We start from the raw sequence: 71501 nt of genomic DNA, 5'->3' as shown, positions 1-71501 counted from the left end.
AGTGAGGCCGAAGGGCTGCGAGAGAACCCTGGCTGGGTGAGGGTCCAGGGCTGGGGGCTGAGATTCCACCCTCTCCTGGTTTTCCAACTCTCAGGGGCTCATTGAAGAGCATCAACCTCATGAGGATTACAGGAGGGAATGCCTGAGAGTCTGGTGCCTGGGGGCCTGCGTGTTCCCCTCTGCTGCTGGGGTGGGGTCCAGGGTACTCCTCCTCTCTCCTCACACCCTCTCTGCAGCAGCCAGCCTCCTCTGTCTGCCTGCGAGCCCTAGTCTGCCTCTGCTCCCCTCGCAGGCCTCGCCCAGGGGACCCCGTGGGCACACCCGTAGGAGACACACTGGGAGCCTCCCCTCCAGCAGCCCAGGCACAGGGGTCCTGGTCCTCAGGTGGAACTGGACCCAGGGCACACAGAGACCTGCTCGCCTCCCCCAGCCTTTCTCTCAGCCTCACATCCAACAGGCCAGGAAGTCTGCATGGACCAACCCACTGGCCTGCGTGTGTCAGCCTGGACTGGACCATCCGAGCGGCCTCCTCACTGCGTGGCCTGTGGCCTGTTCCCCCTATGCTGACGTCCTTCCCAGTGGCCTGCCCCCACGGGAGTCCAGAGATGGACTCCAGCTCGGCCTGTGCCCGCCCCTCTGCACCTCCGTCTCCAGCAGTGTCAAGCTGCTTGAGGTTCTTCCACGAATATACAGAACACAGTGGGGAGGATATTACTTCCCTGAGCTTGTACGCCGTTGTTCCATTTTCTTTTTTCTTTTTTTTTCCCTTGTTCCATTTTCTTGAATGGCTTTATGCCCCACCTGGCAAACTCCTATTCATCCCCTAAAACCCTGCCAACACGTCCACCTGTTGTGATGCCCACAGACAGGCTTCAGTTCTCACGCCCTGTGCTCAGACGGCTTCATTTTCCCTGTATCCTAATTACTTGTTCACCTGCCTGTCTCCTCCATCAGATCAAGGGTTTCTAGAAGGCAAAGCCACACATGCGTTTCCTTAGCTGAGGTCAGCCTCAGACCCCTGATCTACAGGCATGTCCCTGAGTGGACACGTAGAGGGAGCAGAGGTGCTCGCGGTTCTGTGTGTGACTCGTCCTCGTGACAAGGCTGGAGCGGTCAAGGTCAGGTCTGCGGCTCGTCACACTGACACCATCTCGGGGAAAAGGACAGTGTGTCTCCGGACTCACTGCCAGCTCGGTGACCCGCCAAGTTCAGGCAGGACAGCCGCTCAAACTAGGTCAGAGGCCCGGCCGCCCACCTGGTTGCAAGGAGCATGCTTCATGATTGCAGCAAAGAGTTAAGCTTGCGTGTGATTATTCATCCATTTGGCTAATTAGATTTTAATAGGGCCTGCACACTGCACCCTGCAGCGCTGCAAGACGAATTTAAACGGGCTTTGCCAGGAAGCATGTTGGTGTTGGACACTGACCAGAGGCTGGAGCAGGGTGGGGGACAGGGAGGCGGGGCACAGGCAGCAGGGCCTCTGCCTCTTCCCGTCTCTTCCAGTCTCTTCTGTCACCCCGGGGCCAGCGTTTATTACCTCCCACCCTCCTTCCTGCCTGGGGCGCCCCATGGGCCAGCTCTGAAGACAGTGGTGAGCTGACCTTCCCCTTGAAGGCACATTGTCTGATGATGGAGGAAGACACCAATGACGAGTTGCATTCCACACAGAGGTCCCTTCCCGGGAGTACTGGACTTGTGTGAACTCATTAGATACTTTCCTCATCCCTTCCCGCATCCTACACACCGGGAGATCAGGGCACAGAGAAGCTAAGAGCTTGGCCCAAGGTCGCACAGCGACCAGTGGAAGGAGCCAGGATTCTCGCTCAGGCTGCCCACTGGCGGGGCTGTGTGCTTACCTGCCTGTCTTACTGCTTCTCCGTCTCTGCCAAATGCATAGGGCACGGTGGTGCTAGGGTTCAGAGACAAGTTAGCAGGTGTCCAGATTTAGACTTCGGGCGAGTCAGGGGAGGCTTGGACCAAGATTCAAATCTACAGGAAGAGTGTGCAGTCGAGGGGAAAGGAGGTGCAAAGGGCCTGAGGTGGGCAGCCCCTTGGTGAGTGGGAGGGTGGGAGAAAGTGAGTAAAAGTCTGCCTGCACTGGGACGGGGGTGGGATCAGACCAGAGCAGGAGGCCTGGGATGTGGGCTGCAGGGGCCTGCAAGCAGGGGGCACAGTCCTTAGAAGGGCAGGACTAGGGTCCTGCTCAGCTCTCTTCCTCTGGGAAGCCCCCTAGGTCTCACTTTCCAGAAGGAGGGGGACTGAGCTGGCCTTTGGCAGCCTCTGTCTCTGCATTCCTGTCCCCGAGTCTCGGGCTGACTCCAGGCGTTGGTGCTTCAGCTTCCTGTGCTTGTGCCAGGGTGGTGTGGGTACCACTTCTGGCTGGGCCCAGCCACCCGCGTGACTTGGTGGGCCCGCCTCTCCCCGCTGTGCCTCATCGCAAACTCCACACTGTCGCCTCCCAGTACACAGTACACGTGCTGCTCCCGCGTCGGGCCACCAGCACCGCAGCCTGGACCCGCCAAGAGTCCCTTCCTGCTCTGTGCCCCCCAAAGCCTGGAGTCCGAATCAGGGCCTTCCCCTGGGTCTTACCACAGACTCTTGGCTCTGCAGTGTGGACCTGTTGTTTTGGATTTCTAGTTTCATTCCATGAAGATCTGAGGACCAGTCCTGTATGATTTCTCTTCTTTTAAACGTGTCAAGGTTGGTTTTATGGCCCACGACGAGGCCAGTCTTGGTGAGTGTTCCATGGGCGCTGGAGAGGAATATGTGCTCTGAGGTTGCTGATAGAGAGTTCAATCAGTGTCAGCTAGACCTGGTTGTGGACAGTGCTGTCTGATCTCACACATCCCTACTGATTTTCTGTCTGCTTGTTCTATCAATTACGCAGAGAGGAGGGTTGACGTCTGGACTTGAATTGTGGATTTCTCCTTTCAGTCCCATTAGTCCTGCCTCCGAAATTGTGAAGTTCTGTCATTAGGCACGTCTGCCTTTGAACGGGGCCCTTTATTGTTATGTAACGTCCCTCTTTATCTCTGATTATCGTCCTTGTTCTGAATCTGCCTGTGCGACACTCATTTACCTGCTTCAGCCCCCTTTGTTTAGTGATTGCTGCTACCTGTCACCGTCCTTCTTCTTAAAAGTATCCACGTCTTTATATTGAAACCTGGTCAGAATAGAGTTGGGTTTTGCTTTTTTTACGATCGACTCTGACAATCTCTGTCTTTTAACTGCTGTGTTTAGACTATTCACGTTTAAAGTGATTACTAAGATGGATTAAAATCTGTCACTTTGACAGCTGTTTTCTATTTGCTCCCCTTCTACTTCGTTTCTCTTTCCCTCTCTTTCTGCTTTTCTGCATTTAATTGGACACATTTTATGATTCCATTTTATCCTCTCTGTTGTCTTACTATTTACCTCTCTTTAAAAAAGTACCAATGCTTTCCCTAGGGTTTACAACGTATGTTTTTAAGGGAATTGAGTCAAATACTGTTATTCAATTTCATGTGTACTGTAAAGATCTGATAACAGTAGTCCCAATCCCCTCTCACTTTTTTTCTGTTCTGTTTTTCTTTTGCAGATTCTATATGCACACAATACCTTGTTATTTTTTTTTTTCTTAGGCAGTTATCTTTCAGAACTGGGGTCAGTAAGCCATGACCAGTGGCTTGATTTATAAACAAGGGTTTCTTGGCACACAACCTATTTATTTACATTTGGGGCTGCTTTCATGCTTATTTACATATTTACATATTTACAAGGGCAGAGTTGAGTGCAGTCAGGTAGTTGAACAAAGAGCATCTGGCTCACAATACCTAAAACATTTACTATCTTTCTCTCTAAGAAAACATTTGCTGACTCCTAGTTTAGATCAGGGCTTCTGTGCTGGTTCAGGTGGTAAAGAATCTGCCTGCAATGCAGGAGACTTGGGTTCAATCCCTGGGTTGGGAAGACCCCCTGGAGAAGGGAATGGCACCCACTCCAGTGTTCTTGGCTGGAAAATCCCACGGACAGAGGAGCCTGTAGTCTGGTGGGCTACAGTCCTCGGGGTTGCAGAGTCGGATACAAATGAGCAACTAACACACACGCTGTTTAGATCAATTAAAACTAAAGAAAAAGTAAATTTTATTTTATCTCATTCATTTCATTTCTAACAAGCCTGTAAATACATTTTCTGACTGATCCATTCCTTCCATGAAGAATCTCCTTGATCACTTCTTAGAGACTCTATGGGCAGTAAATTCCCTCAGGTTTCATTTGTCTGAGAAAAATCTGTACTTCTCCTTCATTTATTCATGAACTCTTTTTTTTAATTGTAAAAATTTAAAACCTGTTTAAAATTGGAGGGGTGTTGTATAATGAAAATGAACCCCAATATAATCATCTCCCATCTTTTACAATATCAATTCTGGGCCCATCTTATGCCCTCTACACCCTGACACTTCCTCCTGAAAATCACACACATGATATCTTCCATAAAATATTAGCATGTGTGTGTAAAAGATAGTGACCATAAACCACCGAAGGTAAGGATTTAAAAATCCTAAAAAATGAGCAGAGTTGCCCATGAAAAATTAGCAATATTTTCTTAATATCATAAAATATTCAGACAGGTTTCAATTTCCCTAAATATTTCATGACAGTTTACTCCAGTTTTGAAGGACTTTTTGAAGAATATGGGGTTGACAAGCTTTGTCCTTCATCATTTTAAAGATTTCCCCCATTGTCTTTTTGTATTCATTACTTCTGAAGAGAAGTTGACTGTAATTCTTACCTCAGCGCCTCCATAGGTAATGCATTTTCTCCACTTCTTCAGTTCAGTTCAGTTGCTCAAGTCGTATCTGACTCTTTGCAACCCCATGGACTGCAGCACGTCAGGCTTCCCTGTCCATCACCAACTCCCAGAGCTTACTCAAACTCAAGTTCATTGCCTCAGTGATGCCATTCAACCATCTTATCCTCTGCCGTCCCCTTCTCCTGATGCCTTCAATCTTTCTCAGCATCAGGGTCTTTTCCAGTGTGTCACTTCTTCACATCAGGTGGCCAAAGTACTGGAGTTTCAGCTTCAGCATCAGTCCTTCCAATGAATATGCAGGACTGATATCCTTTAGGATGGACTGGTTGGACCTCCTTGCAGTCCAAGGGACTCTCAAGAGTCTTCTCCAACACCACAGTTTAAAAGCATCAATTCTTCAGCACTCAGCTTTCTTTATAGTCCAACTTTCACATCCATACATGACTACTGGAAAAACCATAGCTTTGACTAGATGGGCCTTTGTTGCTAAAGTAATGTCTCTGCTTTTTAATATGCTGTCTAGGTTGGTTATAACTTTTCTTCCAAGGAGCAAGTGTCTTTTAATTTCATGGCTGCAGTCACCATCTGCAGTGATTTTGGAGCCAAAAAAAATAAAGTCTTTCACAGTTTCCATTGTTTCCCCATCTATTTGCCATGAAGTGATGGGAATGGATGCCATGATCTTAGTTTTTCTGAATGTTGAATTTTAAGCCAACTTTTTCACGCTCCTTTTTCACTTTCATCAAGAGGCTCTTTAGTTCTTCTTCACTTTCTGCCATAAGGGTCATGTCATCTGCATATCTGAAATTATTGATATTTCTCCTGGTAATCTTGATTCCAGCCTGTGCTTCATCCAGCCCAGCGTTTTGCATGACATACTCTGCATCTAAGTTAAACAAGCAGGGTGACAATATACAGCCTTGACGTATTCCTTTCCCAATTTGGACCAGCCTGATGTTCCATGCCCAGTTCTAACTGTTGCTTCCTGACCTGCATACAGGTGTCTCAGGAGGCAGGTCAGGTGGTCTGGTATTCCCATCTCTTTAAGAATTTTCCACGGTTTGTTGTGATCCACACAAAGGCTTTGGCATAGTCAATAAAGCAGAAGTAGATGTTTTTCTGGAACTCTCTTGCTTTTTCAATCATCCAGGAGATGTTGGCAATTTGGTCTGTGGTTCCTCTGCCTTTTCTAAATCCAGCTTGAACATCTGGAAATTCACCTTTCACGAAGCCTGGCTTGGAGAATTTTGAGCAATACTTTGCTAGTGTGTGAGATGAGTGCAATTGTGTGGTAGTTTGAATACTCTTTGGCATTGCCTTTTTCTGGGATTGGAATGAAAACTGACCTTTTCCAGTCCTGTGGCCACTGCTGAATTTTTCAGATTTGCTGGCATATTGAGTGCAGCACTTCACAGCATCATCTTTTAGGATTTAAAATAGGTCAACTGGAATTCCATCACCTCCACTAGCTTTGTTTGTAGTGATGCTTCCTAAGGCCCACTTGACTTTGCATTCCAGGATATCTGGCTCTAGGTGAGTGATCACACCATCATGGTTATCTGGGTCATGAAGATCTTTTTTGCATAGTTCTTCCGTGTATTCTTGCCACTTCTTCTTAATATTTTCTGCTTCTGTTAGAAGAATGACAGCGAATGATCTCTGTTGGTTTCCAAGGCAAACCATTCAGTATCATAGTAATATAAGTCTATGCCTTGACCAGTAATGCTGAAGAAGCTGAAGTTTAATGGTTCTATGAAGACCTATAAGACTTTCTAGAACTAATACCCAAAAAGATGTCCTTTTCATTATAGGGGACTGGAATGCAAAAGTAGGAAGTCAAGAGATATCTGGAGTAACAGGCAAATTTGGCCTTGGAGTACAAAATGAAGCAGGTCAAAGGCTAACAGAATTTTACCAAGAGAATGTACTGGTCATAGCAAACACCCTGTTCCAACAACACAAGAGAAGACTCTACACATGGACATCACCAGATGGTGAAATCAGATTGATTTATTCTTTGCAGCCAAAGATGGAGAAGCTCTATACAGTCAGCAAAAACAAGACTGGGAGCTGACTGTGGCTCAAGCAGGGAAAACCACTAGACCATTCAGGTATGACCTAAATCAAATCCCTTACGATTATACAGTGGAAGTGACAAATAGATTCAAGGGATTAGATCTGATAGACAAGAGTGCCTGATTAACTGTGGACAGAGGTTCATGACATTGTATAGGAGGCAGTGATCAAGACCATCCCCAAGAAAAAGAAATGCAAAAAGAGTCCTTACCAATAGCTAAGAAAAGAAACTTAGCAAAAAGCTGCCTTTTTACTAAATGCAAAGGAGACAAGGATAGATATATCCATTTGAATGCAGAGTTCTCCCCTTCTGGCTGCTGTCAATATTTTCTTAGTTTTAGTATTCTGAAGTTTGAATGTTTTGGGAGAGGAGAAGAGTAGTGTATCCTGCTTACTGTTCTCTGAGTTTCTTGAATCTGTGTTTTGATGTCTTTCATTAATTAAAAAAAAATGACCATTAATGCCTTACATGTTTCTTCTGAGCAGACTCTCTTCCCCTTTCAAGATTCCAATTGTGTGTATATTAAAATATTTGATGCTGTTCCCATGGTTCTTGGGTGCTCTGTTCTGTCTTTCCCCTCCTGTGTCCCTATTTTTCTCTTTGTGCTTCTGATTAGGTAACTTCCAGGAATATATTTTCTGGTTCACTGATTCTTTTCTCAGGTTCGGTTCTACTGATGACACCATCAAAGGTGTTCTTCATCACTGCCACAGTGCTTTCTATTTCTAGCATTTCGATTAGAATTTCCTCTGTCTGCTGTGATTATCTGTCTGATCTTGCATGTTATATACTTTTTCCATTACAGCCTTTAGCACATGAATGATAGTTACTTCAGTTCCCCTGATGGATAGTTAGAACCTCTGTGTCCTTCCCGAGTTTGGTTCTGACAATTGCTCTGTCTCTTGGGAATGTGTTTTGTCTTGCTTTCTGCATACCTTCAAATTTTGGTTGGAAGCTGGACATATTGTTTAAAACAGAAGATACAGAGGTAAATATTTTTTATACTTAGAGATGCTTATGCTTTAGCTTCTGCTGCGCCTTTAGTGTGCAGGTCTGTGTCAATCTAGGCAGGAAGTGGGCTGGTATGGAGGTTTACTATTGCTGTGATTGCTCTTGGTACATTATGGGATGCAAATTCTGGGGGTGTGGTCTTCACGGGGTTCTTGCTCATCCTGCAGCTATAGCTCTGGTCATAGCGCGTGTTCCTACAACACCCCCAGGGCTGGAGATTTTATTTTAATTTTTTCTCTTTTCTTCTCTTAGCTTCCATGGGTTTTCATCAGTGCCCTTGATGACAATTTGTTTTTGTTCTCCCTCCCACAGATTTTGTACTTTTTCCTGTAGGGGAGGTAGCTGGATGGGTCCAAGCAGATTTTCAGCAGCGGCTGACATCTTTCTCCACCCAGACTGCAGAGGAAGCTTTTCCAAGATCCCAGATCTTCCCTGTAAGCACTGGATGGAATTTGTGGAAGAAAATTCTGCAAGAAGATATAACCCTCCATACCTCTGCAGCCCCTGGGTGTTCACACTCTCATGGTAGCCCACACTTGATCTCCATCAATTTATTACAGATTTTAGCCAAATCTTTTCACTAGCATATATAGTGTCTGTCTCAGGTCGGAAAGATCTTGGGTCCTGTTTCTCCCTGCAGACGCCTTTCTATTTCAGATTTCAAGTTACTTGGTTGTCTTATGATATCCGTTCTCTGGTGGGCTCAACAAAAGTCACTGATCTGCAGTTTTCTAGTTTTTCTTTTTTGTAAGAGTGGGAGTGATGCACTTGCCTGCTCTCTACATCACTAACCTGAAACCAGCAGTCCTGCAGTGTCAATAAATGATGAAACAATCTAGAAAAATGAAGAAACCAAAGTTTATAGTTTGGAGTTATGGTGATACCCACTAGGAGCGTTAAATCCTGAAATGGTTGGAAATGACTGTCTCAGGAGACGAACGCGGGGGGATCTGAATGGGAAGGGTGTCCGTCTGCATCTTGTGTTCCTCTATGCTCTTTTTTTTTTTAATTAGAAGTAAGTCACAAACTTGTGTTGGTTTGCCAGGAACTGGTTTTACAAACACCACAGAAGTCTAAGGAAATAGCCAGATGAGTAGCAGGTAGATCAGGGTGGTCCATGTAGAGGTCATTAAAGAAAGATGGACTTTCATGAAGGAATATTCTTGACTACAGAATGTCTCAGAGCCTTGAATCGGCCCCATGCAGTGACTCCTGAAGAGTCAATAAGTATGCTTGGTTTACCAGAACTGTTTAGTCTGGAATTCCTTTTCCTTTGGGATGTCTCCCGGAATTACTGATCAAAGACTCACTTTGAGAATGCCAATGAAAAAACTGTGTGCACGCATACTGTTTCTCCTGATTCAATCACTCTGAGCCTCAGTCTTGTCATCTGTTAAGTGGGTTTTAAATGCCTTTGGTGATTGTTGTAGGAAATAGGGAAGTAAAAAATGGGGAAGCTGATGGGTGAAGCCATGCCTGCACATCCCAAGCTTCCGCCTTGATCAGCAAGGATGTGAGATGGCAGCCCCACCTCCCTGCTTGTAGGAGGTCCTTGGAGAAAACCCGTGGAGGCCAGTTCTTGCTGATAGATCTGGACACGGAGGTCTCTCCTGCATGTTAGTGGGGATATGCTGTGTGTGTGCTCAGTTGCTCAGTTGTGTCTGACTCTGTGACCTCAGGGACTATAGCCCACCAGGCTCCTCTGTCCATAGGATTCTCCAGGTGAAAATACTGGAATGGGTTGCCATTTCCTTCTCCAGGGGATCTTCCTGGCTTAGGGATCGAACCTGCATTTCCTACATTGGCACTGGGCTACCTGCAAGCAAATCACTGTCGTGGGTACAGGGTCTGTGCAAACCATCGATTTTCTGGTTCATGCCCATTCTCCTGAGCTCACATCTGGAGGTAGGGGGCAGAACTCAAAGCTGAGGCAATGGGCTCTGGGAACTGGATGCTCAGCTGAGAGCCTTCATGGCTGGCTTCTGACTCTGCCTCTGCTCTTAGGAGGAGGCTGCCCCATCCCTTATCATCCCAGTGCAGCTGGGTTACCAGCCATATTTAATGGGCAGTGGGTCCAGGGTACTACGTCTGCTGGTCGCGTTTGCCGAGTACCCCTGGCACCTGCAGCTCAAGTACCATCTGCTCTGGAGCCTGGGCCTCGGCAGCCAAGGATGCATGATGGCAAGAGGGATGCAGATGGCGCTAGGAAGGCTCTCGGGATTCAGAGGCCAGAGGCCTGCAGCTGCTGTGCCAGCTGCCCTGGGGAGAGTCATCCTTCCACAGCGAGGAAGGAGAGGCTGGGGCAGCTGAGAGTGAAGCTGTGCGGTGCACTTGAGCATTCTCTGGCTCATTGACTCCCTTGGAGCCTGCATCACTGCCTTCTGGTAGACAGTGGGCTTCCGGAAGGCCTAGCTGCTCAGAACAGCAAGAGTGAGAATCACTCCAGATCCCAGGCTGCCCCCAGCCCATGTTGGCATCCTGCTGCCCCTCCTGTCTTTGTGGAAGGAGGGGCACGAGGCGGGCAGAGGGGCCTCAGGAGTGGTGCTACGTCTACGTGATACAGACTCCATTTCAACAGCTTTCTCTCCAAGTGCCCTTTTCCATTTTCGGGGTGCAGTCCAAGGTCCACCGTACTCAGCTGCCAGCTTTCCAAGCCGCTCCCATCCCATGGTTTCTCAGCCGCTCCATGTTTGCAGCTCTGACACCTTTGAAGTACAGCCCCCTCTCTGGGGAGCCGAATTAAGCGCACCTCCTGGAGGGAGCTGCATCAAAGCGCTTGTGGACATATGTTAGAATAACACAGTAATTAATAAATACTCTGGAAGACATGCTTTGAGGCTTTGCAAATATCCCACTTCTTAACGCTACCTTCTAATTTTAGCATTCATCACTGGTTATCTCCTAAAGCAATTGTCACCGTGGAGTTTTGGTGGAGGTTCTTTTTTATTCTTTCGTTTCCTCTGTATTTATTATCTGGACTTTGTTTTCTTATAGTTGAGGCTTGCCTGCTGCTGGCTGGGACAGTTGCATATCTGGGCTCTATGTGAATGCAGGACCACCTTTTCCTAGGATCCTGTCTGGTGGGTCTTTGACCTCAGCTAGTTTCTTTACACGTGTTCTTGGTTACACATGCCCGGGAGGCCTATGGAGACCCCCAGAGTGCTCTCTGGGCAGCCCTTCCCCGCTCCACATACCACTGTGGCCGCCACAGGCCCACAGCGCTGTCTGCTCATCTCAGGGGTTCAGGGTTCAGCCTGGGTCTCCCTCCCATGACTGCCTGGGTGCTCGGCCACAAAAGCAGACATTTGTCTCACTTGCCTCCCATCCCAGGGACCACAGGCCTCATTCTCTGGTCTCCAGTGTTTTGAAAACCTCGTGTTTTGCCTTTTTCTGTATTGCTTTGGACAGGAGGGTAGATCTGGTCCCCCTGCTCCATCCCAGCATGTCTTGAGTGCAGATGTACATAGAGTTTCCCGGTCCAGAGTGCCTCCATACGCACCATCCCCACTAAGCCTCACAGCACCCCAACCAACGCACCCCAACGTGGGCAGCACCGTTTCCCCCAATTGACTGCGGCAAACATTTCAGTGCCCAGGATGAAGGTGACTTAGAGCTCAGAGTTCATACATCAGAGCTGGGGGACTTCCCCGGCGGTCTAGTGGCTAAGACTTTGCACTCCCAGGGGAGCTCAGCGGCCCTGGGTTCAATCCCTGGTCAGGGAACTGGATTCCACGTGCCACAGCTAAGACTTTCCATGCTGCAACTAAAGACCCTGCATTCTGAAACTAAGACCTGGCACAGCCAAATAAATAAATATTTTTTGGTAAAGGATATATATATATATATATATACACACACATACATACATATATGTAAGCCAGAGCAACTGACCTTGGGGATGAAGAAAGAACAGGGACTCATCCTTGGAGGGCAAGTCAGACAGTCAGGACGGAGAGAGGAATACCGCAGGAATTCATCGCCGGGTGACACACATCTTCTCTGCTTTTCACATGCCTTCTACTCGACAGGTGTGGGGGTTGGGTCTATATCTCTCAGAATCTCAGACCAATGTCCCTAAGGTGTCAGAACTGGAAAGAACCATAGTTCTGTGCTCTCTCCCATGTTGGAACGGGGAGACCGGGTCAGAGCATGCGGGGCCCCGAGCCCAGTGGGGCCAGGGCACAGCTCTGCTCCAGGTCTCACTCCATCCTCACACCATAGCTGGTTTGCATTCTTTTCCTGTGCACTCGTGTACTTTTCCTTTATTTTTTGCCCCCAGCATTTGCTTTTTGTGCTATTAATGTACAATTAGACTCAGCTTCAGAGTTCTTCTTTTATCTGCAGGGCATATGTTTATTTTAGATCCCAAAGTGGCAAACAGAGAGAATATGTTTGAACTGTAGAAACACTCTTAAGATTTTAGCCACAGGGCGGAGGAATCCATTAGGTATAAAACACAGCAATGTTAAATAAATCATATGAGTTGCTGCCACTTGTTGGCGGCCTCATCTCGGCAACTTAGGCTCAGAGCTGCTGCAGACCTTTGGTTCTTCAGGGTCTACAGTCCCTGAAGGGGACCCGGGCTCTCTCTGTGACTGGGCTGTGTCATTTATCTTCATATCCAGAACCTAATTCAGCGGAAGCAGTCCCCTGCTTCATGCCTGGTCCCCTCTTCCCAATTCCCCATCTCAGAATGTTCAGTTGGTGTTGTTTTGATCTGTAAACTTCTGGAGCCCAGGAGATAGCTCTGGAGGTCCTCGTAGGGTTCACCTTCCAGGGCTGCTCTCTCCTCCAACACCACAACTTTGCTCTTCCTTCAAGAGCTGAGCCGAGGCCTTGCCTCTGCCCGCTGCCTGCGGCTGTGACGTTGTGTGACGCACGCCCACGGCTCCGCGGCTTCTAGCACCAGGCACCGGTTTCTGGCTCACAGGCCTGTGGGTGTCTGTGCTCTGGAGGGTTTGTTGTGGATCATGCGGGCTTGGTTCCAGGTTTGGCCCACAGGTCCCACGTTCTAGAGCAGCTGCCGGGGCATATTCTCCTGCAGCCCAGGAAACAGAGGCACAGGAGGTCAAACCAAACGATGCAAACGCTTCCAAGACCTCCCTGGTACTGGACACCACAAACCCACGTGGCAGAGGGCGGGAGTGGACATGGGGGGCAGAGTCCAGTATCCAGGCTCCCTGGCGCCTCTCTGAACCTGTACCCGCCTGACCTGGACCACGGCCTTGATTTCGAGAGTTCAGTCTCTTCCTGGGGAAGCAGGACCTGCTTCCTGGATCCCTGGGTGGGGGTGGGGGCGGGGCTACGTCCCAGCTTCTTTTTCTTTTTCTTTTGCTAATAATTCTCCCCTCTGTGTCACAGTATAACTCTGGGTGACTCTCTCTGGAGATACAGCCTGAGGTAGGATTGCCGTGTGAGGGAGAGGACAGACATCCTCAGATTCATTAAATATCACCAAATGGCTCTCACGGGGGCCGCACTGAATCACCCCCCCCCCATTGGCTACATGTACCTCTGTTTTCTTCCCTAACTGTTGACATCATCAGCTTTACAGATTTTGCTCAATTCGTGGGTGTAAAAGGGTGAGATACTCTTGTTTTAATTGCACTTCCCTGATGAATAGTGAGGTTGAATGTTTAAAAATACATTTATTGGCTGTTCGCATTCCCTCTTTTGTGACTTGTCCCCCTCTGTCCCCCCTCCGCCCTTGCTTCTAAACTGCTGGCTTTATCTCACTGGTTGGTAGGAGTTCACTCCAGTGTCTCTTTTCTAATCCCTTGTCAGCCACATGCACTGTGCATCTCTTCCCTGTATTTTTCCTTTGTTTATGGAATTTTTGTTGTAGAAGATGTTTTGATTTTAATTGAGTCAAAATGACTCTACACTGAAGGTCACGGGCTTTTTAATCTCTAATTAATCCTTTCCTCAGGTTTATAGAGATGCAATCTAACATTTTCTTTTGAAAGTCATGTTCTTCACATTAGGGATTTACTCCACCTGGGATTTATTTTTGTGTCTGGTAATGAGTGAGGATCTAATTTTATTATATTATGGAGAACAGTTGTTTCCCGGCTATTCAGTGCACAGCTAAGGTGTTCCACACGAAGCCAGCTCCTCCCCTGACATTTCTCAAACCCCCACCTGAAAAGAAACTGGCTTCCGGTCCATTTTCTGTCTCAGGGACACATGGACGCAGGTGCTGTTGCTCTGACTTCTGATGGACACATCGGCTTTTTCCTTATCCATTTCCTGATTGGCCAGGAAGGTCCATGAAATGCCCACTGAAATTTGATTTTAATGGAATGACCTACAAACTACTTTGGGGGAAAGTCCTGTTGCATAGGTCCTGAGTCTTTCTGTCCGGGGACACGGTGTGAGCGGTGGTCACTGGTGCTAGGCACTGGACATCCCTCCTCTCCCTTTCAGAAATGGGCATGTGGCACTTCATGTCCCTCTGGGTGAGGCACCTTGTGGGGAGTGTGTCCCTGCAGGGTTCCCTTCTCCCCTGGCAGGCACCAGGACCGCCAGTACTAGAGGTGAGAGGGCACTGCAGCCCACAGTGGATCGGCAGGGAGGGCGAGCCATGCACGGGTTGTGTACCAGCGTCAGCGCGTACAGTTCAGGGGAGCCGGAGTTGAAGGATGTTGCTGGTTTAATTCATGGTGCTCTCTCAAAGTCCACCATGGTGGGGGATATCCACACCACAGAAATATAAAAATGCAAGAAATCAGCACCTTTTTTTTTTCCCCACCTGAAGAGCAAGGCTCTTTATTTTGCTTAAAAACTTTATTGTGGTTCTGGGATGTGTTAGTCTGTATGTCAGACTCTTTGAGACCCCATGGACTGTAGCCTGCCAGACTCCTCTGTCCGTGGGATTCTCCAGGCAAGAATACTGGAGTGGGTTGCCATTCCCTTCTCCAGGGGACCTTTCCCACCCAGGGATCAAAGCTAGTCTACTTTGCAGGCAGATTCTTTACCATCTGAGCCACTTTCTGGGGAGCCTGTTGCTAAACACGGACCAGCACCGCCTGACCACGCTCTTCCTGGACGAAGCCCCTGAGATGCTGGAGTGGTTTTTACTGCAGTGGGGCTCACCCACCCCCAGAAATGGTGCCTCTCCCTTCCATTCAGGCTTTCGGTGTCTTCTGAAACATTTTATGTATTTAAAGACAGTCTGCCCCTGACTCCAGTGTCCCCACCGTCCCCACTCTCCTCCGTGGACTCATGGTTGAAGCCTCGGGACCTTGTGCAAATGTTAAATTCTCGCGTTTCGTGCCTTAATTTCCTTCCTCCTCCATACAGGCAGCTCATGGATTCCAAAGCTAAGGAAACAGTAGTGTCCTTCTCAAAAGAATCAGCACTGCCACGTGAATACATGGAGTGCTGATCTGAGGACGGGGGGCCAGGACAGACCCCTCAGCTCCCCAAACCCCAGTCCAGGAGCCCTGCCCTTGTCCTGGTGGGAGTTCCCATGGCTCCTTCCATGTCAGCACACCCCTAAAGCCGCTCGGTCGGCCAAGAGGTTTCCAACAGTGAAGTCTGCCCAAGCTTTAGAAGGTTCCGGAACTCTGCCATGGAGGGAGCAGAGTCCTCTAGCCTCGGGCTTCGTGCCCTGCGGGGGCACCTTGGGCAGGAACACTTCTCAGCTCTCAGACTCCGGCACGGGTCCCCCTGGGCCCAGAGCAATTTGTGCAAAGCAAACGTTGAGCCTCCAAGGGACATTTGGAAGAGCCAGACCGCCAGCACCCGTGAGAAGCGAAAAGCCACAGTGGACTAAAAAGGCCACGGCACGGCTCAGGCCTCTTTTGTAGGACAATCATCTCTCTTCCCTCGATGTATAGCGTCTGGACTTGCAGGTCAGTGGTGCTCTGTGCGTGGGGAAAACACAGAGGCGCTCTGCTGTTTCCTCGCAGCTTCTGAGTCTCCGTAAGAAGTGCCAGCAGCTCGTCTAATAAGAAATATAAATGCAAGCAACAAAAGGAACCAGTAAACAACATTCTTGCTCAGTTTTTAGCTTCTCTAAACCTAGGAAGGGCTTCCGCTTTTCCCCCACTCACACACAGGGTAGAGGAGAAAGGATTGAGTGACAAAGTGATGGGAATCAAAGAGCCGCAAAAGAGGCCATGCAACACGTGATGGGAAACGAGCCTGCCACTTCTTTTACAGCCGCAAAAAACTGACTCTTAACACACACAACTTAACATGTCCACAATCAGCGACAGCAAATACTCATTTTTAACTAAATAGCTTCTAACATATTATTACGGCAATTAGCTTGTTTTGGGCCAAATTATATTTGGCCACTTTCTTCTCGACCAAATTGGTTTTGGCCCAATTACATCCTCCTCGTGGTTTCCTGGTCTGTAAAGAAGAGATAATTGGATGTAGCTTCTAAGAATCAGCGAGGGAGATAAAGTCCGCGTGCTACCTCCGGGCCTGGCGCACGGCCCGCGCCCGGCCATGCCACCTCGCTTCACACGGGAAGACGGCTCTGGCCTCGCCTGGGATCCTCAGTCATTACCACGAACAGAGGTCCCCCGGCCCCCCTTCCACGTGGCTCCCAGGGCTGTCTGGGGTCACGCAACCTGGCCATGTCTCAGGCCCCACATTAGGAGGCTGCCCTCCACCCTCTAACCCCAACCACCAATGGCCCGATGACGGAACTCCTCCTGAAAAACCAGGTACTCACTGTGCTCTCCAGAGACAGGGGTGTCAACTCTTCATGAAAAATCTGATCTTTGTGAGCCGGGCACAGGGCGGGGGTGAGAAGGCGGGGTGAGGGGTGCCTGGCAGGGGGCCTGCAGGAGAGGCTCTGGGGGCAGTCCGGCAGAGTGCCCTCGTGGAGGCCTGTGGGCTCGGTGAGGGGTCTGCGGCTGGCCCCCGCCCTGGGCCGGTCATGAGCATCTCCCAGCCCTCACCCCGCTGTGTCCTGGAGGCCGGGGGTCCACGGCATGGGCAGGCTTGTCTCCCCTGTGTCCTCACATGATTGTCCTCTCGTGTCTGTGTCCTGATCTCTTGTAAGGACACCGGTCACATTGGGTTAGGGCCGCCCTCGTGACCTTGTTTTGCCTTAAACACCTCTTCATAGGCCTGTCTCATACAGTCCCATTCTGAGGGGTCAGGGACGCAGCGTGAACCCTCCTGCAGGGTCTGTCTGGTGGGCTTGGGCTGGCGGCTGGTGAGGGGAAGCATGAGTGAATCAGCTGAACTTCAGCTCTGGGGCAAGTCCCAGGGTGACGGGCTGACTGTGTTCTGGGAACCCCAGCTCGGGGCAGAGCTCTCCCGGGCCTGGTCCGCGGGTGCTGGCGGCGACCTCTCGGTCTGCCTTCTCCCGGGCAGCTTGTGGGCAGAGCCCGGCGGGCCGAGACCCGGCCCCTGGAGCAGGTGGCGGCAGGGGTTCCTCTGTATGCTTCCCAGGCCCCTGGATGGCATGTGCTATACACACGCATGTACTTCCCAAGGACGAGCTGGCGCTGAAGGCTCCAGAAGCCAGTGAGAGACTGCAGGGATACTTGCGGGGGCTGCAGCCATGCTCCCTCTCTGCAGACCCAGGGACGACCAGGTTTCTGTGGCTCGAAGACGCTGCTGTAACTGCAGCCCTGGAGCTGTCTTTGTCTAAGGCCTCGACGCTATATGTAATAATGGCCTGACTCTTCTGACTCCTATTTTAACTCAATGTAGATCTTGGGCTCGAGTGTTAAACCCCAAACTATAAAAGTTTTATGAAAATAACATAGGAGAGTATCTTCAGGATATTGAACTAGATAAAGAGTTCTTAGACTTGACAGTAAAAACAAAATCTATAAAAGGAAAATATTGGTAAATCAAAGTTCATCCAAATTTAAAACCTGACTCTGTGAAAGTTCTCCTCGAGAAGATGAAAAGTGAAAATATTGTGTGGGAGATTATTTTTGAAAACAGCATTAACCAACCAACAAACGACTTGTGTCTAGAATATAGAAAAAACTGTCAGAACTCAAAACTAAAAAACAAGCCCCCAACCAATCCACGGACAAAGCAGGAAGAGACATTTCACAGACAGAGATATACAGATGGCAAATGAGCCCATAAAAAGATGCTCGACATAATTAGCCACTGGGGAAATGCAAATTAAAACCACTGTAAGATATCATCACGTACCTATCCAAAGTGGCTAAAATGAAGGAGTGAGGACATTAAATTCTGGAGCGGACGCCCAGATACTGAGCCATCCTACAGCCCTGGGGGTGGTGGAAGGTGGCAGCCACTCTGGAAGACGGTTCGGTCCTTTACTTAAACATCCGAGCACAACCCAAGCAAGCGATGGATGGCACTTCTGGGCGTGTGCTGCAGAGAACCAATGACTTCTGTTCACACAAAGCCTGCACATGGATGTCGTAGTGGATGTGGGGGCTGAAAGCCTGAGTCTAGCCAGGTGTCCTTAGATGGGTGACATTCAATCCACTCTGGTCCTTCCACGCCGTGGGTTGCAACTCAGCAATGAGAACAGAAAACAGATTAGCAGTCTCCAGGGGTTAAGGGGGTGGGGGCGGAAGGAAGGGGTGGTGCATAAAGGACTTCCTGAAGGATGCTTCTGGAAAGGTCCTGAGTCCTGTTTCAGTGTGAATGTTCTGGGTGTGACATTGTGCTGCCGTGTTGTAAGATGATCCTGGCACACAGGGTCTCTGTGTGTATTATTTCTTACATGTGAACCTACAATTAGCCCCCAATACAAGGCTCATTTAAAAAAAAAAGAAGGGCCAGTCATGGGCCAGCCTCCCTGGAATGGGGAAGATGTGGGATGTGAGGACCAGGAGAGCTCCAGGGGCCCCCTAGAGTCTGTCCAGCACAGGCAGGAGGCCTACGTGGGCAGACAGAGCTGCAGGGTCCCAGTAGGAGGGATCTACAGGAGCCTCGGGGAAGCTGGGGTCCCAGCTGGCATCGGGGAGCCCCTGGTGGACAGTCACAGGCGGGCTCGGCCAGAGGAGATGAAGCTCTGCAGGGTCTGCAGGCGCCCAGGTGAGGACACCTGGGAACCAGCACTGGAACTGTGGCCCTGGTTCCTGTTCCTGCAGGGGTCCAGGCTTTCCCCCCATGCCCCGGGAGGTGGGGCAGAGCCCTGCGTGGCGGGAGGAGGGGCGGGGGTAAGGATGCTCCAGTTCCCCAGGGGCACAGCTGGCCTCGCGGGTCCCCAGGGCTCTCCTGCTGGACGTGGATCTATGCGTGGCCATCCCGGTGTCCCTTGCTATCAGGCTCCGGGGCTCCTGTTACAAAGTGCCACACGCTGGGGGTGTAAAGCAGCAGAAATATGTCCTCGCACAGCGCTGGAGGCCAGGCGTCTGAAGCCAGGGTGTCAGCAGGGCGGGCTCCCTGCAGAGGCTCCAGGGGAGGGTCCTCCTGCCCCTCTGGCTCTGGAGGGTCTGTGTGGCTGCGGCCCATCACTCTGGTCTCTGCCCCGTCTCCACGCGACCCCCGCCCATGTCTGTGTGTCTCTCTTCTTCTTCTGAGGACACCATTCACTGGGTTTGGAGCCCCCCGCAGTCCCATCTTGGGATGTTACCTTATTTACATCTGCAATGACTCTGTTCCCAAAAAGGTCACAATCTGAGGTCTAGTGGATGTGGACTGGGGGAGACACTCTTCAACCCACTGCATCCCTCCCACCAGCCCTTGGGGTCCCTGAGCCTCAGGGAGCCCCTCCTTCCTGCTGGCAGGAGCCTGGGGGAACCGGCTCATCTCCACACACTGGCACCCCCTGGGACAGCTCCCATCTGAGCCCAGGGGTGCTCGTACATTACGGAGCTGAACCACTTCTAGAGCCGATAAAATGTGAGGGCTGCGGAAAAGTGCACTTAGATGCCGCACAAGTGATTTTTTTTAATAAAAAGGAAAGCCCTCATAAAACCCCATAATTATCCTCTCCCAGCTGGCCTGTGTGCACTTGGGTAGGTGAATGCCTGCAGGGGAGGGATGTGGTCCCGGGAGCAAGCTCTCGGGGGAGTGGGCACACCTGCCTGTGAGCTGGGGGTGCACCCTCTCTGGGCAGGGTCAGTGTCTGCACCCGGCCGTGTACGTGTTTGCAGCGGTCGAGGTGTGTCTGAGAACCATGCTTCACTCAAGCACCAGTTCATTCACTCATTCAATGGCATCCCCTGTGGGGAGGGCCCCTGCGGACGTGGGCTGGAGGAAACGGAGGGAGACCCTTGTCACAGGGCATGTGCCCACCCGAGGGAGTGGGTGCCTGCATGAAGCGCACACCTGAGTTTTCACTTGTGTGCATGCGCGCTTGTGTGTGCATTGGCGTGGAATGATTTTACCAGTGCCTCCTGGGTACCAGGCTGGGTACCAGGCTTCTCACAGAGGTGTGAGCGGGCAGTCCTCTCCCTCCCCACCAGTGTCACAGGCACTGTCTGTGTCCCAGCAGCTCTCTCCTGCTCAAGCTCCTCACTGCCAGACGGCGTGGCTGGCAGGGGGCTGGGACAGGGAGAGCTGGGGTAGCCCTTCCTGGGTGCCGGGGTAGGGAGCAGGGGGCTCACACCTGTCAGTCCTGCTTGTGGCTCTCACCTAACCCTCACCACCTCCCTGAGAGGGGAACATTGTGCCCGTTGCCCAGATGGGCAGAGCGAGCCTGCCTGGGGTCTCAGAGGCAAGTCCTAAGTGCCTCTGCCTGCCCTGTTCCCTGGACCTGTGCCCCGCCTCCCACAGCTCCCTACCTGGGCAGGGGAGCCGGGCAGCCATCCTGCTTCAGCTTCACCCCTCGGCCTTGGCCCCTGGCTCCTGGCCTTGAAGTTGTCGGTACTGTTGGGTTCAGGGTTAGGCCTTCGGACACACTTTCTGGGTGCAGTGGCCTGTGGTCTTTGTGGTACAGTGAGGAAGCTGAAGGCAGAGAATGGGAGCCGAGGCGGGCAGAGACCTCCCCAGAAGCCGGCTCTGCCTTCAGCCTCCAGGCTTGGGATCCTCCCCGTGAGGTCCAGGCTGGGAGCCCGAGGCTGGCTGCCCAGGTTCAGAGACGCCTGTCCACCACCACCCACTGCTCCTGCAGGGCGACCGCAGTCAGCCCTCAGGCGGGGGAGCGGACGCCCACCCCGCATCCCTTGGCGGGGATCTATGCCCTGGGCACTTGGAGCAGACCCGGGCCTCTGCTCCGTCCCGGGGCCTCTCCTGGCTCCTAGCCAGGACGGGCTGTGGGCACCGCGCAGCTGCGGCCCGAGAGAGCGTCCATCACTCGGCGGGGGTGCGGGAAGAGTCTCGCTGCTCCCGTGGAGCCCGCGGCAGGCCCTCTGGGAGGCTGACAAAGCCCGCCGCCGGCTCCCGGCCAGCCTTGGTGGACTTGAAACAGGAAAGCTGGTCTCCTGGGACATGAAGGGACATTTCATTCGTTTGGCAAAGTGACATGTTGAAGGGACGCACTTCAGCGGCGATCGGGAAGATGAAGCTGGGTTGTAGCCTCTGAGCAGGTGGGAGCCGTGCATTCTAAGATGTTCGTGTAATTGCTCGTGTTCTCCTCAGGGTCTCCTCGGCCGCCTGGATCCAGCGCGGCTGTTGACAAATCCCTCACTGCCGCTTGTCAGGCCAGCCTCTGGCCCTGCGGCCCTGTAATGGCCTGGCGGTCCGCGCTCTGCACACCCGCTCAGACAGCTGCTCAGAGCCGAGGGCCACACCCGCAAGGCCTGGGGCTTGGCGGGCGTGGCCCAGTCATGGCTCTGAGGGGCTGGGCTCCCAGCGGGGTTGGGCAGGGGCAGACCTGGGAACGCCAAGGCCCTCGTGAGGACAAGCAGGCTGGTGTCCTGACCCCCAGCAAGTCCCCGCAAACCCACCCGCTGCCCTCCAGCCCTCCTCCAGGGCCCCGGGCATCTCTCTGCGCAGGGACCCCTGCTGGTCAGCCCCGACCCGGCCACTGCCCATGGGACTCCTTCCCCATCTTGCCCTTGGACTGCGGCCCCTCGCCTTCCACCCACTGCCCCTGCTCTCAGGCCTGTCCTTCTGCCTCGAGGGTCTGAATGTGGAGGTCCCGACTCTCACAGGACCCCCAGGGGACCCCAGGAACACAGAAGGGCTTCAGAGTGCCAGGCGCTCCTGATGGAGCCCATCAGAGGCCCCCTGAGAAGGAGATTTGACAAATTCTGTACCCGTCCCCAACAGAGTGATTTCTAGACCAGGGGCTGGCGGGGCTGCCCTGCCTCCTGTCTGCGGAGGGGTCTGCACAGAGTGAGGCCAGCACACAGTCGGAGACGAGCAGAGCACAGGAGCAGGGTCGGGGTGTTGAGGAGGTGCCCACGGCAGACGCCGTGGTGCTCCTGGCCGCATGGCCAGCGCCCGACACACAGGCGGACTGCGAGGCCCACCTGATGCAGACCAGGTGGGAAAGCCTGCCGGGACCGGGGAGGGAGGGGCTGCGGAGTGGGCTGAGCGGCTCTGCAATGGCGGGGGCGGCCACACATCTCCACGGATTCTACAGGCGGGTGGGCGTCGTGGCAGGAGCGGGCGGGGCCTGGGGTTGACCTCGGAGGCGGCTGTGACAGACGACCCTGCTCAGGCGCAGTCCGCACACCTCTGGGCCCATTCCTCCCAGCTCTGTAGGGGGCAGAATGCTCAGTAAATACACGAACTGAGAAAGTTACCTTCCTCCTGTTTCCTTAACACAAGCTCCTGGTAGAAAGTCTGGAAAATCCAGGGAAGGGCCCTGGTGAGCGTGAGGTCACGCGACCCGGCTCCAGCACGTGCCCCAGGGGTTTGCACATGGCAGCTGTGGTCACACGTGTCACAGGGTGCCTTCTTCAGGCTTCTTTTATTTATGAGCTTGTTTGTTTTTTATTTGTCCTAAAAAGCACGTAACGCCGAAGTTACCACCTGAACGCTTCTAAGTGCATTGGTCCGCGGCACGGAGTACCCTCGCGTTGTCGTGAGCTGTCCCGCCCACGCACCCCCCAGCCCGTCTCTAGAACTTTTCCATCTTCCCAGACTGAAGCTCCGCCCCCATAAGCACTCGCTTTCCACCTGCTCCCTGTTCTGTGTCTTGTCTCTGTGAGCTTGTGGACTCTGGGCTTCTTGAGTAAGTGGAGCCGTGCAGCGTTTGTCCCATGGCGACCGGCTTATCTCATGAGCCTAGTCCTCGAGGTCCATCCATGTTGTGGCAGGGGACAGAGTCCCTCCTATCGTGCCCGTCGTGTGGCTGGACCACGCTGGGACCCCACCCACCCGCTGATGGACACAGGCGGCTCCACCCTTGGGCGTCAGTGAGTCGTGCTGCTCTGAGCACGTGTGCACACAGCACACTCCTGTGCTTGGCCACCGGCTCCAACCGCTCCCCCTGAGCCTGGTCCGAAGTCACCAGAGCCTGGCGGTGGCGCTGGGTCGATTCTCCCACGTGGCATGCAGTCGGGTTGGTGAGTTGCTCCCTGAGTTCCTGATTATGAGCAATTGGATGGGCAAATTTGTTCAAAAGCTTTGTTTGCATTTCAGACCATCTCCTCTGACAAACTGGGCGGCATAGAATTACTGGGTCAGCCCTTCTGATCAGGATGATGTCCGCATGAACTGTCAAGTTGCTTCTGGGAAGAGGAGCGGACGGTCTGCACTCCCCCAGGGCCCAGCGGAATAATTAATCCACACACACTCGATAGGCAGAAGGGCATCTTGGTGCTGTTTCTATTTTCATTTCTTTCATTACTTGGGAGGATAACTGATTTATCTCCATGTGTGTGTCTGGCATTTGTGAGTCCTATTTTCTGGAGTGTCTTTTCATGCATTTTGCTCATTTTTCAGCACAGGACTTCGTATTTTTCTTATCGATTTCTAGGAGCTCTTTATATAATTACAAGTCAGCGCTACTATAATTGCTACAAACGTTTTCTGCCCTTCCTTCACCATGTAGTTTTTGGTTATGATTTTGACATATAGAAATGTAATTTCTGGTATCAGATCATGGGCTTTGTGGTCCTTCTTTGCCTGTAGGAAGCCCTTATAAGGGTGGGGGGAGCAAATCTCATTCAAGTTTCCTTCTGGGTAATTCAGAGGTATCATCAAAAATTCAGAGCGAACCTGGGCCAGGGAAAACACTCGGCCTGAATCCCCTCCTGGCTCCCAGTGGCCTGGAGCGGACAGGGTCCCTGTGTGATGTTCAGGGCTTTTCTGCAATTCTCTGTCCCCACGGTCCCCCTAACTCAGAAAACCTCCTGAACATCAGGCCTTTTTTCTCCCACGAGGACAGCTCGAACCCCCAGACACGGCTCCTGCCTGCCCCACCCTGGGCTAGGGCCAGACCTCTCACACTGCTACCCTTGAACTTCCTCAAGATCACCGCTTCTTAATGACTGACCTTTGACAAGGCAGGGTCGCGTGCCCATCCCTGGGTCTAGCACACAGTAGGTGCTTATAAGACGCCAGGGCTACACTGCACCTTACAAGGGCTGTAAGCTCTCTTCATAGCCTGTCATAACCGGGGCTTGTAAAAAAGCCTCATTTACTATTGTTTTTGAGTCACAATTCTGAGAGTTCCCAGCAGATACGCACCTGAATGGAATGTTGAACCTCGTCCTCTGAGCCCAGCTGATGAAGAAGGAGGGGAGACACTCAAAACTGCTTCCTTTCTGGTGTCCTAATACCCCCTGGAGTTGGTGATGGACAGGGAAGCCTGGCGTGCTGCAGTCCATAGGGTCACCAAGAGTCAGACATGACTGAGCGACTGAACTGAACTCAACGCCCCCTGGATCACTGTCCTCCCTTGGGGGGTCCAGCGCCTGGACGGTGAGCAGGGTCTTCCTTTGTCAATCTCAACCCCTCCCCAGATGTCTTTCCAAGTGTGAAAGAAAGTATTTGTTGCTCAGTCGTGTCTGACTCTTTGCAAGTGCATGGACTGTTGCCCGCCAGGCTCCTCTGTCCATGGGATTCTCCAAGCAAGAATGCTGGAGAGGGTTGCCATTTCCTTCTCCAGGGGGTCTTTCCCAACCCAGGGATCAAACCTGTGTCTCTCACATTGCAGGTGGATTCTTCACCGTCTTGTCTGAGCCACCAGTGAAGCCCTGTCTTTCCAAGGCTGATTCTAAATGCATTGCCCCACCTCTGTTGTTATTCAGTCGCTCAGACATGTCCAACTCTCTGCGACCCCACGGACTGCAGGACACCAGACTTCCCTGTCCTTTACCATCTCCGGGAGCTTGCTCAAACTCATGTCTATTGAGTCGGTGATGCTATCCAACCACCTCATCCTCTGTCATCCCCTTCTCCTCCTACCTTCAATCTTTCCCAGCTTCAGGGTCTTTTCTAATGAGTCAGCTCTTTACATCAGGGGGCCAAAGTATTGGAGCTTCAGCATCAGTCCTTCCAATGAATATTCAGCATTGATTTCCTTTAGGATGAACGGGTTGGATCTCCTTGCAGTCCAAGGGGCTCTCAAGAGTCTTCTCCAACACCACAGTTCAAAAGTATTAATTCTTCAGCGCTCAGCTTTCTTTATGGTCCAACTTTCGCATCCATACATGACTACTGGAAAAACCATAACCTTGACTATATGGACCTTTGTTGGCAAAGTAATGTCTCTGCTTTTTAGTATGCTGTCTAGGTCGGTCATAGCTTTTCTTCCAAGGAGCGAGCATCTTTTAATTTCATGGCTGTAGTCACCATCTGCAGTGATTTTGGAGCCCAAGAAAATAAAGCCTCTCATTGTCTCCATCACCCTACCCTTAGCTGCCGCCAAACACACACCCCCATTCCTCTCCGTCCAGGCTGATTATTAAATATGATTCAGACTCCATCCAACACCCAGCCCTCCCCATACCTTGGGACCCAGAGCGCCTTTCAGGGGTCTGGCCGGTGCCCTTTTGGGTGTCCCCCAAGCCCCGGGCTGGGCCTGAGCATGGCGGGGGCTTCCTGGCTGCTCCCCCCTGGACACCTCCTCCCAGCTCCCAGCTAACCAGATGCTCTGGCTGTTTCTAGGGTCTCTGCTGTGATCGCTCTGGCCACCCCAGAGTCAGCGCCATCCTTGGCTCCACTGGCCTTTCTGTTCCAGGTCCAGTCTCCACCTACCTGGTTTTCTTTCTGTGTCCCTTCAGCTCATGTGGGCAAGAGGCCACTGGTCACTCACAGATTGGTGACCCCAGGTCAGGGATCTGCCTGTAGCAGTTAGCACCAGGTCCTACGTAGGCCACCTTCTTGGGTTCTCGGGGGCAGCTAGGGCAGGGGTGTGGCCGGATTCTCCAGGCAAGAGCAGTTGGGGAGACCATGGGGCTTTGAGCTCACCTACCACCCTCCGGGCCCACCCGCTTGCCTGCTGCTCTGTCTTAGCAGCACATCTGTGGCCTCCTGGTCTTTGGTCTTCTCTTCCCCTTAGTTTCTGAGTGACCCTCAGTCTTCACGAGCAGCTTGGGGGCTGCCTCTTCGGGGGGCTGTCCTCACCTGGAGTCCCCCTGTCGTGGGAAGCTCCGGCTTCCTCCAGGCCCTCAGCTCAGTCACCAAAGCTTCAGGCTGCCTGCCTTCACTGGGCTTGCAGGGGACTCAGGGACTGTGGCAACAGCTGCCTGAGGCTGAAAGGAGGGGAGAAAAGGCCAGTGGGGAAGAGACAGGATGTTCATCCTACCTGCGAGCTTGGAGACGTCCAGACGGCTGCTTGATGTCCCTCGGTCTGTCCTCTAAGGCTTAGACCACAGCCTCCATGAGATTACACGTGGGATGGTGGGGGTGGATTTTCATAGATCTTGTCCCCCAATTTCTTGTTCCCGGGAAGGGGAGTTCCTTCCAGACGGGAACTGCTTCCTCCTGGAGGTGAGGGGCAGAGGCTGGGCCGCAGCTGCCTGTTCTGTGTGCTCTTGGACCTCGGCTGCAGACCCAAGGGTCACCTAGTACAGCTCACCCTCGATCCCCGCTCCACACATGCTGGTGGGCACACTGGTCCTCATAACGAGCAGGAGATCTTCACTTGCCAAGCATAATTTAGACAGAAATACGAAGTGGAGGTGAGCTAGTGGGTTTTGTATCACCATGTTTACCTGACTCTTGGCTAAAATCTGAGAGTTACAAGGTCTCTGTGTGTGCCTGCCTGCTTGTCTGTATATATATATATATATATATATATGCTGTATATGTGATATTTCTCCACCTCTGGATGGTATTACCAAGTTAATTCATAAAATCTTATAAGAGAGCTCTGTTTCAGTTGACTTAGGGATAAGTAAGCATTTACATATAAATTAAATATTTCTATAAGTCTCAGAAACATAAAAACTAACCCAGATGCTCTCCAAGTTTGTGATCTGGGTAACCTTTGATTAATATAATTAGTTTAATATTGCTGGCTTAATAAAAGGTAGTATGTCTCCTGAATTATTACCATGAGAACACAGTTTTGTTCTATTTGGGTTTACTAGTTAGAGTAAGGGAATGTTAGGTGCCTCAGATGGTAAAGAATCTACCTGCCATGTAGGAGGCCTGGGTTCAATCCCTGGGTTGGGAAGATTCTCTGGAGGAGGGCATGGCAATCCACTCCAATGTTCTTGCCTGGAGAATCCCCATGGACAGAGGAGCCTGGCAGGCTATAGTCTCTAGGGTTGCAAAGAGGCGGACATGATTGAATGACTAAGCACAGCACAGGACCAGATATTTTAAATTATACACATTATAAATTCAGTTGAAGAACAAATGTATAAGTAAAGATGTCATAAAAATGAATTGCTTGATGTACATTACTTCCTATGTATCAAGCATAGCAGTAAAATAAAAAATAAAACATTCACTTTGTAAATTTTTGCTGTCTGATGCTTGTCTAAATGCATATGTTGTAAAAATAGTTAACAGGGGAAAAACTTAAGATGATGGTGAGCTATGTTTAATAACATGCTATGTCTGCTTGAAATAATGTCCAGATCGTTCTACAGTGAGATGAACCACAGAAATATTCATTGCTGAGTAAAAATTTATGGCATTATGGGTTCTTATATGGTATTGAGAGACTAAATGGATCTGAATCTGTTAATAAACAAGCTCTTTTTGCCACTTTGAAAAAATTGTACTTTAATGAAGCACATGCCTATAAAAATTGTGAGATGATGTATGGATAAAATTTGCTTATCTGCTACAGAATGCTGGTATGGGACAGACAATGCACAACTGTTTGCCTCTTAGTTTTCTCTTTAATAGAAAGGTGACATGGTTAAAAAATTATCCTCAATATATGTAAACAAAGCTACCAAAAATAGTGAGGGGCACACCTTTGTATTCTAAGTATACAAGGAAAAATAGAATGTATTTTGCTAATGAAAAAATGAGAGTAATTTTCTTGTAAAGTAAGATGACTGGCTGTTTCAAAATAAGAAATCATAAAAACATAGGCCAAAACCTGAATGGATATATATCGAAAGCTGTGTTAAGAGAAGATCTTCAAAAAAAAATTTTATGTATGTTCAAGCTGTGTTTGAATGAATTTGTTTATAAGGTTTTGAAAAATAAACTCAATAGTCTACTGACTATAAAACTAGAGTTTGGTTTTCTTTGTTGTAACAACAATCTTTTTTTGGATTACTGGTCTGTCCTTCATAAGAGATTATAAATGGTTTTTCTTTACATTTTGAGTAATTTCCATACTAAATAGATTCTAGGTCTTGTCAGAATCATTTCTGGTGTTTTGTTTTAACCTTGCTATGTCTTTGATTACTTAAGAGAAGCTACGTATAATTTCATAGTTATCACAGGTCCTACTTAATTGTGTCCAAAACTTTTGGCCTTTTTGACAACTTTCCCAAATCAAATCCTAAGTGAAAATTTGACCTCAAACTGTCCTTGAGATTTTCCAACAGGTTTCCAAAATCTTGAAGGATCTGTTTGTCAACTTGTAAAGAAAGGAATTCATAAAAATAATTTGGTTTACTTATTATGCTGAATTGCCTGAAGAACATTGTCAAATAAGAAGAGATGATTAACCTTCCCTAGGTTATGTTTGATGGGAAAATGTCATTAGCATAGATCTTTCAGCAATGACTGAAGTCCATAGAAATGCCTCAACACTCTCATTTTCTATCATATTTCCAGTAAATGGTATCAGTCATCATTCCAGCTATTATTTCAAACGTTGCATGCCACAGAAATAACCAAAGTTTCTTGTCAAATGAACTCTCATTCACTTAACAACCATTTTAGGTCTCCCGTCTTCCACAAATAGTTTTTGTTTTACTCTATTCTCTGATAGCATTTACAGTCAGAGTGCTCCATCTTCATAAAAAGGGACTGTCTCAGAGATCCAAGGAAAGAACCATGGCAGGTATTCTGGTAGACAAGCTTTTGATATCGTTGCTTAAATAACTTTGAGATCAGCCCAGTGGACTGAGTCTGGAGTTTCAGAAGTCTAGTGGAGAAGAAGATGGGCTTATAAAACTGCTAAGTCAAGAGCAAGCAGAACAAGAATTAATTACATGGGACTAAGTGATAGGAGAAGGCAATGGCACCCCACTCCAGTACTCTTGCCTGGAAAATCCCATGGACGGAGGAGCCTGGTAGGCTGCAGTCCATGGGGTCGCTAAGAGTTGGACACGACTGAGCGACTTCACTTTGACTTTTCACTTTCATGCATTGGAGAAGGAAATGGCAACCCACTCCAGTGTTCTTGCCTGGAGAATCCCAGGGACTGGGGAGCCTGGTGGGCTGCCGTCTGTGGGGTCGCACAGAGTCGGACACGACTGAAGCGACTTAGCAGCAGCAGCAGCCGGTTCTATGACGTTCTATTTTCTGGATGTAAGAAGTGAAACTTCTGTCCCTTATTTCTTATCTATACTTGTATCAATGAATAGATTATATTTTTGTAGACAGAGATAAAACATTTATCTTGTCTCCCTGCCTGACTCCTCCAGAATTCAAAGCTACTATTCAGTACATTTATTTTCATAGTCTTATAATTGTTTGTGAAAGTTTGGTAAGAATCTGTCCTCCTTGAGATAGGACATAAGTAGAAATATTGGTTATATAACAAAGGCTTTGACTGGAAAGTAGTATCTGAAAACGATGGCCAAACAATTTTAAAGAACTAAAAACTGACTTCATGGACGAATGGTTACAAAGCCCTCTTGGGTACCTGGTGTACACAGCTCCCAGCCTTACAGATGAATAGCGAGGTCACTTCCTGGCAGGCCCAGAAAACCGAAGATATTTTGGAGACCTTGAGAAGAGAAAAAATTCACCCAAACCTTTAGGCATCACGGGCAAAATCTAGTGATGGGTTCTCGGCTTGGCTTCCTGGACTTGAGAGACTTAAAAGTTCAATCTGAGACTCATGATGTAAAGTTCCAGCAAAGCGAGCCAGAAAAGGCTTTAGTGATCTGTTACCATTCTTGTAACACGGGCTTTCCTGATGGCTCAGACAGTAAAGAATCTGCTTCTAGTGCAGGAGACCCTGGGTTCGATCCCTGGGTTGGGAAGATCCCCTGGAGAAGGAAATGGCAGCCCACTCCAGTATTCTTGCCTGGAGAAGCCCATTGACAAAGGAGCCTGGTGGGCTACAGTCCATGGGGTCTCAAAGAGTCGGACAGGACTGAGCGACTCACACTACTACTATATCATCCTTATAGCACTTTCGTGAATAATCTGGCCAAATCTAATGAAACTAGACTAATTTTGTAAACAAAAATGACATTACTCTGACTTTTGTTGTTCAGTCACCCAGTCATGTCTGACTCTTTACGACCCCATGGACTGCAGCACGCCAGGCCTCCTTGTCCCTCACCATCTCCCAGAGTTTGCCCAAGTTCACGTTCACTTCATTGGTGATGCCATCCAGCCATCTCATCCTCTGACACCCTCCTCTCCTTGTGCCCTCAATCCTTCTGACAAGTATTCGGGGTTGATTATCTTTGATCAAAAAGGCAGGTGACGGTAGAGATAAATTTTATGTTTCAGTAGAAAATGAATATCTGCACTGTGGGTTATTAGATTCTAATCCTATTCATTGCCTTTGAGCTGTTCTCACCTTTTTGTAAACTGGATCCTGCCATCTTGCATATTTTGTCAGAAAATGACGTTCCGTTTCCATTTTTCTCCCATCCTCCCAAGTTGACATCACTGAGAACAAAAACTGCCCTTTTCTGGAAGCCTTGCATGCTGAAACCAGGCGATTTGTTATAACATCTGAGGATTTATCACCGCACCGGGCGGGCCACTCAGGAAGCCCGTGAGAACGTGGTGTCTCAAGCTAGGCAAGTAACCGATGTTATCCGCCACCCTCACTCCACCGCTAAGACGCTCTGAATCCAGCATCTGGAAACTGCGGGCTGTTCTCTGGGACTCAGAAAACAGTCCATTCCAACCATTCATCTGCATTTTTCTCTTTTCATAGAAACTCCTCATCTGAAGCCTGACTGCTCTTATCATCCAGCAAGCACCCTCCACTACCAAGTGCTGACAGGGGCTCAACTGCCGCTCCACGAACAGAGGTAATCGAGTGAGAAGTGGGCGTACGCGGTACAGAACAAAGAAGGGGTCTGTTCCGTCCTTGAACAAGTAGCGGGGCTCACAGAGACTCCCTCCTTGACCAGACTCTGGTCCATCTCCATGGGGCCCTTCTTTCACTAGGCAAGCACTTCGCATGTCCTCAAGAGCCCAGGTGTAGGAAGAATTCTACAACAATCCTACAAACACGCCGGATTATCTAGCATCCCCTCCCTTGATATCCGGTCAAATCCCTGATCAGCTGTGATCAGGTCTGATCGCTCTCACACCAGATCTGATCGCCTGGCCTGCCTTTAGCAAGAGGCCTGTTGGGTCTGTTTCAACAGAGACCACCTCCCATCATCCCTAAGGTTTCCTCTTAGTGAGTTTCCAACCACACTCCCACTTGCTCCTTGCCTTGCTTCTGCTGCATTCGGAGTTGAGTCTGATTCTGTACTGAAGTTTACTACAGAGAAAAACAAAAAATCTGTTTTTAACCCTTTACCTCCCATCCAGCTCTGATACAGGTGTTGGGAAGGGCTAGCCCTGAGCCTGACGTGCAGGAGGGACCAGCTCCAGGCAGGAAGCCCCAGGCGGGCACCAGAAAACCCACTGCCTTGGCGGGCCGTCTGGTCCGGGGGTCCCATCACCCCACGGGGAAGACTTCAGGGCAGGATTTCATGGTGCCGTTCCCAGCCCTGGGCCATAGAGGGAGGGTCTCGGGTGCAAGCTGGACCCTGGGGTGTTCGTGCTGTCATCTGCACGTGGGATGGGCAGGGCTTGTCTGAAGACACATGGGGACGGGGACAGCCGGAGTGGGACTAGAAGCGGGAGACCACCCTCTGCCCAGCTGCAGCCGTGGCCCTCCCCCTGCAGACTGGCTCTCCACTGCCCTCAGATGCTGAGGCTGTAGCTCCTCTGTCCTCTGGAAGCTGACTCTGGGGCTCGGGGTGGGGGAGCAGCCTGGGCCCTTTCCAGGCAGGAGTTTAGGCCAATATGCTTTCCTCGTAGCATCCCTTACTTTGGGCGGTTTTCTTGTTTACCTGTGGGGTGCAGGAGTCTACTGCCTGTCCCACTCCCTGGAGAGTGCACCCCTGTAGTCATGGATCTCCAGCATCTTGCCCGCCCTGTGGGATTTCTGTTCCCAGGATAGGGCCTGATGTGTGTGGACAAGCGGTGATTAGATCTTCAGACCATGCAACTCCGTGATCCCTGGCAGGAGGTGGAGGGCGCGCCTTCGTGGGGCCTCTGGGCACTGTGACTGGAGAGCTTGGGGCTATGGGAGGGACGTTTCTTCTGCTTTTGAGACTAAGACAGTGTGCAGGAATGCTGTTTGTGTCCAGTCACATACTAATCACAAGTAATTCTCATCTTTCAGAATGGGTCCTGGAGGACCGCCCCCTAATGAGTTTGTTCTCCTGGGTTGTGTGACTTTCATGTTTCTGCAGAATAACAAGGATTTAAAAGTTATACAATTTGCACTGGGTATCAACTCAGTCTGGCTTTGGAAAATGTCTCAATTAATTCTTGATAAATGTTCACCACCTGATACAAACAGCCAATTCATTGGTAAAGACCCCGATGCTAGGAAACATTGAGAGCAGGAGGAGAAGGGGCCAACAGAGGATGAGATGATTGGATGGCGTCACTGAATCATGGACATGAACTTGGGCGAACTCCTGGAGATGGTAAGGGACAGGGAGGCCTGGCGTGCTGCCGTCCAGGGGGTTGCAGAGTCGGACATGACTTAGCGACTGAACAACAAAATGTTCCCAAAGAACAGAAGAGGCTGCTGGCAGGTCAGGGGGAAGTGTGTGAATTTCTGGTCTCCTCGTGCTTTTATTGAGGCATTTCTTTCCCTACTCCTTCACCAGTGACGCTACAAGTGTCAAGGTGTGTAAGTCTACCATGGATGGGCACACAGGTTGTATACTGCCCAACTCAAGAAGTGCCAGCTTAAGTGTTCACATAGGACACTGTGTGAATCACACTCCTTGGAGTTGAGAGGCAGAGGACTTGCACAACTGAGCACAAGGGTCCTTGTGCCTCCGGGGCCTGTCAGTCATTAGCCATTGGTAGACACCGTCTGCTCTTTTCAAGGAACAGTCTGGGGTAGAGGCATGTGACGCAAGCCTTGCTCTAAGACTTTGGCTGGCATTGCTAGAAGACAGCACCGACCACAATCCACAGTGCAACCCTCTGTGGGCCAGACAGAGGGGCCTATGTGCCTTGCTGGGGCCCGTGTGAACCCTTTTCCCATGTGAGATTCTCAGGCTGGCCTGGCTCCGCAGCTTGTCCTGGGTTGCTCAGCAGGTAAATGCTGAGCCCACGGACACCCTGGGGCTGCTCTTCCTTCTCCAGGCATTGCTGATAAATGTGGCTCCGGAGAAAGCCCAGGCAGGGGAGCCAGGATGAGAGATGTCACTTACCAGCCAGGTTTTCATGGGCTTATTTGAATCTGCAGGCCTGGGAACAGGGACTGATGGATCCTTACAGACTCCTGCTGTGTTCATTTCCCACCAAAATGAGGTTCACATCCAGGGCTAAGCGATGCAAATAACTCTGTTTCCCTCTCTTTTTTGGTTCAGATCAGAGAAAAGAGTTTACAGCCATGGGTCTGTTTTCACACTGATGGATGCAAATGAGGCATGCAGGCTGTGTCCACCCCCTGGAGCATGTGCACACACCTTTACACATAAGCGTGACACACACACCACCATGGATATTCCCTCATACACGTGGGCATGAACTTCATCATGCTGCCAGTGGCTTACATGTTGCATATCCCTGTGGCCAGGCTGCACACATGCTGGATAGGTGCACACGCAAGCCCATGACCAGACAAGTGTGCTCACAGACATCTGCTCACACTGGCCTCAGGCCACACATGTCCTCCTGCAAAGAGAAACGCATGGCCTGTGCATGCACAAGCATGCACTCACACCACAGACAGACCCTGCTCTCCAGAGGTCGAAGGCTCCCAGTGGTCGAAAGCCAGACACTAAAAGCATTCATAAAAGAATGCTGTCAGAAGTTCAGCAGCAGCACTGATTTCTGTGGTTGTCAGAGTTGAGGAAATAAACCCCAAGAGGCGTTTAACATGGGGTCTGCTCACAAAGGGCCAGTCCTGGTGAGGAGCAGAAACTGGTATTGCTTTTCAGTCCTCCTTAAAGTGGAGACAGCCAGGACGAAGGCAGTCTTGGATCTCCTAGCCCATCAGCTGGTTCCCTTTCAGGAACAGATGTTGCTCTGTTTCCAGGAAGCCCAACCAGAGCCAGTGAGGACCCTTGAGAGCACCCTGGCACAGGTGGTCCCTGGCCCTCCGCACAGCCAGCTCAGGGGCCACAGTACCCACCACGGATGGCGGGGAAGCCTCCTTCCTCCCCGTACCCTCTGAAGTCTGCGTTCATCCTGAGTTCACGGTTTGCAGCCTCTGGCCCTGATCGCCAACTGTGTCCCGGAATCCCTGTGCTGAAGTCCTGACCCCAGGACCTCAGGATGGGGCTGTGTTTGGAGAACAGACCTTCCAAGGGGTGATTAAGGCTGAATGGGGTCATGAGGAAACGGTCACACTGGCCCAGTCTGACAGGCGTCCTTATTATAAGAGAAGATCAGGACCCAGACGTGGACAGAGGGATGACTACTCAAGGTCACTGGGAGAAGATGGCATCTACATGCCAGGGAGGGAGGCCTCAGGGGTAACCAGCCCTGCTGATGCCATGATCTCCAGAACTGGGAGACGATACACACCTATTGTTTAATTCCCCATCTGGGGGCTGTGTTACGCAGGCCCTGAGAAACTCCGACACCAGCAGCCCTCAACCCAAGCTGACCTCCCACCACTGGCCCTTTACGGAGCCCAGTGCCAGCCGTGGCTGACCGCCTGCCACCAGCCACACGTGGCCATGCCGTTGAAATCTTTTAGAGAGACTTAAAGAAAGAAATCCTGTCCCTTTGCCCATGTAGTTTCCATTTTCGGGGCTCTTCACTCCTGTATCTGATTGATGTTCCCGTCTGGCATCTTTTTCCTTCTGCCTGGAGGGCTCCCTTTAGCATTTCTCGTAGGGCGAGGCAGCAGGTGGTGACATTTTTTGCTTTTTATGTCTGAAAAGGTCTGTTGTGCCTTTGTTTCTGAATACTATTTTTGTTGGGTAGAGAATTTTCAGTTGATGGGTTTTTTCTTTCAGTACCTTGAAGATGTAGTTCCGTGAGACTCTTACGCATCATTTCCAGTGAGGAGTCTCCTACCATCCTTATCTTGGCTCCTTTATATAAAACATGCCTTTTTCTTTCCCCAGATTTTCTCTCTAACACTGGTGTTGAGTAATTTGGTTTCGATGAGTCATGGTGAATGTTTCTCCTTGTGTGTGTGTGTTTTGTGTGCGTGTGTTTGTGTGTTTTTAACTTCTTGGATCTGTAGGTTTGTAGTTTCCATCACATTTGGAAAACGTGCAGCCTTTACTTCTTTGAATATGATTCCTGTTCTCCCTCCTCCTGGTCTGTCTCTCTCCCCTCTTCAGCACTGTGGACACATCCATCGGGCTGCTGAGAGGCCCTGGCTCGCTGCTGCTCTGCAAATTCTTGGACTTTGTGTCTTTCATTCTGGATAGCTTCTATTGCTTTGCCATCAAGGTCACTAACCTTTTCTCCCCGATCCATCTTTAATCTGATCAATGTACTGTTCATCTCGGACATTGTGGTTTCCGCTTGAGGAGTTCGATTTGCGTTGCAACCTTGCACTGCCGGTAGTCCACCCCAAAGAGCTGCTCTGTCTTCAGCCAAGGGTCACAGTTACAGTTGGCAGGAGGGGGACCCTGGGGACAGGCAACCCCTCTGCCTATGCGTTCAAATGGAGCATCATCAGAGGCAACAGCAGGACTGGGGAGCTGCTGCAGGGTCCCAGGTGGAAGACTCAGCAGCAGAGGTGGTGAGACAAGCTTGATTTTCTGTTTTAAAGTAGAGCTGGAATGACTTTCAGACAGAGGGCAAGGGGGGCCGGGAGAAAGAAACGCATCTAGCAGTGTCTGAGGACTGGAAATTAAATGATGGGTGGGTGTCAGTTTCTCATTCAGACAGAGGGCCTCCTCAGGGCAAGGTGTTCTCACCTGTTCCCCAGCTCCACTGGACTGGCTTCCCTGGCTTCTTAATAAAGGAAGACTCCTGGATTCACTGGGTGATCAGAGTTGGAGATGGATACGCAGACCCAAAGGTCAAGAGAAGAAGGGTGTCTCCAGAAAGATAGAATTTCCTTCCTCAAGCTTTTAAGAGATGACCAGACAGGGTGAACTGCCAGGGTCTGAGAAGCAGGAGAGGGCTGTGGGCTCTCGGCATCTGTCTGGCTTCTTCCTGGCCATCTGTCCTCCTCCTTCCCCCAACACAAGGGAAACTGAGGTCCCTCCACCAGCCCGAGTTTCTGACTGGAGACAGGAGGCCCCTCCATCTCTGGTTCCATCCTCGGGACAGTGGTGAGTGCCCACTGGGGCCAGCCCTGGTCTGTCTGAAGGCCTGACTTCTACTCTGAGTCCCGGCCTGGACAACCTCCATCGCCACCAATATTTATTGAGCACCTACTGTGATCTAGGGGCTCTTCAGTGATCCAGACAGACAGGAAGCCACCCTCAGGGGCCATGGCTCAGAGTCGTTAGGTGGGCAGACACACAGATGTAGCTTCAGGGAGGGAAAGAGCCCATAGCTGGACAGTGGCAGAGCAGAAACTGTCCCAGCCAGAAGGGTCTCTGGGACTCTGGACCTGGGGCGGAGTGGTGAGGAGTCGCCTGGGGGGACTGCTAACAATGCATCTCGTTGTCTGGGCCCTTGGTCAGTGGCAAATCCTGTCCCCAGGTCTGTAACCAGTTGCTGGGCCCAATGAATGAGTGAGTGAATGAATAAGTGAACAAAGGCCTTGAATTAACTCCCTGGCTCTAAAAAGGAGAGAGTTACTACCCCATGTTCTCAGGTGAGGAACTGAGCCTGAACCTGAAGGTTCTGGGAGATCTGCACGGTCCTGAGTCAGGGCCCTTTGGACCCCACGGATGCGCCAGCTACTCCCCGGGGTCTGGTTTGCCGTCACTCCAGAGCACCATGCCACCTGCCAGAGGAGCAGATGGTGCCTGCCTGAGGCAGACGGCAGGCCTGGCACAGGTTCTGAGCTCAGCAGGTGGCCCAGGACTCAGCCCGGCTCCTACCATCACTTTGGGCAGCAGCAACGTGGCCGCTGGCCCGTGCCTGTCACTCTTGTCTGCTCAGGCTCTGTCCCCTGGCTGGGCTGTGGCCACCCTCCTCAAGACAGAGCGGAGAGGGAACAGTTGTCATGCTGAAGCTCAGGCCACCCACGACTGCCAGGAGTCACACCCAAGAAGCTGTTCTGAACACGGTCCTGAATTCCTTGCAGCGGCTGGAAGTGTGAGGGTCAGACTGTGAGGCTGGATGGCAGGCTCCTCCCAGAAACCAGCCTGAGAGTCAGCCTGCGGGGGGCTGCCTGGGTGCCATGTCCTCCAGTTGGGCCCTCAGCCCCGGGCAGCAAACCCTGCGGCCACCCGCCAGCGACGGGGCCCGGGGCTCCCCTCCTGCCAGCTCATTTTCCTGTGCGCAGTGGCTCTGTTGAATAAGTGAAAGGGAACGTGTGAGCTCTGTGTGCGTGATGCTCAAAGAGAAATGTCAGTTGGGGATAGTGTTTGGGAACCATTGAGCTGGAGAGGGCAGTTGAAGCCAGAAAGTGCAACCATCTGTGTGAAAGCATGCTCTGAGGGAGAGGCTGAGGTTGTGCCTGGTGCTACTGGGTGAGGCCCACTTCACACACGTGTGTGCACATGTCTGCACTAGTGCACACACACGTGTGTATGCCTGCACGCATATGATACACATGGGCTCACACCTGCAACGCACAGGGGTACCTAGTTACACACACACACACGTGCACATATAGGAACACGGGGACACGCACTTGGGCACACACAGGAGCATTTGCGATCGACTTGCTCGCATGTGCGTATACATATACAAACGCCCGGGCACAGATACATTCGTGTGCATACAAGCATGCCTGCATACAGGCGTGTGTGTGTCCACGCTCACACGTGCGCATATACAAGCAGAAGCACATGGACACAATGGCATACGCCCTGCACACTCCTGGGATAGCACAGAGGCTTTGCCCCTCACCCTGAACGCCGTCCAGCAAGGGTACAGCCAGCACAGCCCAAGGAAGCACAGTTTCTGCTAACGCACTAACCTTGGTCCTCAGTCTCCTCCACTCCCACAGCAGAGCGCGTGCTCAGGTCACCGTGGCAGCCAACCTCAAGTCTGCCCTTTGCTTGAAGTTCAGCCTCAAGCTGGTGGCACACTTCTGCCTGGCATGCCTGATCTCAGGGACTGTGGTGTGGGCTGACCTCAAGGGAGGGTCCAAGCCGCTTTGAGAGGCTCCCTCTGCTCAGCAGACGCAAGGAGGAACTGGGTCGGAGACGCTGACCATCGCCTGTGCACCCGAGCCACCAGCGGGTAAAGTGGCCTCTGTCATTGCTCTCTGGCTGCTCCGAGGCCCCCTGAGGCCCCGAGGCCGGTGCGCCCACGAGGCACTTCTCCCTGAGGATGCCTGGGGTGTCGCTGCTGAACCTCCTCATCTGATCAAGGGCATCACCTCTCACTTAGGTGACATGTAGCCTGATGTCTCTTGGCTTTCAGCACACCCTCGGGGAGGGACACCCCATCTGGAGGAGAGGGAAGGGGGGGCACCCTCAGGCCAAGGTTGACTCCCCTGGTCAGCTGTCTGCCTGAACTAGAAGGGGGGGCTTCTGAACAGTGGGACCTGAGATGAACCCAGGCCACGTTCCAGCAAAAGTTCAGGCAGAGCTCGAGTCCTCTGGGCCGCCTCCGAACAAAGATAAGGAAGAACGGAGCTGCGTGAGCTGCAGGGAGCTCAGCCGCCCACCTGCACAGCCCTCCAGGCTGCGTGCCCCCCGAGGTCCCTCACCGGTGGGCAGCTGGCAGACGGGCCCCGGGGGCTGACAAGGCAGGTAGTCCAGGGCCGCTGGGCCTGCTGGCCTCCCTGCAGGCTGATCTGAGGCCAGCAGGCTGGCTGGGGAGGGATCGGCAGGGAGGGATGGCCCGGGTCAGGGAATCTGCATCTCAAAGAGATAAATGAAAACTGGCTGTCAGCGTCCCTCTGCACTGGAGGAATTATTTGTCCCTGAGGAAGGGCAGACCACAGCAGAAACGCATTTCAAACACGAGCGGGAGAGATTGCAATCGTCCAGGAACTGTCTGGAAGGGCATTTCTGTGGTGTACTGACCTTCCCGTGGGTGGGTGGCCCTTACCTCGCAGACGGCCCCCGGGGCTCCTGCCGCCCACCTGCCTCCCAACCCATCCCCCAGCTCTGACCTGGGCTTCGCTGGGGACTGGGGAGCTTCACTGTGTCCTAACACAGAAGCGGCAGTGAGAGCCGGTGGGGGAGTGTGGGCTATTCCCACACTGGTAACTGCTCTTGTGAGCTCACAGGTGGCTCTGCCTGTGCCTCCTGGGTCTGGTACTTGCCTGAGCATCTGATCACTGGGGGTTTGGGGACAGTCACACGGTCAGTGCATGACTGGGCCACTCCAGCTGACAAGCACCACCTCCGCCCAATCCCTGGACCCAACACCAGGTGTCCTGTTGTGAGGCCTCATTTAACGAGTACCGAGCACCCACCCAGTGGCAAGCACTCATCTGGGCCCTTGTGACGTCAGTGCGGATGCCTGCATCACGGAGCGGACGAGGGACCAGGACTAGGGCACATGTGGTGTGGAGGGGCTGCTGAGAGCCATGGGGTCTGGGGGTGCAGGGCAGGAGCATGAGTATGAACTAGGGAGCGTGGGACAGGTGTCTTAGCCAGAGTCCCATATTGGCCTTGACTCCACACACATTGCCTCCACCTGCAGGGGTGAACCCGCATGTCAATAGCTCAGCGTCTGTGGTCAGCACCCCGGCTCAGCCCGGGCTTTCAGAGGCTGCAGTCCAGGTGTCAGTGGGGCCGCCTCTCATCTGAGGCCTGACCGGGGAGGGTGGGTTAGGCCCACCTGGTGCTGGGGGGTCCGTTGCTCAGGTCTTCTTGGCCAAGGCCATCGCTCCTCCCTGACCATGATGGAGGCTGCCCTCTGTTCCTTGGTGTGTGGACTTCCCTCCGAGTGGTTTAGCCAGGAGGAGGGAGTCTGTCAGCTAGACAGAAGACCCGCTCTCCCGTGACCTAATCACAAAGCCGTGTCCCGACACATTCCCATGTTCTGCTGGTCGGTAGCAAGTCAAGCCGTGAGGCCAGGCCACACTCAACGGGAGGCTGCCAGGGTGCCCACTCTGGGAAGAGCTGACTGAGGGCTGACTCCGCCATCCCCAAAAGCAACTTGAGACAGAGGTTAACATGAGGGCAGCTTTTATTGGCAAGATGCCTCAGGAGTGCAGGCCTCAGAGGCCGGGAGGGTGAAGGGCAGCAGAGGAGGGCTCATACGGACACGTGTCTTCCAGATGGACCCCATGCGGGCAGCTGGGGCTCCAGCCTCTGGCTTCTGAGGAGCCCTGGGACAGGTGGCCCAGAGCTGTGCCCCGAGGGAAGGCCCCTGCTCCTTGCAGGTCAGAGCCGCCACATTCCTGGTAGGTCCAGCTCACGCGCGCAGGGTGCAGGGGGCCCCGCTTGGGGATCCTGGGTGGCCCTCGGGCCCCTGGGGCAGAAAGGGTGAGAAGAGATGGAGACGTTGTGGGAAGCCCAGCTCTGGGCACCAGGGGGGCTCTGAAGAAGAGGGGGGCTCCTGTGGACAGTGAGGGGTGCTGGGCTCCCCCAGGCCCTGAAGCAGGTGTCAGCCCCTCCTGTCTCCTGGGGACCCAAGGTCTCTACCAGGCTGGGATGGCAGAGCGGGCAGAAGGGGAGGGACCACTGGCCCTGACTCTGAGCGGGGATGTGAGGCCCCTGAAGGTGCCCGAGCAAACAGTCAGCCGCGTCACAGCAGGCCCGGCCACCCTGCGCCTGGGGGCCACACAGGCTTGTGGGAGACGAATGGGAACCGGAGGGACCCAGCTTCGGCTCCAGGCAGGCTGGTGGGAGTGGGGTCGGACGAGCATATGCTTGTCGCAGCGGCAGCAGCTGTCAGCCGTCCAGAGCACCAGCCCAGCCAGGCCCGGGAGGCCCAGGACTCAGCCAACTGCCATTTGTGACCGGGAAATTGGAGACGCTCTCGGCGCCAGGGGCCACAGGGAGGGGAAGTAGAGGCGCGGGGTGCTAACTTCCTCTGCCCGCACCTGTCCCAGACATGGAGAGCTGGCTCAGCCTGGTGCAGCTGGGATGGACTCTTTCTGTGCCTGTCCCCTCCTCTGTGTGGGCCTGAGGCCTGGGCTCCTCAGTGCTGAGTGGCTTCTCTTGGGGGTGTGGAACTCACAGAGGGGCCTCCAGGCTCCAGCTGGGAAGGGCTGGAGGTGGTAGGTCCCAAGCAGGGTGGGGAGTGCTGGGCCCACAGGGCACTCGGCTCGGTGCCAGGGGCAGGGCCACACCAGCTCTGGGCATCAGGAGCCAGCGCCAGCTTCTTCGCCAGCTCTGGGACCATCTTGTGAACAGCCACCCTGAGCCTGTGTCTCACCTCTCTCCTCCAGGGCACCTCCACACCCCCTACCTCTTAAACTGAAGGCCCCGTGAAGGAAGGAAAAACTTTTCTCCCACTTTTTGGCCCATCCAAAGCTCAGGAGGATGAAGGGGTCAGTCCAGGGTCACACCAGCCAGGGGCTTGGCCCTTGCAGTGCTGATGGTGATGATGGTGGTGACCATGGCGACCTTACATCCAGCAGAGTGTCATGGCATAAACGAGTTCCTCCCACATCTGGAGCAAGCCTGAAGCAGAGACACCCCCTCCCCCACACACATGCCTGAGTCTCCTGAGGCTGCCTAAGACGGCATTGTTTGGTTTAAAGCTCTCAGACCCCATTTCACAGATTCAAGTCTTGCAAAGAGGCAATGCCCAGAGGTCGGCAACCCACTTCTTGTTTTCTCAATGAGGGGCTGGCTTGGCCAGGGTGACAGGGTCAAGGGGACCCAACGGGGGCCAGGGTTGAGATCCTGGTTCATCCCCCTCCCACCTACAGTTTCTGTGTAGACTGCAGCAGCGGGGTACCCCGGGGACCCCAGCCCCCTGCACCAAGTGTCGCTCCAGTGGCGAGGGGAAGAGAGTGGCTTCAGACCAGGTGCGGCCACCTGACAACTACTGCCCCTTGGGGCCCTCTCTGACCCTTATCACGGCCTCTGCCCCATCCTCTCCCAGACAGGTGTCCTCGCCAGCGTCTCAGGGCAGCAGAACAGGGGCAGGAGCCTCTTGGAGCAGGTAGAAGCCAGGCCAGGAAAGCGTGAACTTGCACCCGCCCATGGGGAGAGTACGCAACCAGGCCGTGGGAATGAAGGGGAGCAGGCCCATCTGCAGCGATCGGTCACACAGAGGGCAGCCAGTGTGGCTGTGTGTGGGCTGTGTGCCGGGGCCAGGCTTAGCCCCAGCCTCAGTGCCCAGCTGGGGAGTGGGGAGGGTGCTGGCCAACCATGTGCAGAGCAGCGCCCTCTTCGGAAGGACGAAGCAAGAGCCCAGGAAGCCCAGGCACCAGCCCTTCTGTGCAACCCTTGGCAGAGAGGGCCTTTGTCCTGGGCTCCGAGCCGGCATGGCCGGGAGGAGGGCTGATGCCGGAGGCATCTTGGGTTGTGGCAGGAGTGCGGCCTGAGAGGGTGGCCCGTGGGGCTGTGGGGACGGAGGGATGGGCCAGGCTGAGGCTGCAGGGGCTGCGACAGATGAGGTGGGCTGAGCAGAGGACAGGGGAGAGGAGGCATTCAGGGTGACGCAGATCTATAATTGGGTGCCACCAAGGGAAGCAGGGAAGGAGCTGGGGGGAGGTGCCGGTTTGTGGAGAGAGATAATGAACGGGGCTTTGGGACCAGCTGGGACGAGAGCAATTAATCTACACGGAGAGGAGGGCGGCTTTGCTGGCTCCGTACCTGCGCTGCTTACTCTGAATGCTCCTCTAATCGGCTTACGGGTTTATGCAAATCCGGGTGTGCAGGCGCCCTGATTGGGTTCTGGAGGAATTGTCCAGGCCACCAGCCCTCATTTTCTCTGCAGCATCCCGGCTCCTGGCTCCTGCTCTCTGATGAGATCCCCTGGCCAGGATGGGGGTTTTAAACATAATTAGGACTAGAGCCAAAGGGGATTTCCATAGGAAAAAGTGTGCAGGGCCAGAGGCCAGGCCACCTTGGGACCAGACCTAGAGGCAGAAGGAGACTCCCAGAGTCGGAACAGCGGGCGCAGCTGGGAGGCTGAGAGCCCTGCCCACGGGCCAGGCCAAGCCCCAGTCTCAGGCCCACACTGTGCTCTGACCAGCACGGCTGTACACTGAGCCCTGACCCTGGTCACACTCTGAGCCCTGACCCTGGTCACGTTATGAGCCTGGACCCTGGTCCCCCTCTGACCCTTGACCCTGGTCCCACACTGACCCCTGACCCTGGTCTCACATTGACCCCGGCCTCACACTGACCCCTGACTCTGGTCCCACTCTGAGCCCTGACCCTGGTTCCACTCTGAGCCCTGACCCTGGTCCCACGCTGACCCCTCACCCTGATCACACTCTGAGTCCTGACCCTAGTCCCACACTGACCCTAGTTCCACACTGACCCCTGACCCTGGTCCCACACTGACCCCTGACCCTGGTACCACACCGACCCTTGACCCTGGTCACACTCTGAGCCCTGATCCTCATCACACACTGAGCCCTGACCCTGGTCACACTCCTCTGAGGCCTGACTCTGGCCACACTCTGACCCCTGACTGGTCCCACCTTGACCCCAGACTCCGGTCACACTCAGACCTGGTCCTGGTCACACACTCAGCCCTGACCCTCCAGAACAAGACCTTTCACTCATTAATGTTCACTCGTTAACTCCATAGACTTGTCCCAAACAGGCGCTCTGAGCCAGGCCCTGGGGATGTCACGTGAACAGATGGACACCGAGCCCGCCCTCTTGGCTCGTTGTCCACCCGAGAGGACACACTTGAACGACAGTGGGACAAAGAGCAACGGTCATGGGCGGTACGGTGACCTGCTGGCCTGGGCGTTCTGCGGTCCTCCGGTTTCATGACAAGGGCTACTTATGAGCAGAATTTCCCGTCACGGCTGACATGCGTGAGTCTGGACGTCCCCAGGGGTGGCAGACAGACATCTCTCTGTCACACTGTTGCTCAGGTGTGTGCCCGCTCAGGTGGACAACGAGCCGAGAGGGTGGGCTTGGTGTGCACTTGTTCACATGACACCCCCAGGGCCTGGCTCAGAGCCCCTGTGTGGCACAAGTCTGCGGAGTTAAGAAGTGAGTGAATGAGTTGGTCAAATCCAAACCATGATTCCTTTGGTCAAGAGGCTGCTTTTCTCATACAGCAGAGGAAGCAGATGCTGTCCTGGAGCATCCAGGAGGTAAAGACGGGATCCGAGGGCGGGAGGCACACGTGGTGGGCAGCTATGCGTAGTCAGAAAGGCTTCCTGAGAAATGAGCCCCAAGCCACAGTCAGATGAGTAAGAGCCAGGGCGTGTGTGTGTGCGCGCGCGAGAGAGAGTCAGCTGCTGGGGGCGTGGGGAGGGGCCTGGGGGTGGGCCCGGGTGGGCCTCTTCGGTGGGTGGCCAATGAAGAAGGGACAGTACTTCCTACACGCTGAGCTGGCAGTCAGGTGGCGTCACTGCAGATCATCCTTCTCCTGGGCCGTGTCTGAGCCTTACCCCTCCGTGAACCATCGGGGGCTCAGGACCCTGGACTGTCTGGCTTCAGAGGGGCCGTGGAGGCCTTGGGGGCAGGAGGCAGAGGGACACCAAGAGGCACGAGCCGATCTCAGGCCAGGCAGATACAGTCCTCGACCTCCTCTGAGGGTCAATCTCAGGCCAGGCGGGCGCCGTCCTCAGCCTCCTGTGCTGGCCGATCACAGGCCAGGAGGGCGCCGCCCTCAGCCTCCTCTGCGGGCTGATCTCAGGCCAGGCGGGCGCCGTCCTCAGCCTCCTCTGCTGGCAGCCAGGAGCAGCGAGCAGTCCTGGTTTGCTTCCAGTGCTTATTTTGCTCTGATAAGGAAATAGCGAACACTCGGGGCATACATCTTAGAAAATGTTGAAAAGCGTAAGTAAAAACACAGCGATGACTCAGAGTCCCAGTTCCACCTCAGAGTCACTATTTCAGGACAGCCCCGTGTGGCTGTGATGGTGCTCACCGCACAAAGGGGCTGGGGGAGGACGCAGTTGCAGCTTGTGGTTTGTTTAGCAGCCACGCTCCCTGAGGGCGGCTGCATCCCCCTGGCAGGATGGGAGGCACGGGGGTGGCTTTCAGTTTCTGGGAAGATGCCATGTGGGCTGTGTTCATGCTGGTTCATCTCTTCCAGACTGTCTCCAACCATAACACCCTATAGACACACAACATGCGCACATCTCTGTGTCCTTGTAAATGTAGGAAGCTGCATCCACGCTGCTGCCGGCCACTTGCCATCCTCCCTGTGAGATGCTTGTCTTCCTCCGGGGACGACCCTGGGTCTGTTCCCCCTCCCTGACTGCTAGGCATTGCATTCTTCCAGGTGCTCATTTCCATGAAGGCTTTGGTGACAAACACCTCTGCACACGGGAGCTTTTGCCATCCCTGGGACTGTGATTCCAACATGGGATGTTAGGGCTAATGACACTTGTCACCAGGTCACATGCTCTGTGGTTGTGGGGCTGGTGAGTCTGAAGTTTACAGGGCCGGCCAGTGGGCTGGAAACTCAGGCAGGACTCTTGTCCAAGATGAATTAATTCCCTTTTCTCCAGGAGACGACCATTTTGCTCTTATGACCTTCAACTGATTGGACGAGGCCCGCCACACCACAGAGGGTCTCCTGCTTGAGTCCAAGTCCACTGATTGTGGCCACTGATCACATGTCCAAAATACCTTCACAGCCGTGCAGAGAGTGGTGCTTGACCAAATGCCTGGGCCCCATAGCCCAGCCCAGCCAAGAGGCATGTTCACCTGAGCAGTCATGCTGAAGGGTGTTACCCCCAGGGTACACCCAGGACAGTCACTCTTCACGTGTCTTCACCCACACTGAGCTCAGGGATTTGACCGTGAAATCAGGGTGCATATAATAGCACCTCATGTCACTAGCAGAGAATTCAACCTTCTTTTCACTCATCTCTAGGTCATGAGACGTTTGAAACAGCCCAGTGTGGTCAGACCCCCGTGGGGTCCCTGGACTTGAGAAGAGAGGAGGGTCTGGAATAGTCTTGGGTGGGGTAGTGGGGGAGAAAGCTCCCCCATGGGGCATGGGGAGCAGTGAAGGAGTGGGGGTGGGCCAGGCACCGACAGACCTGCCACGTGGTGTCTGCTCACCCTGTCCTCCTCGCACCCCATCCTGACCATACCCTGGTGCTGAGACGTCTCCGTGTTGTGAATTTCAGACGCGCAGGAGTCGAAACACAGGTTCTGGTCTCACTGGGTTGATGGGGGCCTGCAAAGTGGTGGCACGGGGCCCAGTCCAGACTGTGGGCACCGTAAACATTGCTCATTGCTGGTGTTTTGCTGAGAGCGTGAACGAGGCTGGTGCCAACAAGATGCCCAGCACGTAGTAGGGGCTCCGTAAGCCCGGGCCCCATCTCCTCCCCGTTTTGTCTCGAGGCTCAGTGTGCAGTTAGAGCAGTTGAGAGAATTGGGTCAGCTCCTATAATATCTTCTCACCGATTCCAATCACTCAGGAATTGCTACATCATTAACCCAGATCATCACGCTCTTCAATCAACCACCGAGAACAGTGACACTCCAGGCGCTCAGCACGGAGCCCATGACGCCACAGTGACTCGGTGCTTGCCAAGAGCCCACTTGAGACATCTGGGGTTTGAGGGACGGATGGCCCGGGGCACGTGGTGAAGACCCGATGGCCCAGACTGCTCTGCTGTCTGAGTGCATATCCGCCCTGAAACGAGATGGTGAGACAATGACAGCCTCGTGGTTCTTGTCCAAGTCACTGCTGCATGCACGCACGTGTGTGTGTGTGTGTGTGTGTGTGTGTACACGCCTGCGCCTGTATGTATGTGAGTGAGAGAGAGAGAGAGCAAAGGTGGTGGGGAGGGGAGGAGCAGGAAGAGAGGAAGGGAGACCCAGAGGCACGGAGAGGGAGAGAGAAATACGGACGGCTCGGCCTGGGGGAGAGGGTGCAGACCACGGGCCCAGGACGTCCCTGGGGGAGCTGTGACCTTGGCACGTCCTTGGTGTGTCTGTGCTCGAGGTCCCTCCCTGTAAGAGGCCCTGGGACTCACCTACAGGCTGGAGCTGGGATCAGACACATCAGGAAGCACTCGGGCAGAGCAGGTGTGTGGAGAGTCTGCTGGGGTCCCTCCCCTGGCTCCTCACTCTCTTCCCACCTTCACGAGTCCCCGTGGGCCAGGGCTGCTGGCGACCTTTGTGTGTTCAGGTCCAGGCACCACACTGGACGCACCGCCACGTGGCTTCTGCTGTCCTGAGCTCATTTCCAGCAGAGCCTGAGACTCGTCCGTTTCTGTGGGAACTGCGGTGGAGCCTCCGGGGTGGCCAGGTCCTGTGCAGGCGTTTCAGTTGTGGCTGGCCATCGTGGTGAGCACTGTGGTGACCAATGCACTGCGGAGATCCTCCCCGCTCACACGGGCACCTCTAGAGCTGTTGCCAAGCAGACTGCCCAAGTTCCAGGAGGCAGGTTGTCAGATCAGCGGCTGCCATCATGCCCTCCAAAGTCGCAGACAAGGTCATTCTTCACATGCACCGTGTGGGTTGAGGCTGTGTCCCTGGATAATGTCACTGTACCTAAGCAGCCACATGGAGTGCAAGTGTGAAAGTGTCTGTCGCTCAGTCGTGTCCAACTCTTTGCAACCCCATGGACAGCAGCCCAACAGGCTCCTCTGTCTGTGGGATTCTCAGGCAAGCATACTGGAGTGGGTAGTCATTCCCTCCTCCAGGGCACCTTCCCGACCCAGGGATTGAACCCTGGTCTCCTGCATTATAGGCAGTTTCTTTACCGATTGAGTCACCTGTCGAGCAAATATTTATTTAATGAATGAAGGATGATGAATGGATGAAACTTTGGCCTTGCTTTTTTCTTCATCAACGCAGCCAACCCCCCACAGCAAGGGCTGAGGATGAAGCATGTGATTGCACACACGTGTGTTCTGTGTCACTGCACACATGGCCACACTGCCTGCCAGGATGGATGTGCCCCAATGAGAGCTCGGATCAGAAAAAAAAATTCTATTATTTCATTGTAAAGTAAATAAAGCACTCGGCAAACAGAAAGATGAAGCCCCTTGCCTGCTAGTAAGTGTTTTAGGATCTAACGCAGTTGCTTTCCCGTCCCCGGATCCAGGACATTAAACAGGTGATAATGATGTGGCCTGGGTTGGGTTAAACCAGCAGAACGCGACGCGCCAGCTTTATATCATCTGCGTTCCCTTCCGAAATGCCTCCTTCCCAGGGCGATGATTTAATGTTATGTCCTGGCTTTTATGGAAAGGATATAACAAGAAAGATCCATTTGAAGGACGTCCCCCTCTCTTTTGAAAACCTGTAATCTAAAATTCGTCCATGCTGCTAGCCAGAGCTCCTTCCAGGAAGGCACGAGGCATAAATTTCCCCTAATCATTCTGTTCACCTGGATGCAGTGTGGGGCCCACTTAGATGGAACGTTGCTGGCCTGAGACCCCAGGCCCGCCTGGACCTGTCCCGTGTCCCTGGACTCCTCAGCTGCCAAGACAGAGGAGGTGGAGGGGACGGCCGGCAGCCAGGTGCTTCTGGTGGGGTGGACATGGACGCACGGTTCAACTCAGTGACTCCCAGGAGTTGCCGGAGGAAGGTTTCAAGGCCTGATCCCAGCTGTGCGTCTACTGTGCCCTGTTGCCTCAGGGGGCCCTTCTCAGACAATTTATTCTCTGACCACTCATGAGAACTAATAACTCTGAGGCTCGATGAGACACGAAGCCCTGGTATGTCATCTGCACCAGACCCCATGTCAGGCCTTCCCAGGGTGTCTGGGGCGGTCAGGTCTCGGGGGCCCTGCCCTGTTTCTGGGTCATTGCTGGCCCGGGGTCTCACTCTAGCCCATGTCCCAGTCTGGTTTCTGGACCACTTGAGTCAGACCTGCACTGATGGACAGTGGCAGCACTGCGAATCAGAGGGAACTCAGGGGCCGCGGAACCAGCCTCATCTGGAAAAGGGTCTTTGTAGATGCGATGAAGTCCGGGATCTCGAGATGAGATCTTTCTGGATCCAGGTGGGCCCTAAGTTCAGTAAGAGTGTCCTCAGAAGAGATGGTAAAGGAAACAGACAGGGACTCCCAGAGGCCAAGTGATGATTGAGGCAGAGACGGGAGGGACCTTGGGTGCCTGGAGCCCTGGGAGCTGGAGGAGGCAGGTGGGACTCTCCCTGGGGCCTCAGAGGGAGGCCCTGCCCACATTCTGATGTCAGATGCTGGCCTCCAGAACTGGGAGATAATCCATCCCTGTAGTGTGAAGCCCACCTGTTTGTGGTCACTTGTTTGGGCAGCCACAGGCCACTCACATAGGGTAAAAATGAGCCCTGGGGGCTCCTGCTCTGGAGCCCATGGGTAGAGTGTTCTGAGCACCCCGAGAAATGGAGGAGCTGCTCGGGCCGCAGCCTGGAGGCGGGCACGCAGAGCCCCTGCAGCATGCCTGGGGCCTGGGGAGCTGGGGGCAAGCCAGTCCCATGCAGAAGGGCCTGGGTCCCAGGCTGAGGGGCCCTGGGGAGCCCTGGCATTCAGAAGCAGGTCAACCCCCAGGCCTCGTCAGGATAATGACTGTCCTCGTTGTTGAGTCAGGGACTCAGATGAAGGAAGACCTCATTTAATTGTCACTCTGTGAGTGACTCCTGTTATTATCTGCCTCCTAGAGAACAGGCTCAGAGAGGTTCATTTGCTGGCTCTGATCACACAGCTGATGAGTGCCCGGGCCCAAGTTGGACGGGAAGCTGAGGTCGTACCCCCAAAGGCTCTGCTGGGTTTGCTTCCTATGGTCGCCCCTGGGGAAAGGGCACAGTGGGCTGTGTGGGACAAGTTGAGCTCCATCCCTTCCCTTCCACTCATATGGAGGGGCAGACCTGGGTGACAGCTCCTGGAACGCCTTGGAGAACCTGCTCCCAAGGGTGGCACCGTGGATGCAGCATCTTCTGGATCTCCTGTATGTCCACGTCTTCAACTGTGGGTCCCAGATCACACCCTGGGCTTGAAGGGTAGTCCAGGCAACTTTGGGGTCAGTGGTGGTCTCTAGACTCACATGGGAAGGTAGGAACATCTGCTCTGGGAGGACGGGGGAGCTAACCCCAAGGAGGTAGGTTTGTGGTGATCTCTGGGAGGAACAGAGCAGGAGACCCTGCTGCCCTGGACCTTCCAGAGTTGAAGTTGCCACCCAGAAATCAGAGGAAGCTGTAAGTTTGTGCAACTTCCCACTCAGCAAGGCTGACACACACCGGGGAATCTGGCATGATGGATGGGCCCCATGGGTGCTCTTGAGAGCCGCTCAGAGCACCAGAGCCAGGGGCCCCGGGCCAGCCTTGCTGCCGAGCAGACCACAGGCCTTTCCAGTTGGGCTGCCGCCACGCCAGCCTGGCCCGGTGTCCCTCACAGATGGGCTCCACAAATAGTGAGGATGGCAGGAGACAGGCGGGCACCACGTTTAAGTGAGCGATGGCTCACCCAGCAGCTACGGAGAACTCGCCAGGCGCCCGTCCTTAGCTGGGTGCTGGAGGCACAGGCAGGCGAGGCACAGGTGCTCAGCAGCTCGAAGGGACCCTCACTGGCCAGCGGGATGCCCACCCACGCCGCTATCATGACAGCACACCCTCTACTCTGTCAGGACTGTCCAAGAACTCTGCCCCCTCCGCCTTCTGACTCTGAACTCAGACCAGCCCGTCATCTCCAGTGCTCCCCTCGCTGTGGAATCCTTCATTCCTGTCTCATTGGGAAACGCCCCAGTAGTTCCGACATGTGGCGAGTCTTTAAACATTTGCTGACTTGAATTAAACTTAGGATGTGGTAACATGCTAGGTTAGTGGTGCCCAACTTCATATCCTCTGAAAAGTGAAACTGAAGTTGCTTAGTTGTGTCCGACTCTTTGCGACCCCAGGGACTGTAGCCTACAAGGCTCCTCTATCCGTGGGATTTTTCCAGACAAGGATACTGGAATGGGTTGCCATTTCCTTCTCCAGGATCATATCCTCTAGGAATCTCAAAATGTGACCGTATCTGGAGAAAAGATCTTTGCCAATGTCATTGGTCAAGATGAGGTTAAATTTGAACAGGGCAGCCCTTCACCCAGTGACTGGAATCCTTATAGAAAGAGACACGGAGACACCACAGAGGAAAGAAGACCCCATGAAGACAGTGGTGGATGTCGAATGATGCAAATGAGGGTCACTGAGGATGGCGGGCACGCGCCGTGGCTGGAGGAGAGGCCTGGGACGGACTCTTCCAGAGCCTCTGGGAAGAACCGGCCTTGTCAACACGTTCAGCTCAGACTTTTGGCTTCCAGACCCATGAGCGACTGCATTTCCGTTGTTTTAGACTGCCTGGTTTGTGGTGCTTTGTCCCAGCGGTGCCAGGAGATGGAAAGAAGACATGCCAACAGGAAGCCGTGTCCGTCAGACAGGCTGAGCTGAGCTGGGTAACAGTCCCCATGCGTCCATGGCCCCAAACCACCCTCATTTGTTTCTCGGGCCCTTGCAGGTCAGCAGGATGCTTTGTCCGCCCTGGCAACTTGGGTACCTAGGCTGATAGAATGGCTGCCACTCTGAATATCCTGCCTGCTCCGGCTGAGGGCAGGGAGGGGAGGGCATCCTAGTCCACAAGCACACAGTCCCGTCTGTACGCGGCGTGGATCCCTCTACACAATGCGTGTCCACCATGGCCAGTTATGTGGCTCCACCCAACCTCGGGGGATGGGAAGAGGAGGCCACCCCTGCCTGGAAGAGAGGAGACCCAGGAATCCATGAGGAGTGCTAAGATCTACCTCCATCGCTGAGGACAGGCAGCCCAGCCTGGCCAAGACCACTCGGCAGTGACCACCATGGTGCTCACTTCTCTGTCTCAAGTCAGGACTGTTGAAGAGCATGGGGTTGGAATCAAGTGATTCTGTTTTAAATTCTGGTCCTTATGAGACTTGTCACAACCCTTGGTACAAAGTGGTCTAGATCTGATCCATCAGTTCTGATGAAGGGAAGAAGGATGGATGAGGGAAGTGTGATAGATGAGTGGAAGGGTAGATGAGTGGATGGGTAGATGAGTAGATGGATGGTGGATAGATGGGTAGATGAGTGGATAGGTGGTAGATGAGTGGAGAGATGGGTAGATGAGTGGAGAGATGGGTAGATGAGTGGAGAGATGGTAAATGAGTAGATAGATGGTAGATGAGTGGAGAGATGGGTAGATGAGTGGAGAGATGGTAGTTGAGTGGATAGATGGTAGATGAGTGGAGAGATGGGTAGATGAGTGGAGAGATGGTAGTTGAGTGGAGAGATGGTAGTTGAGTGGAGAGATGGTAGATGATTGAATAGATGGTAGATGAGTGGAGAGATGGATAGATGAATAGAGAGATGGGTAGATGAGTGGATGGGTGGATGAGTGGATGGGTTGGTGGATGGATGGATGATGGGTGAGTGGATGGGTGTATAGATCTATCGATTGTTTGCTCTGAACCAGATGCTTTTATGACTTAAACAATTTAATCCATATGCCTCCCCTATGTTGTCATACTCCCTAATATACTTTCAAAGACGTTTAACTCGAGATGCCTAGCCATGTTTCCAGGGTCCCCTAGCCCAGCCCTGTCACTTTCCAGTCCCAGGTGAGAAATTACCCCAAGGCAAGAGCAGAAGGCTCAGCTGAAGACCGTCCTTTTCCACCCACTCCCAGCTCCTGGGACTCGACCCGTTTCCCAGCGCCCTCCGTCAGTCTAGGGAGAAAGGAGGCTGCGGTCCCTGGAGCCTCCGGGGTGCTGCTGCTCCTGGGCGCCTGCAGGGGAACGATGATCCCCAGTTGTACGCCCGGGGTCTCAGAGCAGCTCGGCTCCCACACCAACTCCTTCCATCCCTCTCGGGGTCTTTGTGCGAGCCAAACATTCTTCTTCTGACTCCATTCTTTTTGATACAAAGAAAAAGTATTATAAAAAAGCCCAAAGCCACAGTGATTTGTCTCCAACTCATTTCAGAGTTTCAATTATCTAAATTATTGCTTTGCCCTGGCACAAAAGGAAGAAGCTCTATTTTTAAAGTCGCTGGGAGATCAGCACTGGCCTGCCTCCCCGTCAACAACGCACAATAATTTTGATCAGGCGCTCATCACGTTTCAATAGCAGTGACAATGGCATTGACTGGGGTCCCCGGGGATTTTATTTTTAGTCTGAAAATCACAGAGGAGGAGCCAGGAGGAGATTTCATGTGGCAGCCTGGGCTTTTGAATGTCTCCTCTGCAAGGCCAGCCAAAAATCATATTTGGCTCCCAGCAAACTGGGAGAGTCCGAGTGGGAGGGCCGCTTGGCTGGGAGCAAGACAAGCAGTCTGACACGGGGCTCGATGCATCTGTCTGATCCTTCAGCAAACGGCTCCTGGGCCTGGTCGGGAAAAGAACGCTCCCATCGGCCGCTCATAAGTCATAAGTCATAAGTCATGAGTCATAAGTCAGTGCGGCTAATGATGTCATCGAATGGCACTTTGTCAGTGGCCCCTGTGACCTGGGGAGTAGTGTCCAGTTGAAATGACAGGACATGTCCAGGAAAGGGCCCTGCAGGAGAGAGACACAGAGCACTACGAGGGGTTGGGGGGAGACTTCCCTGGTGGCCCAGTGGTTAAGACTGTACACCTCCAACGCCAGAGTTGCAGGTCAATCCCTGGTTAGGGAGCTAAGATGTCGCAATGCCACAAGGTGAGGCCAAAAGAATAAATAAATAAGTAACAGTAAACCAAGAAAGAAACAAAGAACGAAAAAGAAACACAAATATATAAAGACAAAAAGCTAGAGGGCTTGAGGTGGGAGAGGTAACCAGGGGAGGATTCATGGAGGAGGCAGCAATCAGTCTGAGCCTGGAGAAGCAGAGCCAGTGCTGAAGGCTGGAGGTGGGAGAGAGGGTGTTCTAGCAGAACAGCGAGAGCAATACCTCGAGGCCTGAAGGAGCAGGCCGCCCGGGCGGTGCAGCCCTGAGTCTGAGCCTACAGGGAGGGGGAGACGGGGAGGAGACAGGGTGGAGAGTGGAGGTGTCAGAAGAGGGGGAAAGCGGTTGAAGAGGTTCCAGGCCTGGGTCTCTGTGTCCCTCCTGATCCCCTGATGGGTTCTGGTGTCACACACTGAACACGCAGGGTCCCTGGTGCCGTGGGGACATCCTGATGTCAATAACGCTGGGGTCTCCCCTCCAGGCCCTTTCAGCCTCGGGACATTTTGTCCTTGGCCCCACCCAGAGTAATTCTCAGGATAAAGGACAATTTGGCCACACTCAGCCGTGGGGCACTTGGCCAGTGATTATGGCGGCTGTTTATTCCCCGAGTCAGAAGTCAGTGCAGCTAATGATGTCACTGAGTGGCACTTTGTCAGCATTTCCCCCCAGTTTTATTGAGGTGTAATTGACACATAACATTGTGTAAATTGAAGGTTTATGAAGCGTTGATTTGATACATTGATAAATTGCAAAATGATCACACCAGGAGTATTTGCTACCTCCATCTCACCACATCGGTGTTATTTCTTTTTTGTACACATTGCAAACATTGATGAGCCTTTTTCCAAGCACAGTGCTGGGGGCACAGAGTTACTGCCCAGGGAAAGGGCTCAATGAGTGGTGGGGACTACCTCCCCAAAGTCCAGAGACTCTGATTCAGTCAGCATCTGCCACCGAGGATGCGTTTGGCTTGACCTTGAGTTGTGACCTTGTGTGGATCACAGGGCTCTCAGGCTCTCTCGTCCTCATCCCATTTGCCACGGAGGGCTCTGATGTGTGCCTCCCACAGCCCAGGAGGCAGGTGAGATGGGTATGTGTGCCCACTGGGCTGAGGAAGACCAAGCCGCCTGCCCACAGGATGCCCGCTTTGAAGGGGAGATGCGCTGGGGGCTCTGGCGGAGCGTTCAACCTAGACCTCCACCCAGGTCCTCAGCTTCCTGGGAAGCAGGAAAGTGGGGGGAACTGTCTTTGTCAAACAGGTCGGAGGTCCTGCCATATCAAAGTGTGTATGACACGTGGGGACACGTGATCCTGAGTCACTGATGTGCCCGGCACGTCCTTCCGCAGCTCTGGAGGGAGATGGCACTGACCAAGCACGCCCGAGGCCCAGCAATGAATAAACATGGAGACGGTTGCTCCCAAATTTAATCTTCCCGAGGAGTATACGACAGGGACAAATTAGGGCTGACAGGAGTGCAGCGTGAACCCAAACACGCATCCTCTTGCCCTCAGCCAGGCCTCTCTGCCTCTGTGAGCTCAGGGCTCACTGCCAGCCTGGCCTGGCGCCCACCCCCACAATGTGCACAGAAGCTGAGGACAGAGTGGGCGGCTTTATGGGGCTCTTGGCCAGGAGGTGCGGGCAGGAGCCGGGCCAGCACCTTTATCCCACCCGGACCGCCTGGCCAGACGCTCAGGGAGTGGTTCTCGGCTGAGTCAGAAGCAGTCTTTAGTGCACCAGGCTGGAGCTCAAGCGCTGGGTCTCTGACTCCCTAGCTGTGTGACCTTGGGGACGCAGCTGGCCACAAAGGCTGCTCTTCATCTAATCAGAGACACTGCAGATTTTGAGATGCACTCTTTTTCTCGGCATTACTAAAAAAGAAAAAGATGGACAACTGCATTGCAAGACGTCATTGGCATGAGAAGCAGCCTATTTCAGAGCTGTTCGTATGTGCTCCTTTGACTGATTAGATTGGGGAATAAACCCTCAAATGTATTAGTTTCTAAGAAGCGTTAACATTTCGTGGAGTTTGATGGGCAGATGAAGCCAATATGCTTTGTGGAGTCACCAAAGCCACAAGTAGGACTGAGCAGGTGAAGGTACGAGTAGGCAGCCCAGCTTGGTGGAGAAAAAAGTCTCTGGCAGTCAAAGCAATTCACAATGGAAAGGCAGGCTTCCAAGGGGGTGAGCTGCCCAAAGCCTGGGAGTGTTCAGTCCAGACTCAGTGGATGCCTAAGAACTCAAGGACTGTGCAGACTGCCCTGAACACCCTCAAACATCCTCTCCATCCAGAGACTCAGGCTTAGAAACATGACTGGGCTTAGGGAGGTGGGTAGACCAGATGTCTCCCAAAGTGCCTTTCAGTCATGACTTCCCAGAGTACAGAGCTGCCCTTTGGTATTCTTTGTTTGTCTTGCTGTCTGCTGTTTTGGGGGGACTCAGTGAATGGATGAGTAATGACAAGAGACGAGGGGACTTCCTGGGAAGTGACAGAGACAGCTATCTGTTCCGGGGACACAGCCGATAATTGCCAGCTGCAGTTGGCAGTCCACAGGGGACCACGTTGAAGATGGCCAGGTGGAGAGATGGGGGCCCTGGGGGAACCCTCCCACAGGAAGCCTGGACCCTGGCTCTGTGGGGGCCTTGAGTGACTGGCAGGAGGGGCCAGGCCACCGTCCCTGGTGCCCTGCCTTTGGACAAGCCTGGGCGAGGCTGTGATGGAGCTGCTCGACCCACCTGGGCCTCAGTTGATCCTGCCCTTTGCCCTCAGTTGACCTCAGTGGTCGTACTGGACCGGTCCGAGCTTCCTCCCCTACACCCCGCTCTGGTCCACAGCGCCCATCTCTGATCGGTCTACACGACCAGTACTCTCCTTCTGTGTGGTTCTTGTTACCACCTCCTCGGGCATGTGGTGGGCAGCTGCCATCAGACACCCAACACGCAGTCTCATGTTCATGGGGTCACAGAGAAGGGAACCTGAGCATTCTCATCACGCAGAGCAGGAAGCCAGGCTCAGAGCTTAAACAGCAGGGCTTCTGGCACACCTGGAGAGGCTCCCAGAGCCTGCAGTCCAGCCTGCCGAGAGGGATCCTGGCTGGGGATGTGCTGTGCAGGGCCACCAGGGGCCTCTGGGAGCCACACCCTTTGTCGTCCCTGTCGTGACCCCTCTCACGCTCTATCTTGCTTCTCTAAGTCCAGAGTGCTAGGAGCAACTGCCCAGGCCCCTGTTGGAGGCCTCGGGTGAGGAATCCAGATGCAGCCCCTCTCCGGCCGGCCAGCTGGGGTGCCTGAGGCCCCCCTCCTCCCTGGGGGCTACACTGTTTCCCTCAGACCCTGGTGGAAATCGCCACCTGCTGGAACCTCTCCCTGCCCCTGTCCCCCCTCAGGCTCTGCCCAATTGCAGGACAATTCCAACCTTGGTGGAAGGACAGGCTTTAATGGCCTGTCCTTCCAAAGGACCCCAAACATTCCATCACCCCAAAGATGCCTGAAATCTTCACCTAGATTAGGAGGGCCGCCCTTGGTATTGCTCAGCTCATTGGACACATGGCTCCAGTCTCTGCCTCCGTCATCCTTGGCCTTCTCCCTGCAGGTCTCCACATGACCTTCGTGTGTGGACACCTGTCCTTGGATGCAGGGCCCACCCTATTGCAGGATGACCTCATCTTTGCTCCTCAGTTTTGCAAACACCTTGTTTCCGGAAAAGGTCACATTCTGAGGTTCGGGTGGATGTGAATTTTTGGGAGGACACGATTCAGTTTGGTGCACCCCAAGTGTCTGCCCTCCTGGGATTCTCGAACCCCTTCCCCTGGGCCTGCGTGTGCTCTGACCCAGCTCTCGGGGACCTGATTCCCTACCAGCCCTCACACTACTGTCACGGCCCATCTTAGGAATGCTTTCTTCAGTCTGGGGTGATCATTTGGGTCACTGGGACTCAGCCCCAGCACCGCGTCCCACAGAGCAGGAGCTCTCAGAACAGAGAGCTGGTGACAGGTGTCTGAGTCATGGGGAGGTTTCCCTACCATCTGGCTGCCTGACAACATGACAAGGGGACAGCCAGGAACAGGTAGCTCCCCCGCCTCCCAAGTTCAAGCAGAAGCTGCAGGACTGGCTGCTGGCTGGGTGGGGCAGGTGGGGGCAAGGGCTGCGGAAGGGAGCTGCAAGTTTCCTGGGAAGCAGTGGGTGGCCACTGAGATGTGGGGACGCTTCAGACCAGACAGCCCCCTGTAGCCCTATCTCCAGTGCCACCCTCGCCTGCCAGGCTAAGCCGTGCACACTATGATCAGCACCAACAAGAGCAGCCTGGGATTCTGTGCACTTATTCTTGTCTCCTGTGATCCTGCCAACAGCCCCACGGAGACAGGAATCTTCCAAGAGATGCTGCCCCCTCCCCCACTGGCACTCCTGTCTCACCTGTAGCCCTGGGATCCTGGTATGGAGACTGTCCCGTGGGTGTTAGGTGAGTAACGGGGCCTAGGGGCCTGGGCTCGTGGCCAGCCAGTTGGCCTGAGCCTCTTACCTCTTGGTCTTCCAAGCCCAGCTCGTTACCTCTCCTACCTCCTTGCTTCGGAGAGAAGATCTAAGTCAGTAATTACTTTCTGGTCAGTTGAGGGGGAATGGAGACTGGGGAAGGCGTCCAAGACCACGAATCTTAGAGATGGTCGCTTCACCCCAAATCAACCACGCAAACCCCTCCTCCAGGGGCAGCCAGGAGCCTCCGGAGCAGAAACCGCACGGGCGTGAGAGTACAGCATCTCGGGAGAGAGAGCCTGACCGGCCTCTGCCAGGGCCGGGCTGGCCCTGCACACCAGCCTGCCTCCTCCTGCTCCAGACGCGGCCCCCACAGAAGCCCGCGTGCAAAGTTCCCTGAGCAGTCTTTGCCCGCCTGGTACACTCGTGCACGTGTGCTCATACATGCACACACACATACCACACACACACCCCGCCGTACTTGGTCACAGAACGGTGAATCTTTCTCCTTTGCCTGAAGGGAAGCTAAGGAGCGAGGAGAGGAAATTAGGCATCACAGGAAAGTGGTGTATATTTTCCGGGTAATTACCCACACCTTGTATAATCTAATGAGACGTCCAGAGGCCCGGATGGAACACTGAGGAGCGTTATCGGATGTTTCCTCACAGTTTACCTGTGTGGAGGAGTTAAATTTATAGGTGGAAATGTGAGTGTGCATACAAGAGTGTGCATGCTTGTGCTTCGTTAGTTTTCTGTGTGTAGAGCATGGGAGGGGAGCAGCCATGGGCGGCCTGGGCTCTGTCTACGTTACCCTCACGGGGCAGAGGTATCGGGGCTGCTGGTCTCAGCTGCTTGAGTTAAGAGCCGAGATTCATCCGCATGGAGTATGGGATGTGCAGGGTGGGCACACACTTGCAGACGGCTCAGCCCAGACGCCAGGTGGGGACTTTTTCCCATTCGACATCTCAGCATTTCTTAAACTCAGGTCATCTCAATGAGTTTGCTCTATGACCTTATTTTTACTTCAATTTATTCATATTTTTTGTTTAAATTAAGATATTGTATTACTTAATTGTTTAAATTAAGATATTGTATTACTACATAGTATCTGGGAAGTCACAGGTCTGATGTAATTGCTGTAATACACTTCTGGATGATCACATCATCTTTTATTAGAACAGTACCTGTGTAACATACAAACCTGTCTCCTTTAGCCCTCCTGACATTTGAGACATGACAGCATTGGACTCAGAGAGGTGAAGCCATTCTGCCCCAGGTGCACAGCTGGAGGTGGCAGGGACCCTGGAGGCCAGGGCTGGGAGGCCCCGGTCCAGGGCCTGCCCTCCCCTTAGCAGTCTCCGTTGGCTTCTACTTCCTCACTTCAAAATCTCCCACAGCTGAAGCCATGCACGGAGCCAAAGCGCAGAGACGGGGGCCTCCCTCACCTATGGGAGTTTGCTGGAAACCTCTCTTTCTCTCCTGCAGGAAGAGACACACCTGAGGGCCAGGCCAGCTCTCTGCTGCTCTGAGTGGTCAGAAAAACACACCTGGTGAGGGGGAGGCGATATGACCCAAGATGTAAAATATTGGCCAGAATGGGGACCTGTCATCCCCAGCCCCGAACCTTGATGCCCCATCACGCTGGAAGCAGCAGGCTGGGGTGGAGCGAAGGCCAGCTCGAGGGAGCTCTGAGATGCCCAAAGGCACCCTCCACTGGAGGTGTCGCCCTGGAGGCTGTGGCCTGGGGGGACAGATGACGCGGGGAAGGTGGCCCTCTTGTGCCCCTTCCTGGCCCACTTCCAGACGTTGCTGAGCAGAAGCCCTGGAGCGCTCGCTCACTCGGGACACGGGGGCCTCTCCCAAATCCCTGCTCTGATGGGGGAGCTCCAGCTCTGTCCTCCAGGCCGGGGGACAAGGCAGCTTGTTGGTAGAAAGGTCCTCACAGTCTGGTCCACATACATACGGGGCACAGCAGGCAGGCCACGCTGGCTGCGTCCTCCCGGGGTCCTTTGCGGAGCCTCGGTTTCCTCCCTCGCCTGATGCTGAGAACTCGGTGAATCTCCACGAGCAGAACCTTTTTCCAGTGGCTCCCCGAAGTGCAGATGCTCCATCCTGCTGGGCCTTCAGGGTCTGCCCCAGGGGCTCCCAAAGGTGCGCCACTCTGCCGAGCCAGCAGTCTCCTCTGAGAGCTCCCAAAGCCACACCCCGAACAACTGCACTTAGACTAGCCCCGCTTCCCACATCCATCGGCCCTCAGCCCTGACCTGCTTGGCAGCCTCAGCCTTTCCATCCTTCTGTCTCCACTGTCGCCCGTCACCTCAGTCCCTCCTTTTAGTTGGCAGATTAAACGAAGGATGATTTGCATAGCAATAAAAAGGTAATTAAAATCACCAACACATGAAAAGCCCATTATAAGATTCCCTGGGAAAGACAGCTCCCCTGGTCAGGAAAGACCCGGGAAGAGGCTGGGGGTGGCGAGCCAATTACCAAAGCATGTGAGTTGTCCATTATCAGCGCTGAGGATTGCAAATATAAATATTAATTGCTGCAGGGCCAAGTTGTTAACAACCAACCAAACTCATAAATACCCTCTCACAGTTAATGGTGACAGAGTGCGTGTCCACGGCGGGGCTTCAGAAAGTGCAGGGAAGGCTGAGTCGGACGCCACAGACTGTGCCCCCTCATTCATTCAGACCCAGCTGCAATTCCTGATATCTGATTGCCTTTCGAGGTCTGATTTACTGCGTTTCGGGGTATTGATTTATTTATTATTTATGACCACTTAGAGGGACTGTGTGTGTATGTGTGTGTGTGTCCAGGTACACACACTGATATAGTAAATACATGCGTCACATTATTGTTGAGTTGATAATGAAATTAGAGCTCTCCAGGCACTTAACGGTCAGCAGAAGTCCCCGGTGGCCATCTCCCTTCTGAGGACGATGGCTGCTGTGTCATCGGCCGTGAGTGGGCACTCAGAGCTCAGAAGCCAGGGTGCTGTGTGCTTGCACTTTGAGGAATCTGATGGTAGGGCATTACCTGTCCCTCCCCCCATGATTCTGCCATGGAAAACACACAGATAAATGGCATGAGCTGGGGGCCCTTTGGTCGAGCTGAACAGAAGACCCCCCAGGTCAAGCTGAATGAAACCCGGCCGTTGAAGAAGGAACTAGCCCCATCTTCCTCCATCCCTCCTCCAAGCGCCACACCTGTGACTCGAGGCCCAGACTCAGACACCCCCAGAGGCTCGTCCCGGCCAGGAGGAGGCAACAGGAAGCGCAGGGTCCCTGAGATGTGAGTGCTTTTCTACTGGAACTTGGAACCATGACATGTTCGTCACCCTGGGCTGTGCTCTCTGACCTGCTTGCTTTCAGGAGGAACCTAGGCTATTGCTCTCCCCACCCGCTTGAGCAAGGCAGTTGTTCGTTCAGTGATCCACTCCCGGGGTGACCATTTCCTGAGTGTGTACCACCTGTACACATGGCAAGTCCTGGGAGAATGCGAAAAATGAGTCAAGGCTGGCCCCTGATGTCCAGGGTTGTCAGCCAATACCGGAGATGCCCTGTACCAAAATTCATTCATTTTTCCTTCCTTCCTCCCACTCCCCCACACTCCTTCCCTCCCTCCCTTCTCTCTTTCTCCCCACTTCCTTCTTCTTTCCTCTTTCTTTCTCTTCCCCCTCCTTCCCTCCTTGCTTTCTTCCCTTTCTTTCTTTCCATCAGCAGCTGTCAGGGCCCCTCTGCTATTTCGAATGCTGAGCATGGGGTAGTAAAATACGACAGACAATTTCCCCTCATGGAGCATGCACTCCAGTGAGGAAAGCAGACAATTAATAAGGAATGCGTCAAGCGATGGGGCTTCCCCAGTGCCTCAGCGGTAAAGAATCAGCCTGCAATACAGGAGACCCGGGTTTAATCCCTGTTGGGAAGATCCCCTGGAGGATGGCATGGCAACCCACTCCAGTGTCCTTGCCTGGAGAATCCCATGGACAGAGGAGCCTGGCAGGCTGTGGCCCATGGGGTCACAAAGAGTCAGACAGGACTGAAGCGACTGAGCACGCCTGCAGACGTGTCAAGTGGTGACAGGTGCTAAAGACAGAGAGAATGGTTGTGGACGGCGCTATTTTATGCATGGCGGCCAAACAAGGCATCTGACCAGGTGGCTTTTGAATGATGTCTTTGAAGACAAAGAGGGACTCATGGCTGTACCAGGGGAAGGGTATTCAGAGAGAGGGGAAACAGGGAAAAGAAAATGAGGTGGAAGTGTGATGGGAGAGGAGTGGGAAGTGGGAAGGTGATGGGGTGTGGTATGGAGACACTGTGGGTAGAGGTGGGAATTTCAGACTGTGTAGAATTTTGCTGGGAAAACCAGCGAAGGACACTGAGAAAGACTGCCCAGTGAGGTCGGAGGAGACTGAGGCTGTGTGGCTTCTTGGAAGTGAAGTGGACAGGGAGCTGCCAAAGAAGGTGCACCTTAAGCACTAGCAGCAGGCTGAGTGAAGTGAGAGCCGAGATGACCACTGGGTTTAGCATCATGAAGACGCTACAAGCGCTGTTTAGTTAGATGGTGAGAACAAACTCTGCAGGGATTACAGAAATAAGGGAAGAAGAAGAGGAAACAAGCAGAGACAATTTGCCAAAGGGCACATACTATAAATGCAAGTAGAGAAAAGGACACGGCTCATAAAAATGTAGGGACAACGTCCATGTGTACACATGCACACACATGGGAAAAATATTTATATGTCTTTTACACACACGCACATTTCATACATATGAAAGATATTTATCACAAAATTTTATGATTCAGTAGAACGGAGAAGTTTGATGATGTAAGAGATGGAGGCAAGATATTGTGGAGTGACCCCAAGAAAGAGACAAATAAAGTGCTGAGAGAATTTCATTCAGCCCTGCCCCCAGGACCCACAATGTCCCTCAGTGCCCAAGTGGCTGTCCCTGGTGCTGAAAGTGACTTAGCGTCCAGCCGAGACTACACTCGGAGGGTAAAGAATCCGCCTGCCAAGCAGGCGATGCAGGTTTGATCCCTGAGTCGAAAGATCCCCTGGAGAGGGAAATGGCAATCACTCCACTATTCTTGCCTGGGAAATCCCATGGACAGAGGAGTCCTTGGAGCCACAAAAGAGTCAGACACGATTTAGTAACTAAGCAAGAACAGAACAAGAGCACACTCACGTGTCCAGAGGTATTCAAACATGATTTGTGGTGTCAAATTTAACCACATCAGCCTACATGTTTAATTGCTATTTTACTAGCCATAAATCATAAACATCACTCAATTTACTGTATTTCATCTGTATTGGAGAGGGTGGGACACAGAGGAAAGGGAAATAGGGTAGGAGAGGCTGGTTTTTTACACAAAGCCCACGACATGCCAGGCACATTGCTAGGCAGTGTTTACAGGTGATATCACATGATTCTCATGGCCACCTGGCAAGGTGAGTACTAGGAACGTTGTCTTTTTCCACTGTGGAAGGTTTAGAGAGTGTCCAAGCGTGGACAGCTGGTAGAGGGAAGGGCAGGGTCAGTATTTGAATCCAGGTCTAACTACATGCCCTTGTCCACTTGCATGCTTAACCGCCCACTGCGGGACATATCGTTTCTCCCATCTCCTTCCTTAATGGTTTTCCTGCAGTCAACAGGGGACAAGACAAAGACAGGAGTCAGTCTGCCAGGCTGGAAGAGCTTGGAGAAGCTACAGCTTGTGTGGATCATGGGAAACACAGAGGAAGGTTTATGCAGGGCGTCAAACTCACATCAAAAGAATAAGTTTTCACGCAGTGCACATAAGCTTAGTCCCTTTCCACACTAAATAGCAGCAGTGCTTTTCGCCTTATTGAATTACTTCTGTCTAACCCAGTGATTTATATGCTGTGACAATCAGTGAGACCTTTCCAGGTACATGAAATGGTGGCCCTAACACGTGCTGCTCCTGCCGCAGGGACCACCACTGACTGAAGGACCCCACAGAGGCTCTGCTGGTACCACTGTGCTGGTACCCGTCATCCAAGCCTCCCACCCCCATATTTTTCTTTACAGGTGTCAAATCTGCAAGAGAGCTGAGGGGTCCACCTGCCTTCATCTTTTTCAATCTCCTTCCTTGATTCTTCACACTCATTTCCCCCACAAAAAATGCCCTGCACATTAAATCTCATCTTGGCAGCTGCTTCTTAATGGATGAAACAAACTCAAGCAGGTAGAGCTAACCTACAGAGGACCTTCTACACCAGAGGTGGTTGGTCATCAAGGTCTCACCCAGTGGTATTTTGTGTGTGTGTGTGTGTGTGTGTGTGTGACCAATCAATCAGGGAACCTCATTCTAAATTAAGATTCTTTCAGTATCTATGATGCAGGCATTCCATGAGTTGCCACAATGGACGTCCCCGTCAACTGGCATGATTGGGTGATCCTAGTATATGTGCTACTGAAGTGAGCACAGGATTGGGTGGTTCTAAGGGGAAGGATTTCTTGGCCCTCCCCCTTAGCTTTCTTTCCTCCTTCCCACACACACAAAAAAATGTTGCTCGCAGGCCCCAGCTTATCAGAGTTGGGTTAAGGTGTTAACTGCCACATGACTAGACCCCTCTCTTTGCAAACTTATTTGGATAGAGAGAGAGATGAGGCCCCAGGGGCTTAGGGGGGAGGCAGCCTGGCCTCAGTGGGGCCTGTGTGTTTCTCTGTATCCACACTTATGAGAGAGGCCTGCAGGGCCTCCCTGCTTCTGTGGGTTGAGCCCCATGAAATTGCCATTCTGTGGGTCAAGAGCAGCTGACTCGGTGATTTCATTCAGTCTGTGATGATAACTTCCTTGAGAATCTTGTTGGGTTGATGAGGAAGAGGTTGGCTGGATGAGGCTCACATACTCTTGGCCCCCAAACCAGCAAATGCCATCCAGCCCAATCTCTTCCAAATCAGGTTTGCATAAATCCTACCCACCCACGGAGGCGGGGACTCACCAGTAACTGCTTTTCCTAAATTCCACTCACAAAAAGGACCAGATGTTTTCTAAAACAAAAGGGCATTTATGAGACTCCTGAGGACTGTCTTAACTAGGCCAGAAGGCAGTACCCAAAGGGACAAAATGAAGCCTGGATTCAGAGGAAAAAGAAGGAAACCCGTGGGGGCAGGACGGAACACACGAACGTGCCTCTTGCCCTGGGGGCCCAGGGCTGCTTGCCGAGATTCCAGTTCATGTTTTCATTGTCCTCGTTCTTCACCTGAAACTCCCAGTCCCATCCGCTCCCATCCACTTAGTTGCCCAATTCAGAAACCTGGGTCTCCTCCTTCTCCCTCATGCCCGCATCAGCCCCTCACTACATCACATCGACCTCTGAAATGTTTAAAGAATCCATCCACTTGTCTTCAGCCCGCTGCCTCCACCCTGGGCAAGGCCAGCCGGGGCCCCATCCAGACCACGGTGACCACCTCCTCGCCACCCCCTCCCAACTCCAGTTTTATTCCCTTGAGCTTATCCCCTCCCCAAGGCCAGAGAGGCCTTTCAACCGCGCATCTTATGCCAGCGTCACAGCTTAAAGGCCTTCAGTTTTTTTTTTTTTTTTTCCCCATTGCTTCTAGAACAAACCTAAGCTAGGGATCTTGACAAGCAGGCCATTCTCACCTGCCAAGTTCATCTGACCCGCACATCCCACCCCAGAGAGACTGTTTCCCAGGCACGATGAACCCTCTCCTGCCTGACCAACGATCACTCTTCCCAAACGGCTCTCTCCCTCCCTGGCACCCTTCAGGAACGACACGGCCCAAGCTCCCCGTCTCAGAACCCAGTTCAGTGGAGCCATCACCAGGGTGTGTCAGCGCACCCTCTCTTCTATCAGCTCTTCGAGGGCAGGCAAGGCCAGGCCTTCTTGCTCCAGTTTCCCTGTAGCTCTGCTCAGGCTGAAGGTGGGTTCACTCAGATATTACGTGGTGAACGAGTGTTACTACCTTCACTGTGGCCTTTTCCCAGTGACCGAGAGGGACGGCAGAATGCCAGGCATCTGGGGGCAGCTGGAGGAGGGACCATGAGGGGCTCTGAGCTGTCACCGGCGACCCTGCGCTCCCAGGGCCCGAGGCTGGGGCTGACAGCGAGGGCAGAAAGGCTTGTACAGGACCGGACTGCATGCCTCCTCCTCACACCAAGCTCAGAATCCGCCTTTTATTAATACAAAGACAGCGAGACGCTGCGAGCTCTGGTCTGTCGCATGCAGAGAGGATGGGCAGTGTCCTGGAGGAGAAACCACCGCAGCAGGGCTCCTGCGACACAGGCCAGGTGTCCTCCCCAGCCCTGCGGTGCTGTTCCACCGGGAGGGGCACCGTCAGCTCCTGTCCCCTGAGCAGATGTTCTCCATCTGCAGGGGGGGATGGCAGTCTCCGCATTGCAGCGTGGCTGCGAGGAGTTGGGGAGACAGCAACCTGGCTTTTTCACTTCCAAAGGCCTCGACATCACCTGTGCAGCGTCATGGTGGGGGCCAGAGTGACGTCCATCACACCCACACGTGATGGACCCGGGCCCCACGTCTCCGGGAGATTGCGACCTAAGCTCCTAGGTTGGACCACATCAGCCTCCTTCTCTGCCACAGCCCAGGTCCTTGCCCACAAAGAGCAGCCCCCTAAGTGTTTACTGGACCCCCCAGAGCTGATCTATCTGATATACCCTTCTCTCAGAGGCACGTCCTCCTGGGCCCCCGCACCTCAGACGTGGGCATCTGCTGATGGCCTTCACTTCTAATTAGCTCTGCACGTCAGGCTGCAAATTGGCAAAACTGTCAGACAAGCGACAACAGAAAAAAAAAAAAAGTTTTTAATTAGTTCTTCATGGAGATCGGGAAACGTGGTAAAAGAAGAATGTTGGAATCTGCACGTGGTTCTTTGAACTATAATTAGTGTGTTGGATGTAAAAGCTGTAAAAGCCCATTAGCTCCTGTGCTCGCTGCAGAAAAGTGCGACGGTGAAGAGGCGTGGGGGAGGCGGCGTGTGGCCGTCGGCGTTCTCATCTGAAGGAGGCGCGTCCCCCACTTCTGTGGCTGGGGTTCACCCTTTCCGCAGTGGGCACGTCAGAGAGCCTCAGGAATGCGTGTCCCCTGAGGCCTTCTCCTCCAGTCCTCGAAGGAGGACGACAGCTTTGGGAACCTGGGGGCTTGGGGAGCAGAGAAGGAGAGACTTGACCCATGTCCTCCTCAGACCCCCCGAACCCTGGATGGTACCCTGAGCCCTTGGGGCAGCAGTTTCTTCCGTGGAAAGTGGGGACAGTTGCTTAGGGCTGGACTTCATGTTGAGTCTTTGACTGTCTTGGTGGGGGATCCTATTTAGGTAATGGGGCAGGGGGCTGGGGAGTGAACCAAAGAAGCCCTGATTCAACTGATGTAAGATGCTTCGGAGCATCTTAGGTACTTGTAGGTACTTCCCGGGTGATTCAGATGATAAAGAGTCTGCCTACAATGTGGGAGGTCTGGGTTTGATCCCTGGGTCGCAAAGATTCCTTGGAGAAGGAAATGGCAACCCACTCCGGTATTCTTGCCTGGAAAATCCCATGGATGGAGGACCCTGGCAGGCTAGAGTCCATGGGGTCACAAAGAGTTGGACACAACTGAGTGACTTCACTTTCTTTTTTTCAAGATACTCCAAAGCATGTTCATCCTGGCAAAGCCACCTGAAGCCCAGCCTCCCTGGGAATCTTTCCTCCTGCTGATGAGAATTTCCCTTCTCCAAGCTCCAGTATCAACTAGTAATAGAAATATTCATAGTAGTTGCAACCAGATACATGGCATGCTCTATGTGCTAAGTCTTAACTAATCTTCTCCTCAGTTTACAGATGAGGAGACAGGACGGGGATGTCACATAACTTCCTCAGGGTCAGACTGCCATAAGTGGAGGAGTCTGGATTCAAACCTGGCAGTCTGACTCCGGAGCCCATGTTGACAACCAACGCTCAGCACCACTGATATTCTCTGCACATCTGCTGTGAACGAGGTCTTGAACCAGGCGCACAATTAGATCACCTATTAACCCCCAAACCACCCTGTAATGGGGCAGAAAGACGGGGCCATCGAAGGTGAGGAAGCTGAAAAAACTTCAGCATGGTTTCGGGCTCAGACACGGCGGAGCTGGCATCTGAACTCAGATCTCCTGGTTCCAGCAGGTACACTGCCCCTCACGCGGCCCCAACACCACACAGTTTTAATTCTGCTGTTGTGTAATTCATAACCCTCTCTGGCATTTTATGCAGGTAGAACACTCGCTCAGAAAGATGCAGGAGTCATGAGTGGACAGGCTGATGAGACTTTACAGGGTTAACTCATCCAGGAAACCACCAGCCAGGTCGAGAAATAGATCCTTACAGTCTTCCCTCCCATTACCACGCCTCAAAGACTACCCCGCCATTCTAACTTCCAATACTGTACACCAGCCTAGAACTTTAGAACTTCATATAGATTGCATCATGTACTAGGTACTCTTTTGGGTCTGGCTCCTTCCAACACAATGTTTGTGAATCCTCCATGCTGTTGACGGTAGCAATATTCCTCTATTTATGGCTGTATTATTTGTGTATGACTATATTAACATTTATTATACATTTTAAAATTGATGGGCAATATGATCATTACTGATTTTTTGGTTATCATCATTCAGTTCAGTTCAGTTGCTCAGTCGTGTCCGACTCATTGCGACCCCATGAATTGCAGCACGCCAGGCCTCTCTGTCCATCACCAACTCCCGGAGTTCACCCAAACTCACCTCCATCGAGTTAGTGATACCATCCAGCCATCTCATCCTCTGTCGTCCCCTTCTCCTCCTGCCCCTAATTCCTCCCAGCATCAGAGTCTTTTCCAATGAGTCAACGCTTCACATGAGGTGGCCAAAGTATAGGAGTTTCAGCTTCAGCGTCAGTCCTTCCAGTGAACACCCAGGACTGAACTCCTTTAGGATGGACTGGTTGGATCTCCTTGAAGTCCAAGTGACTCTCAAGAGTCTTCTTCAACACCACAGTTCAAAAGCATCAATTCTTCGGTGCTCAGCTTTCTTCACAGTCCAACTCTCACATCCATACATGACCACTGGAAAAACCATAGCCTTGACTAGACGGACCTTTGTTGGCAAAGTAATGTCTCTGCTTTTCAATATACTATCTAGGTTGGTCATAACTTTCCTTCCAAGGAGTAAGCATCTTTTAATTTCATGGCTGCAATAATCATCTGCAGTGATTTTGGAGCCCAAAAAAATAAAGTCTGACACAGTTTCCACTGTTTCCCTATCTATTTGCCATGAAGTGATGGGACCAGATGCCATGATCTTAGTTTTCTGAATGTTGAGCTTTAAGCCAACATTTTCACTCTCCTCTTTCACTTTCATCAAGAGGCTCTTTAGTTCCTCTTCACTTTCTGCCATAAGGGTGGTGTCATCTGCATATCTGAGGTTATTGATATTTCTGCCAGCAATCTTGATTCCAGCTTGTGCTTCATCCAGTCCAGCTTTTCTCATGATGTACTCTGCATATAAGTTAAATAAGCAAGGTGACAATATACAGCCTTGACGTACTCCTTTTCCTCTTTGGAACCAGTCTGTTCCATGTCCAGTTCTAACTGTTGCTTCCTGACCTGCATATAGGTTTCTCAAGAGGCAGGTCAGGTGGTCTGGTATTCCCATCTCCTTCAGAATTTTCCACAGTTTATTGTGATCCACACAGGCAAAGGCTTTGGCATAGTCAAAAAAGCAGAAATAGATGTTTTTATGGAACTCTCTTGCTTTTTCCATGATCCAGCGAATGTTGGCAATTTGATTTCTGGTTCCTCTGCCTTTTCTAAAACCAGCTTGAACATCTGGAAGTTCACAGTTCACATATTGCTGAAGCCTGGCTTGGGGAATTTTGAGCATTACTCTACTAGCGTGTGAGATGAGTGCAATTGTGCGGTAGTTTGAGCATTCTTTGGCATTGCCTTTCTTTGGGATTGGAATGAAAACTGACCTTTTCCAGTCCTGTGGCCACTGCTGAGTTATCATCATTAGAACTGTTATAAATCTCCATGTGCAGGTCTTTGGATGAATACCTACAGCATTTCTGTTGGGTCAGTGTCAAGGAGTGGAATTAATGGGTCATGAAAAGAGGGGTTAGACTCAACTTCATTGGATCCTGGTGAACACTGCTTCAAAGTGGTTGTACCAATTTATACTCCTGCTGGCTGTGTGTTTTTAGCTACTTCACATCTTTGCTGACATTTAGCCTCTTCACATTATAAAAATTCAGCCGTTATGGGTGGGACTGCTGTTCCATGATTTTAACGTACATTTTCTTGGGGCCTAATGAGATTACGCACTCTTGTTCATGGCCCAATTCGGAGTTATATCCTCGTGAAGTTCCTGTTCAAGCTATTTGTCATTTTAAAAAATTGGGTTGTTTGTATGTTCCCTGTTGACTTAAAGAAGTTCTCTTTTAAATTTGTTCTGAGTCTTTTGATGGACGTTAATTCTTAATTCTAATCAAATAGCAGCCACCTTGAGTTCTACAAGGAGGAGGCCTGTGTCATTTCTTGGCCTTTTTTGTTCTACTTTTCACAGTTAGGTCTAAAATCTAACTCTGAACCGGTATTTTGAGTGGTTTTTGGATAACTTTGATGTAATGTGAGGTGATGGCCAACTCTTTTTTTTTTTTTTTCATGTGCTGCTGCTGCTGCTAAGTTGCTTCCGTCGTGTCCGACCCTGTGCGACCCCAGAGACGGCAGCCCACCAGGCTCCCCCGCCCCTGGGATTCTCCAGGCAAGAACACTGGAGTGGGTTGCCATTTCCTTCTCCAATGCACGAAAGTGAAAAGTGAAAGT

The sequence above is a fragment of the Bos grunniens genome, chromosome 14 (genome assembly GCF_055505025.1).
Source record: "Bos grunniens cultivar Pamir isolate PY7600 chromosome 14, Bosgru_T2T1.0, whole genome shotgun sequence".
NCBI classification, from domain to species: domain Eukaryota; kingdom Metazoa; phylum Chordata; class Mammalia; order Artiodactyla; family Bovidae; genus Bos; species Bos grunniens.
The sequence above is the reverse complement of the archived record's forward strand: the minus strand, read 5'-3'. Positions refer to the sequence as shown.